Raw genomic sequence first — 72,089 nt, forward strand, 5'->3', positions numbered from 1 at the left:
CTAATCCTATTAGAATTAGAATTCTTACAGATAACGTCTATCTTGATATTTTCTAATTTTTTTAGGATTAGAATTTTTACAAATAATGTCTATCTTTTATAGATGATGTTTATCTTCCCGGAGAAATTTTTGGATATCGAAATTATTTAATTTGCGTGTTGCATAGGGGCCCCCATTTGTGTTGCATGGGACCCCCTGTTTTTGGAGAAATTTACACCTTAAAACCCAAAGAGTTATTTTGGGTTTTTGGTCTTTTAATGGGCTTTTTCCTGTAACACAACAATTGCTCCCCATTCTTTCATTCGAGTTTCTAAGAGGAAAGAGTAGATTGTGTTATGGTTTGCCCTTATTTCTGATACTAGATCATTCTCACACTTTGAGTTTTTGATTTTGGATCATTCTCACACTTTTTACGTTTCTGATTCCAAATCATTCTCATACTTTTTGAGTTTTGATTCTAGATCATTCTTACGTTTTTCGCATTTTTGATTTCATATCATTCTCACACTTTTGTGTTTCTGATTTTGGATCATTCTCACGCTTTTTGGATTTCTGATTCTAGATCATTTTCACACTTTCTGCATTTCTAATCTCAAATTATTTTCATGTTTTCTGCATTTTTTATGCTAGATTTTTGGACAATGAGCTTAGATCATTCTCTCATATTTCACACTTCGATACTAGGTTTTAAATAATAAGGCTTTTGTAATTTGCAATTTGAACATGCTTTCCTTGCACTTGCCAACCACATAAATTAGGGTTAGAATGGAATGATAGTGTTAAATAGTATCATATATTGGTTTTACATATGAACTATTATATAAAAGTCAATCATCTTGAATAAAACCTTAATGTCATTTTAGAATAATATCGTCGGCTCCCCAGTTTGAGCATAGGGGACAATCGGGCTCGAACCAAAAAGTGATGAGGATTTTGAAATCATGATGATCATACTGATTAAGACTAGATTTGTCAGGGCCCATTCCTAGATTTACCCGCTAGTATGGAAAGTCCGAGAAAATGTCCATTCAAAATGGATACAGATACACAAATTACTCAAAAAAATTTATTTTTGTATTTGCTCACTAACAATAGGAGCCAAAATAAATTATGCATCATTCTTTACACTATCATCTTGGGCTTACCACTCATACATTTTCGAAATAAAAGGCATTAAGATTTTAGATACATAATGAAGTACTTTACTTATGCCCTCAAAACTATACCTATGGATCTTGAGGCCGGAACATCTCTATACATATCTAATCAGGACTCGCCCTAAATAACTATCTTCTCCTTTCCTGGAATGACAAAAGAAATAAATGTGAGCCACAAGGCTCAGCAAGTATATAGCAAAGGAAAACATCAATAGCTCGATATATGAATGCATGAATAACCTAGAGCCAAGGAAAATCATTACTCAACATCTAGACATCAATTAAATTTATGCCTTCTACACTTGATAACATCTTCAAAGAAATACAATTTTTTACATTTTATCAAAACACATTTTTAATCCCATAAGGCAACCATGCACATGTGTAACAGATTGGCACACAAGGCCCCTTTAATCACATGAATCATATGTACATAAACGACACACAATCCATGTCATGCGATTATCTAACACGTTACCCAGCCATAACATAAATGCATAGAGGCACACATATGGTCCTTGGGGCTTATATAAAATGCATATGTTGGTGCCCAAGACCCTGAGTATAATCCTGTGAGCAGCCAAGGACATGCTACCAAATCAATAACATAAGCCCAAGGCTCTCATATCACACCCATTAGTATCATATCCACCTCCATTATCATCATATGCCGAAGTACTCGCAATCACATCAATATCACAAGCTATTGTAGGACTCAAACCCCCCGTCTTATGCATCACAAGATACAGTTGTTATGGGACTCAAACACCCCAGTCTTATGCATCACAAGATATAGCTGTTGTGGGACTCAAACCCTCCAGTCTTACATATCACAATCACAACCCAATTTCCACGACCACTATCACCATGTGGTATAATTACACGGACACAACATCATACAAGATATGCATAATTTCATCTTCATATCCTCATGTTCAATTACAATCAAACATTTCTTATGCAATTCATGTGTATGTCATTACACAATTTGTAATGCCCCGTTTTTCCAGAACGCACATTACCTCGAGATTTCGGGAATATATTTTTTTTTTCCAACATCATACACACAACATAAGCCTCTCAATATACATACCCTCATCATAATCATTTCTCGACAATCCTGATTATACCTTCTTAGCATATCAAAATTTAAAAATTAATAGACTATGACAGGTATTATCAATCACATCAGCGGAAGTAAGAGAAAAACCTCAATGATATATAACCGACAAATTTCATTTACAGTCAAATAACTGAATCGATGTTTCACATGAAAATATCAAAATATTACATAATCTCTGAACATCGTAATCATAGACAAAAACCTACGAAAACTAAACATAGCAGCTATATCTCGACGACATCTTTTCCCTTAGCGCCACTGCTTTTATTTGGAACGTTTGAATATTTCAGGGACATAGTCCAAATTAGATGCTGAATCATCTAAATGAGAGTTCAAAAACATTTTCATGAATGTATGCAAAATCATATATAAAACCGACAAATCCTAACATGGCCTATCCTAAGAGAATCCCACACAGTACTTAGCCCTAACCAGGAAAAATACAATCTCTCTAAATGCGACACGACCACATCAACCCATTGGCAAATACAATCTTGCTTAAGAGGGACAACCTCGACATATGAACCCGGGAATTACCCCATTGTCATTAGTAGGCATTACGCTCCTACTCAAAAGCACTCCAAAACCCAACGCAACCTTAGTCCCAAGAGTATCACATCAGTACTATCCCCGGAATCAACTACACCTCGGTATTAATGATATTGCTCAAAGGAACCTGGGGTGGTGTCCACTCTCAACCCCACCACTTGAGTACTGTAGGGTGAAGTCCGTCTCAACCACGTACCAAGTGGGTCACATAGCATTAATCCTCGACACACATCCCGAGTGTTGTCACTCAAAGGTCACATCATAGGTTAACAACCCACGTCCCACATGAACAACACATAACATGCCAATGCCGAAAATCATAACATGCATAACATAAAATCAACATTTCAATGTATGCAATTTATCGTACAAAATTCAATACATGTGTAAATAATCGTTTGGATGAACCATCGCATGAAACCAACCGCTCACAGTAAATCAAAAGTGATCAAAAGTAACAAGAATATACACAAGAATTTGATTGAACAACTCACAGTAAACCATTCACATGCCACAAACAAGTTTTTCCGGTAAAACCACTCACCTTGAACGTATTCGGATCGCCTCGATCCTCATGCACCGCCTCGATTCGCAAGCCAAATCACAACACTCGTACTTATACTCAACCTCGTGCCACAATACTCCCTAAACACCATATTTAGCATCAAAATCTATTTTCCTCAATTTTTCATAATTTCTTTTATTTTCTTCCTTGATCATTCAAAAATAATTATTTCCTCAAAACATTTCTCCAAATTTTTCAACACAATAATTCCTAAAATAAATATAGAAAAATACTGGAAGAAAAATTATCGAAATAACCTTTCTCACGCGCCTGGCGCGTGGTTGTGCATGGAGTGTGGCCCGTGCAACTCACATGCCACATTCTTCTTTGAATTCCAGCCGTCGATGATAGCTCCGATGGCCGATCTGAGGGTACCCCCTTGAAGCTCTCAATTAGTTGATCAAGATGGCACCAACCTCCGGCCGAAAACACACCGAAAAAGACCCCGATCAGGCAGTTGTAGGCGAGGCTTGGTGGATCGCCTCGCCTTTCCAGCCACCCTCGAACCACCTCGAAAACCCACGAAAATCTCCAGAAACTCTCATCTTACCCCAAGGATCAAAAGCCCCTTATTGGCTTCCTTCAATTTGCCCTCAAGCTCGAGCAATTTGTTGCTCTAAAATCGGCCAAAACCCCTCGCTATTTATAAGCCAAAACCAACCCCCACGTGGCCAATCACCAGCTATAGCTTCTCCCACATGCCTCTTAGACCATCCTTGGCCATGCCCTGACGAAATTTAGCTGTCATTTCTTCGGATTTTCCAGCCAAGCTTGCGGTCAGATTTGCCATGCTTGTGCAGGTTTTCAAAAAATGCATTTTGACCCCCTTGAAACTTTCTTTTGCATTTTGGCCCTTATCCTCACGCCCCTGAATTATCCAACTATTCCACTAAGCCCCATAAGTTCCAAAATCTTCATTTCACCCCTAAAAATCTAGAAAAACCACCGTTTCAACCTTTCTCAACCAAAATCAATAAATTACAGCCCGATTATACGTAAGATCATATGCTGACTGAAAATCCTTATGTTTCTTCTCGAAACCTCTTAAGGGTTGTTTCTTATATTTAATATAGCCTTACTCGAGGTCCCGTTGACTTCCCGAAAATCCCTTACCATCATTTAGTTCCTCAACTTAAATCCTAGCTGTATTGAAACCGTTTCAAATCTGATTTCTTTCTATGCCATAAATCTTATCTCGGAATACTTGATACTGATGTACCATTTTCTTTAGGCATCTAAGCCCCGGGGTACTCCCTACAACTGATTCAATGATTTATTTTGCTATTAAACCCATTTTTCGGTATCCTAAGCTCCTCGAAATTACGTGGGAACCTTATGCCAATACAAGGTATTACACAATTAAATACCTTAATACATGCAAGCTCTTAAAACATAGCTTCATACACATGACCATACTATGAATGCACAATAGTAATTACTGCAAAGCTTAGCATATTTCATATATGTCATAATCCCACCATCATAATCAATTTCAAATGCAACTTATATAATCACAATCATAAGGCATATTATGGTTAATATTCTTAGTGTTTTATGGGTGTATTTCCTTTACCGAAGGCCCTTATCTATCATACAATTATAGGGACATTTCAATGTATTAGAAATTTTTATACGCACTTCACAACTTAATTCACACAATCATATAACCACATTATCATTCCTGTATTACTTCCAAAGCCCTTAAGTCTACTTACATCATTTAGCATTTAAGTAGAGTTCATCACGATAATTTTTGCCCACTAAGATTCTTGGTTATTTCACACAATTCAACATTTAAATAGAAACTAATTTTAAGGAAGGAGAAAGCTACAAATCAAGCATACTTTTCAAAGGAATCCCACAGGCTCAATAGTTGCCCAAATGGTTCAAATCCTACACCAAATTGAATATTATCGAGTCTAGATTACAACGCAAAAAGCAAATCTTAATTCCAATATTTCTACAAAGAGTTATGCCCAAAAGAAAGCAAGGTGCGCATAACTCCTCGTGCTGAAAAAATATGGGTGCTAAAATGACTATCTTAAGTCGACCGAAGTTGGGTAAAATGCTGGGTTTTAATATTTAGTCGATCAAAATCTAACTTAGGTCTACTGAAGTTGCCTAGAATGAAGGTTTCTAAGCTTAGGTCAATCAAACTCTGATTTAAGTCGACCGAAGTTAGGCAAAATGCTTATTCATAATCTTAGGTCAACTGACCCTTCAACTGAATCTACACACAAGCTACTGGATGACTTAGGTCGATCGAAAAGGCAACTTCAGTCAATCAAAGTCGTGACAAGGGTTACGAACAAACACGAATGCGAAACAAAAGAACACATAAGGTACGGTCAAACCCATAGCTGATTTCCTAACCCACAAATTCCATTCCTTAAAGGAAAACACGAGGTGAACAAACCCCATAGAGACTATCAATGAGACTTAACAACATTTTAAGAGAAAACTCATAAATTTTGAAAGAAATGGAATAAAATTCATTAACTGCAAAAATGGTCCTCAAGACTACCACAAGGATAAAAGCCATGATCATTTATACAAAATAAACATTTCAGCCATCATTTAGAAGAAATAAATATTGAATGTTTTCTTGAAAGAAGAAGAAAAGTAGGAACTTGCCTTTGAAGCCTAAACTAAGGTGAAGAAGAAGCAACCTGCTAGAGTTGGAAATCCACCTTCTTGATGCTCTAATACAAAAAAAAATGGAAGAAAAAGAAGAATAAATTGAAGAAGAAAGGAAGATAATAAAAAGATGTTGGGAAAAGGGGGTAGAGATGAAGTGAAAAAGAAAAAAAAACAAGACAAGAAAAGGAAGGGGGCATAGCATTCACGTCTACCCCTCCCATCACCCTTTTTCCCCATTCTACATTTGTCCCTTAATTGCGCACACACACATATAAGCCCAAGCCCATTTTGGTCCTTTACCATTTCATTTCTTTTGTTTAAATCTCCATTTATATTGCACATGGCCCAAGCCCAAATCCATTAGAGATGGGTTTATTTTAAATCTTCCAACAATCCGTTGCATTTAGGCCTTTCAATCATTGGCCCAACCCATTTTTTAACATGATAAACTCAATTTATACTTCATTTTAATTTTTCACATACATTTCATTTTTCCTATGAATTAACATTTTCATTAATTTTTCTTTTTATAAACACATAAAATATTTTGACCCATTTCATTTGAACAATGCCTGAAATGCATCACACATAATAAAACCATATTTCTCATAAAATTTTAGACCCATTAACGGATTGTTACAGGATTATTCTCGTGGATCCTGAAATATTACAATATTACTATTAGGAGGGTTATCTACATTAGGACCTTTTTCGTCATTTATGTTACTCGTGGCTTGAGATAATGTTAGAACCATTTTAGTATCCTTAGGCTTTTTGAACGTTTCCCACAAACGGTATCAATTGTTATTGTTGAGACACAACAATAAATTTATTTGAATAAAAACGTTATCGTCTGGCCGCTTGAATCTATAAGGAAAGAAACAGTCAGAAGGCGCAGGAGGTTCCTTGTGCCTCTGATACTTAAGTCAAACACTGAAATTACTAAAAATTGTATAAGAAAATTTATACCAGTATCAAAGACGTACATTTTTTTAAAATAAGTGTCTACTTATTTATATAGGAGTGTAGAGTAATCTTAAGTAGTCCGGGATTAGAATTATCAAACATAACATCTATCTTGATATTTCCTAATTTAGTTAGAATTAGAATTCTTACAGATAATATTTATCTTGACATTTTCTAATCATATTAGGATTAGTATTCTTACGGATAATGTTTATCTCTTATAGATGATGTTTATCTTTCTAGAAAAAATTTTGGATGTCAGAATTATCTAGTTTATGTTTTACATAAGACCCCCGAGTTTTTGGAGAAATTTACACCTTAAATCCTAAAAGCCCAAAGTGTGAGATTGAGCTTTTGAGATTTTAATGGGTTTTCTCATATGACACAATATTCCGTTTAAAGGGAAACATTAGAAAGAAAAGAAAATATATTTGAAATCTTAAACAAAGTCTTTCAGCTAAAAAATAAGAGGCAGGTTGCCATAACACATTTTTATGTAAACCATTAATGATATGAAAAATCTATAGTTTTGTCATTTGTTAAAAGAGAAAAATGTTTTTTTCAAGAGAAAAGATAGAAAAAAAATCCTTAAAATGGATAAAATATTAATGGTTAAAAGAAAGAAAAAAAAATAATCAAAAAGATGGAAGAAGAAAAACTTTGGAGATGATAGCATTTGATCAACCAAATCACAATTTGTTGACTAAATATCTTCCTGGATAAGCTAGAAAACTATTTTGGACGAGTCTAGTCAACTAACATATGTTATTTGGTCGATCAAACAACCAGTGATAAGTCTTACTTAGGCTATTGTAAAACTTTGATTGACCAAACACTAACCTTTGGTCGACTAAAATTTCGTGTTAAAAAAGATTTATAACTTATTGTCTAATATTGATCGATTAATTTTTTACATTGGTCAATTAAATCGGTTCCTAAAACATTCTGGACTTATTTAATTGACCAAAGTTGATATTTTAGTCAACTACATGATAACCTTTGTGTGTCTTATGATTCTAGACAAAATTGGTCGACTAAGAAGAGCAAAGCAGTCGATAGAGAAGTTTATAGTAACATTATGTTGAGATTTGATTGACCAAACTAGAATAGTTGGTTGACTAGACTTCCTTAGACTATAGAATTTAAAACTCTTATTCAAACCCAAGCACTCTATCTAGCGTTCGTGTCATTTCGGTCAACCATCCTAATAGTCAACAATATTTAGATGGTTTTGTCTTGATAAATTTTAATAAATTTAGATAGAGATACATTTTGATATAAAAATATTTTATTACCATCAAAAGCGTATGAGTTTTATCGTTGAAGTTAACAACAATGTTTATAATCATATGGAGAATGAAACTTTAGATTTTTGTTTATGAATTAAATTAGAAGAGTTGATGGTAGAAAAATGTCCAACAATAAATCTTTATTGATGTGTAAATTGATGAATTTGAAATATAAAGATGTAATCTCATGACTAACCACTTTAGTGAGATGCAAACACTGATTAATTAACTTGGCAACGTGAACATTAATTTTGATGATGAGATATAGACATCGTTTCTTAAAAACTCCATTTCAAACAATTGGCAAACTTTGGTAGTTATAGTTAGTAATTTAGAATCCAATGATGTTACTTATGAGTTAGATGAAAAATAGCATATTAAATAAGAAAAAACAAGGAGAACATAAATTGTTCATTATCTCATCCAGAGACCCTAGTTTCTTAAAATTAGGAGAGAAACTAAACAAGAAGTTAGAATTACAGAAGGAATTTTAGAAACAAATCCAAATCAAGAAAGAATGTTGAGTATTATTGGTGTTATAAGAAGGTTTAGGTAAAGAAAAATTGTTATAAGTGAAAAAACTCTCAAATGAAGAAAGGCGACAAGAATATAGAAAATAATAACAAATAAATAGTTACATATACTTATAAAGAGATTATTGTTATTATTATTGATAACGAGAATATGATAAATTTCTCATGTTACCAGTCAGATCAAATTATTGAAAACGGTACATCTATTCATATTATTTCAAGAATGAAAGTCTTCTCATCTTATCAACTCATCTTATCAAATAAGTGATTTTGGCATTATTAGAATAAAATATGATAGTGTTTTGAAAATCATAGGCATGAGAGATGTTACTTGGAGATTATCACAAATTGCAAGTTAGCGCTTAAAGACGTTAGATATGTACCAAAAATTAGACTAAATTTAATTTCTATTGGACAGCTTGATGACTAAGGGTATAATGACATCTTAGTAAAGGGAAGTAGAAATTTCATCAAGATTCTCTTATTATGCCCAAGGTCAAAAGTACAATTCACTTTATTTGATGCAAACAAAGTTATACAGTGTAAAATTGAATAATTTAGACTGTGATTAGATGACAGATTTATGGCACAAAATTCATGGACATATAAGTTAAAAAAAAGGTCTAAGTTTGTTAGTTAGGACCCATCTATTGCCAAGTGTTAAAAGGAGTTGCATTAAACACTATGAACATTGCTTGGCAAGTAAGCAACGCAAACTTCATTTTAAAAATTATTTTACTGAAATTACATTCTTGAGACATAATATATTTGATGTTAGTGGTCCCATGACAACTAAAATAATTAATGGTGTATTGTACTCTGTCACATTTGTTGATGATTTCTCTAAAAAAAAATTTGGGCACATACATTTAAATCTAAAATGAAATACAATACGTATTTAAGGAATTTCATGCCAATGTTAAAAGACAGATGAGTAGAAAATTGAAGTGCATTTGAACAAATAATGGTGGTGAGTAAATGGAACCATTGATTAACTACAGCAAAAGTCAAGGTATATAGCATCGAATGATTATTTTAAAAATTTCTCAAAAAAATTATATAGTAGAAATGATGAATCGTACCATACTAGAAATAGTGAGATATATGCTTTCACATGTAAAATTGTCAAAGACTTTTGGGGTGAGGCAATGAATCTAATTAATCTTTCACCTTTATCTTATTTGAATACTAATGTTTCAAAAAGGATATGGTTAGAAAAGAAAATTTTCTACAATCACTAGAAGGTATTTGGGTGTGTTACTTGTATGTACATTTTGAAGGATACGAGGTCGAAGTTTGACTACAAGTCAAAGTAGTGTATTTTCCTTGCTATAGTCATGATAATTCTGGATACAGACCTTGGGATTCAATTGCCAAGGATATTGTTTTTATTGAGGGCTAGGCAATTGAAGATATGCAGAAATATAAAGATTCCATATTTAAAAAAGGTGATTCAGATAGTTGTTTCCAGCCTGAAATGAGATTTGATATCAGCAATGAACATGGATTTGGCTGTGGATATATTGAAACTAAAGGTTGAAAGCACAGCAATTGATCTAGAGTAACAATAACAACAGTCTAACACAAAAGCAGAAGATCAATTAAGGAGGTCCTACCTATATATAGAGCTAGACAACCTTCAGGGAGACAGTCTCGATCTGATAATGTGATGCTTACTGATAGGGGAGAACCAGAACCATAACTCATGAGAACAAAGAAAAGCGGCTAGAGGCTATGAAGCTAGAGACAGGGTCGGCTCAAGGGGTTGGAAGCCTAGGCCATTATCAATTTAGGGGACTCAACCCCTTAACAAAAAATTAAATTTTTTTTTTATTTTTTATAATTATTTCTCTCTTTTTTAATTATTAATTAAAAATAAAATAATTTTGGACAATAATAACTGACTTTTGAAATCTTTTTGGCCCCCTATTTTGGGGGCCTTAAACACTTGTCTCGATAGTCTTCTCGTTGAGCCGACCCTAGTTAGAGATGTAATCTTTAAATAAAAATAGGACTTAAGAGCTAGTAACATTATCTAAGAGAAAGAAAACTATGACATTCCACTTTTTTTTGATATTTCGAGAGTGTTATTAAATTCAAAATTATGAATTTTTTTTTATAAAAATTATAATAATGAATTCAACTTTCTTTGTTAAATTAATTTCCTTCCTCTCGACTCATTTAGTAAGCCCCTTAACACATTTTCTTTTGATTAAGTTAACTCAATGATTACTAGAGATGTCAGCCATTAATCCATTTAAAAATATAATAATTTATTCTAAAACCATGCTAATTAAAGGTGATTATCAAAGTTTCATTCTAGCTAACATGTTTAGATCGAACCTAAGTAATATTACTATTTTATACTTTTTTACTTCAACCATCTTTAGCAAACCCTTAGTCTTAACAAACTCCTAGAGTTTTTCCTTAATATGGTTGTCACTTAACATCCCCTCAAAGTTAAATATTTAAAATATCCAAATGATCATCAAAATTCATAAAAATTTCACAAAAACTATTACACCCACAAGATGACAATGTAAAATTATCAACTTCAAATAATATTGTTTAACCAAATCTCCACAATTTCATTTCTACTGTGACACTTTTATATTTTAGATACTTGACTAATCAAACCCTTACACTTTTTCCTATTTATAAACAAAAATCATTTTATTTTATAAACGTTTGAATTTCCCGAATTTGACTCTAAGTCAATTGGTCTAACCGAATGACTATATTGCGCAATCACTACTAAATCGAACATATTTTTTTTCAAAATAATTGAATGAATGTGAAACTAAGTTTATTAGAAATTATACTTCCTTAACTATCGTCTAAATTTCTTATAATTTAATAAAATTTCTACCATTTTCAGAAAGCGAAAAAATGGGCTGCTTTATATATTGTTTTGTTTTGAACTATTTAGACAGGTTTCACAGAAAAATTAATAACTAAATGTAAAAAAATCATTTTTTTTATGATTCTTTCATCAAAAGTTCAATCACACATTTTATTTTCTGGAAAAAAATATATTAAGAACAAAATCATAAAACAATAACTCCGTTTATGGCAAAATAATAAGTGTTACAAAATATAGGCATTTCATTCCAAACATTCGTGTCAAAGTTTACTTATATCTCATCCCTTCAATGGTTTACAGATTATTACATAGGGATTCATTTTCATATAAAATCTTAACAAACTGAAACCTATGTAGATTAACAGCTTACAAGAACATAGATTCATGATGTGAAACCAAACTAAACAAGATGTTTAACTATATATGTTTCATATTCAAAATCTATATATTTCTTCATTCAACAATCTCCTTCTTGCCATCGAACGATTCAACCCATCTACATATATATACATTTGTAGATAGAAAAATAGATTTTTAGGTTAGTTATGCATTTATCAAGTATTACATAAATATTTTGACATATATTGCATTTTCAACAAATTTTAATTAGATGCATCAAAACATTTACATATACCATTCAATTTTCAAAGAATACCTAGCAAGCAAATATAACCATTTTTAACATTTTTCATAAAGTATTCAAAATAGCATTTATGAAGTCAAGTCATCAATATGTCAAATAATACAAGAGAAATTTGCTCATATCCCATACTTTGATAGTGTACTTGAGGAAGATTTTCTTGCTTAGGCTTTTCGATGTAGCCAAGGCCTTTTTCTTCCCCTTAATTATCTAGTTTTCTCTTTTCTTCTTTCTCTAATCTTTTCTCTTTTCTCTTTTCTCTATTCTTCCCACATTATTAATTCCCTCTTTTATATAAATATTAATACTTGTTCTAATTTTATGTCATTGAGATGTCATTTAAATTAAAACATTTAACTTTTATTCGAGATCTTTATTTTTGATAAAATTAACCATCTTTTTATCCAAATTAAGATTATTTCTGGAGGTAAAAGTGATGTGAGGGGAAAAGCTTGGTTGTACCCAAAACCTTAAGGGTTCATTTGATTGCAAATGTGAAATTTGGGTGGAAAGAAAACAAATTACAGGGAATTGAATTATCTAGAATTAAATTTCAGGCAAAATATCAATTAAATGTGTTTGATTAGCTTAATCGAATTCTAAAAAATTGTTTAAAAATAAATCAAATATATTATATAAAATATTCAAAAAATCAAATATATATACACAAATATACATACAGCTTGAGGATGACATCGCCGTTGCTACCCCTATCGCCGCTGTCACTGGTCACTGTTGTCACCACTCTTGCTCGCCTTCTTTCTCGCTCAATCCGTCGCCGCCACTGCCATCACCATCGTCACTAGCCACCACTGTCAAGCTTTTCGTGTCACCATCGCCGTTTACCCCTCGACTGTTGCCTCTCGCTCGCCCTTTCTCTTACTTAGATAGCCGGCCAAGCTTCCTTTTATCTCGCAATCGCCGATCACATTTCTCTTCTTCCTTGCGACCGTCGGTCACTCTTCTTCTCCTCTACCAAATCGCTACATCTCTCATTGGGTTGATTTTCCATTTCCCTAGAAAATCTATTCTACCCCCCCATGGGAATATATTTTCTAGCAAAAATGACAAATGGGCATCACGTGACCCAAAGTGGAAAATCAATTTGTCTAGAAAAAATAGCTAATCAAACACTACAAAAGTTAGAATTTGGGTGGAAATTGACCATTTTCTATGAAAAAAGTATGCAATCAAACACACCCTAAATGTAACAATTGAAAAATAAAAAGACATTGTGTCATCTTAGCCGCAAATGACTAGGTGCATGGCTTGGCATGTAAGAATTATCTTATGGCTCACATGATAATAAATGTAAATATTTCATCAAACAAATGAGTAAGAATTATATGATATTTTACATAAAAATTTAAATAAATATTTTATCAAATATGATGGAGTTTATCTGGTGAGATAATCAAATTAAATATCAGATATAATGATATTAATATGATGAAAATCTTGAGATAATTAAAGGATTTAATAAGATAATAGATTACTTAAAGTTCAATTTGATTTAGAAGATATGTATAACTCTTGATCATGAGTCTTGATCAAAGACTATTTCTACTATTATAAATAGGGGTTTGGTCATCTCCCTACCTAACACAAAAAAATAAATTACAGTTATATTTTACATCAATCATTAAGGTTGGGGTAAAGAGGGAGAAATCAAATTTCGAGCATTTTTGTCATCAATTGACAATCCTCTTTGCGACTTTGTTAAGCTCAAGGGTAAGTAAATACGACTTTGATGATAACAAAAATATTTTTATGATATAAATGTATTTATTTCTCATACAAACAAATAAATTTATTTTGAATTAAAAGTGGGTACAAAGAGTAAATTTATTTTTAATTAAAGGTGGATTATCTTTAGACATATTCCTTGTTTTGATGATCATTTATGTCTCAAAAGTTTATGTTTGAATTTTCATTTCTTGATAAATGCATTTCTTACATATGCAAAAAGTATATTTATTTTGAATTAAAAGATAATTGCTTTTAAACATGTTTTCTCTTTCTCATACAAAAAATAAATTTATTTTGAATTAAAAAGAATTGGTTTTAGACATATTTTCTCCTACTCATGCAAAAAATAAATTTATTTTGAATTAAAGGAGAATTATTTTTAGACATATTTTCTTGTTTTAATCATTTATGTCTCAAAAGTTTATATTTAAATTTTCAAATCTTGAATTAAAAGGAGAATTATTTTTAAACATGTTTTCTCTCACTCATGCAAATAGTAAACCAAGCTTGTATGTAATAATAAAGGGAAAGAATAAGAGACCTACCATTTGAATTGCCAGAAGTTTAATAGTAGTTGTTGGTCGGAATGACGGACTAATGGTGGTGAAAATTGCAACCCTTTGTCTTTTCTGGCCATATCACGTGGGTTGTCCCCATCATCATTGGTCGTGACCCGAAGCTTCTGTTGTGTGCCCCATCGTCTTCTCCAGCCATGGCCTTATGTTTCACCATGGTCAAGGCTGCATCACCGGCAGCCATGGGGCGTTGTGGCCATGGCTATGTGTTTTTGCAGTGATTGGTCTCCTCATTCACACGCTATCGTCGATTAAGGTCACGTTACCTTCAATTGTAGGTCTCCCTTTCACTGCATCTTCTTCGATCGTGAACTTTTCGATTTCCTTCTCCATCTCTGATCGACCATGGCCTTATGTTTTACCATGGCCATTGGTCTTTATTGATCCCCGTGGCCATCGACCGTTGGCCTTCATCGTTGTCGTGGGCTTTGGGTGCACGCCATGGTCGTGGGTTTTTCCTTTTGTGCTTTCCATGGTCGATTTTAACGAATGTGTTATTGACCTTTGGCTGCGCCTGGCCGATGGTATGATGTTTGTTGGTGGAGGCTTTACGATTGAAAAAAGAAGAAGGATGGTGGCCAAAGCTACCAACGATGAAATTGCCAATGAAAATGGGAGGTAGAAGGTAGTCAAGGGTGATAAAGGACAGAGAAAAAGGAACAGTGATGGCAAGTGTGCACCTAGAAAACCTTAGGAGGCTAATAAAGGGGATGGGTTTTAACCCATTTAAATGGATGCGTCGAGTTGGATCCGGATCGGGTTGAACCCATCCATGAAGTGATCCATAAACGAATCTAGATTAGGTGAACCTAACCCATTAAAGAGCAAATCCTTGTGGATCTAGTTCGAGTTGATCCAATCCAATCTGCGATCCATATCGAATCCATTGAAAAAAAAAAGTGAATTATGAAAAATAAAAAATATATATTTATAATTTGAAATTTATATTAAGAATAATTTATTAGTCACCAAAGTGGCCAAATTTTTAAAGTAAATAAATTTCGAGTTATAAATTGTTTTCAATTATCCGTAAACCTTATGATGATGACATTAAGCCTATGAATGATATTTGTTTATGGATAAATTAAGGTTTGGATTATAAGACAAATTGGGATTACCCCAAAGGTTAATCATCTGTTCTTATAATTAGCAAATATGAATGTGATAATTAGTGTGTTCTATTAGTTTTACTTTGCATACACAAAAATAGCAAAATAGATCTAATTAGTGCATATATAATTACCAATTATTGTTTCATTTTATACATCTTAGTATCACTCAAATGAGAACTTTGATGTACTTTATGTTTAAATATCTGGATTTGAACTCATGTGAAATTTTATATTTCAAAGCATTGATGTATGAGTATTTTAATTTTATTTGCAGTATCTGTACCTATTTTAATGCATTTGCATGTTTTATCTATTCCATTATTTAACGACTTAAATTTCTTTGATTGAAGTGAATAAGTTTAGTTTCATTTAGGTGTTCTAAACCTTTACTTGGCACTCTGAATTGAGAAACCTATTAAACTCACTGATGAAAGTACCAATGATCAAAGGGATTTCTTAAAGTGTGGGAAAGATCAAACAAATTGTGCTTGATATTTATGTGAATGACTATTGCAAACAACTTAAAGATGACTCTTCCCAAAACTGATAATACTAAGGAACTTATAAAATTTGTAAAGTGCGTTCTTAGACTGCTGATAAATCTCTTGCTGGTACATTAATGAGTACTTGGACCACCATAAAATATAATGGTTCTCGTATCATGCATGAACATGTTTTGAAAATGACGACCTTAGCTACAAAATTAAAGACTCTGGGGATGATGGTGGATAAGTATTTTTTTGGTATAGTTCATACTCAATTTCTTGCTTCCTAAGCAATATGGGAAATTTTTTATGAATTACAACATTACAAAAGATAAGTGAAATATAAATGAATTGATCAGTATCCTCATACAAGAGGAGACAAGATTAAAGAATCAAAGAGATCATTATATTCATTTCTTGAGTCATCAAGAAGCTGGAAAGAATTCCAAAGGGAAAAGTGGAAAAAGTAAGAAGAAAATGTTTACACAACCTAAATGAATCTTTGAAAGGCTCTCACAAAAAAGAAGATGGAATTGTTAAGTGTCACTTTTATAATAAAAGTGGACACCTCAAGAAAGACCGCTTAAAACGTAAAGTTTAGTTAGAAAAGAAAGGTAAGCCTTGTGCTTTAGTATGTTTTGGCTCAAACTTTACTGAAGTTCCACATAATATTTGGTAGATTAATTTTAGTTTCACTTCTCATATTTCCAATACGATACAGGGATTCCTTACAATCCGAACCATAAAGCCAAATGAAAGTTTCATATTCATAGGGAATAAAAATAAATCTCTTATTAAAGGCATTGGCACTTATTATTCAATTTTAGATACCGGACATTATTTAGATTTATTAGAAACTCTTTATGTGCCTACATTTTCTCACAATTTAGTTTCTTTACAGAAACTTGATGTAGAAAGGTTTTCTTTTAAATTCGATTTCGGATCTTTTAGCTTATTTAAAAGTAATAGTTTTATTGGTTCTAGAATATTATGTGATGGTCTTTATAAGTTTAAACTTGATAATGTATTTGTTGATACTTTGATAGCCTTGCATCGTAATGTTGGTACTAAACACAGTTTAGTTGATGAAATTTTTTTTTACTTGTGGCATAAACAATTGGGTCACATATCTAAAGAAAGGACGAAAAGATTAGTAACGAGTGAAATCCTTCCATATTTAGATTTTACTAGCCTTAAAGTCCATATTAATTGTTTTAAAGGCAAACAAACAAAACACACTGAGAAATGAGCCACAAGAAGCACACAACTCTTTGAAATTATACACACTAATAGTTGTGGATCTTTTGATACTCCATCTTTTAGTGGAGAAAAATAATTTATCACTTTTATTAATGATTTTTCACATTATGATTACATTTATCTATTGCATGATAAATCTCAATCAATTGATACACTTGAAGTGTATATTAAAGATGTTGAAAGGCAATTAGATAAAAATGTAAAAATTATAAAGTCAGATAGAGGTGGTGATTATTATAGAAAGTTCGATGAATCAAGACAATGTCCAGGTCCATTTGCCAAATTCATTTGAAAGACATAGTATTTGTGCTCAATACACAATGTCAGGTACACCACAACAAAATGGTGTTCCTGAAAGGCGTAATCGTACCCTAATGGAATTGGTTAGAAGTATGATGAGTCACTTGTCTTTACCCTTATCTTTATGGATTCATGCATTAAAAACTGTCATGTATTTGCTAAACATGATTCCTAGTAAGACAATTCCAAATACTCATTTTGAACTGTGGACAAGTAATAAACCTAATTTAAGGTACTTGCATGTTTGGGATTGCCCAACAAAAGTAAAGACTTACAATCCACATGAAAAGAAGTTGGACTTTAGAACAACCAATGGTTATTTCATTGAATATTCGAATAAGTCCAAGGGGTATAGATTTTATTGTTCTAGTCACAATACTGGAATTGTTGAAACTGGAAATGTCAAGTTCATTAAAAATTGTGAGATTAGTGAAAGTAAAAGAATGCATGATGTTAGCATTCAAGAAGTCAGGTTGGAAGATCCTATGCCCAATATTGTTACGGTTGTTGTTTCTCAAGTTGTGATCCAACGTAATAATAGTCAAGAACAATAAACACTCCATGATGACAGTGTCAATAATGAACCGATAGTAGTTGAACCACAAGCAATAGTATTAAAGAAATCTCAAAGAGATAGGAGATCTATTATTTTTAATGATTATGTGGTTTACCTACAAGAGTTAGAATTTGACTTAGGAATTGATAATAATCTAGTTTCATTTAAGCAAGTCATGGAATGTGATGATTCTACTAAATGGTTAAATGTTATGGAAGAAAAGTTAAAATCTATGGATCAAAATCAAGTCTGGCATCTTGTTGAATTGCATGAAGAATATAAAAGAGCTGGATGTAAATAGGTCTTTAAGACCAAACATGACTCTAAAGACAATAATGAACGATTTAAAGGCAAACTTGTTGCCAAGGGTTTTTGTAACGCCCCGTAAATGCCAATTTAATTTAAGTTTGGGGTAATTTAAATTAAAGGAAATATTAAAATAATTTGTTGTGATTTAATAAAATTTACTTATGTGATTTTAAGGAAATAAGAAATTAAAATAATTAATTAATTTGTTTTAGGAATTTCTGGAATTATAGGAAAATTAAAAGAAATTCAATAATGGGATTTTCAGAAATTTCGGGAGTTAATGTAATTAATTAAGTGGGCGTTAGTGCAATTAATGGAAGTTTAGGGGTGCTGGCGTGAATCGCGGAAGAGGCCAAAAGTCACATTAAATATAACTTAAAACATATATAGGTTAGATGCGAGCGTGGGCGCGGGCGGTTCGCGCGCGAGGCGGCCAGGCAGCGGATGAGGGATCGAATCGCGGGGGCTGCGCGCGAGGAGGGGAAATTTTGGCTGATTTAATTCAGCCATAGGCGTCAAAACGACGTCGTTTCGTCAATGGCGGTGGCTCCCAGTGGCTGGCCCGCGCGCTGCCACGTGGCCGCGCCTCAGCCGCTCGTTTTTGGCCGATTTAAGCCCGATTTCGGGCGTTCTTTTTGCATGCGAACAGTAAGGAATTACAGAAAAGAGCAGCAGCGTGCGCGAGAGAAATTTCTGAGATTTTGGGGCTTCAAAAATTGGATTAAACTCCGTTTAATCCATGATTTAATTATCCAGGTATGTAGAGCAGTTAGTAATTAATATTCTGTACGGTCAGAATTTCGTTTTGCGTCCAATTTTATTAATTTTGGCAAATAATTGGGATATTGCAGTTTGTATAATTTTTACTACTTTTGGACCCAACGAGCCTAAGGATATCTCTGATAAGGCAAGTTCTTCTTACCTATCTCGTCGTTTCTTTCGTTGGCGATTTATTGGGCCTCCCTTCGTTTGTTTCGGCCATTAATTAATTATGAAGTTTTTAAACGGTTAGTTTAAGATTTAATTTATTAAATGGATCTCGTGGGTTTTATTCGTTGGTTGCCTGCGGGGGTTTGTGCCACCCCCCCTGCCTGTTGGGAATGATGCCGTACTCACCCGGGGCTAGGTTCTTAGCGGTTCGGGTATTAATTGGATTTTTGGTCATTTTCTGGCTGGAGCGGTTGTGCAGTGGGGGCTAGGATCGATGGTTCGGTGACGGAGTGACTGTCGTACGGACTACCTTAGGCCGCCGGCGAGTCTCTCCTACCCACTGACCGTTGACCGGTGCCAGGCACTGCTAACTTGCTTAGCCGTTATGTGATTATAGCATGCCTGCTTATATTTTATTCTCGTTGCATGGCTTGATGTGCACATGGGTACGGGCTGCATGTTGGGATTAACATGATTTGGTTATGCTTGGTCACGGGCATTTTAGCTTGATTATGATGCATCCAGCACGGGCATATGCATCGTGTGTGGCTTACTATATGGGCGGAGCATGGCCTGATGCTTGGATGTATGGGCGCCTGGTATCACGTTGATGCTCACTACGCCATTGCATTTTATGTGCATTGCATGGCTACTGATAGTATTTAGTTCTCGGACGGGAGTACCGTTCCGAGGGAGCCTATGGCTCGGTTGTCGGGAGTACCGACGTGGATACGGGTGACGGGAGTACCGCCCCGGGACAGTGCGCGCAGGTTTGTTGAGGATATTGTTGCCTTCCAGGGCAGCGGCAGGTTGGTATGGGACTTGGGTGCCAGGTGTCTTGTGTGGGCCCCAAGGACCGGTATGTGCTTTCACTATACTGCACTGTTGTGTTGTAGCGTCTCATGACTTGTGTGTACTTGTGGGGCTGTGTTTGGGATGGTCTCTTCTTTTATTTATAGCCTTTCATTTCTTATAAACTTGCTGAGTCTTGCGACTCACCTTGCTTTCCATCATTCCAGGTAAGGGTAAAGCAAAGGCCGAGGGCGAGGATCGTTCCATTTAGCAGCCGGCCGTGTTGGTAAGGTGTATAGTTAGCTGCCCCCGTCATCTCTGATGTTTTGCTAGAGTCGCTGTCTTTTATTTTTGACTGTGCCAGGTTGTCATTTGTACCTCCTATTGTTGGCACAGGGTCTGTATGTATTTTTATATACTTCATGACCGCTGTATCAGCGGGGTGCTTGTGGGCATGCATGTTTACCGTTTTGCTTCCGCTGTTAAATTTCTTATTTATGCATGCCAGGGCATTTCTGTCTTTTGTCTATTCCTCTTCCCTTCTGTGAGCGCACTCGTTCGGATAGACCGGGTGGTTAGGATATCCGGGCGGGGGTGCTTACAATGTTGGTATCAGAGCGTCATTAAGTCTATTTGGGGGACAAGTAACTGTACACCAAGGCTGTTAGGTAGAGTTAGAGTGTTAGGACGTGTCTGTTATTTCGAAATGCGTTCTAATTAAATTGGGTTGTCTAGGTATCATGGACGCACGACGTGGGCGAGGTCGTGGTAGACCGTCGGCACGAGGTAGAGGACACCTTGTCCCTACTCCGGAGGTTCAGGCTACAGGTGCGGGAGAGCAGAGACAGCCAGGGCCACCAGATATGCAGGAGACATTAGCGGGTATTTTACGAGCTGTAGATGTACTGGCAGCATCTCAGTTGCGACAGGAGCGCAGACATGATGATAGGACCGCTACGGCCCAGGCGTCGCATTCAGGTACGTCGGGAGCAGGGGACGGTTCAGGTGCTACAGTGCTTAGAGATTTTATGGCCCTGCGACCACCAGAGTTTAGTGGAGGCGCTGATGCGACGGTGGCTGAGGATTGGTTACTAGCGGTGGAGAAGCATTTGAGATCCATAGACTGTGCAGAGGCCCACAGAGTTCGACTGGGGACTTTCTTGTTACGAGGTGACGCCGAGCGGTGGTGGGAGACCACCAGACAGAGATATGGCGATGGAGGTCCGACATGGGCACAGTTCGTCGAGGCGTTCAATGAGACCTATGTACCAGCTTGGATCAGAGAGCAGAAGGTGTTTGAGTTCATTGAGTTACAACAGGGCAGTAAGACAGTTACGCAGTATGAGACTGAGTTCGTGGCATTATCTCGTTATGCTCCTGAGTTAGTGACCCCTGAGTCGCGTCGAGTTAGCAAGTTTCAGAGGGGGTTACGACCAGAGATCCGTCATGCCATGGCTGGTATTGAGGCCCCTGACTTCCCTACGGCTGTTCAGCGAGCCCACGCGGTGGAGAGGGATCGACTGGAGGCCCGAGCAGAGCAGTTAGTCTTGAAGGGTGCAGGGAGCAGCGGTAAGAAGAGGAAGTGGGATGCAGGCAGCCAGAGTTCGGGATTTCCACAGTGCCGGCAGTGCGGGCAGAGACACCAGGGGCAGTGTCGGGAGGTACGTCGAGATGTATGTTATCGCTGTGGTCAGCCGGGGCATTTGAAGAGAGACTGTCCACAGGCGCCTAGACCGACTACACCAGCCCCACCAGCTACACCGGCCACAGGGCAGGAGATTATTTGTTATCGCTGTGGACAGAGGGGCCACCGAGCGAACAGGTGCACCCAGCCAGCACAGAGTGGAGGGCCACGGACTGGAGGTGTGGGGCCTAGACCAGTTCAGAGACAGTCTGCACCTAGGACGCAGGGTGCAGGAGCACCATTACCTCTTCCAGCAGCACAGCGCCCAGGATCTACAGAGAGAGTTCAGATGCAGGGACAGGCATTTGCAGTGTCAGCGACCGAGGCAGCTGAGAGCAGTGATATAGTGCAAGGTATACTTACTCTCTATGGCCATGACGTACGTGCCCTATTTGATACAGGTTCCACCCACTCTTTCATAGCACCCCATTTGTTGCATAAGATCCCAGTCCCGTGTAACCCCTTACCATATGATTTATCTATTTCGACACCGGGAGGGACGGTGTTGTTGGGGAGTGAGATGGTCAGGGATTGCGAGATAGGGATTTACGACCAGGTATTTGTGGGGGATCTTGTTGTTTTGGCGATCCAGGATTTTGACTTACTGTTGGGTATGGATTGGCTCTCTCGGCACTATGCTCGGGTTGATTGTCGTCGGAAGGTAATTTCATTTGAGCATCCGGGGAGACCAGTTGTTACATACCGGGGTGTGAAACCAGTGGTGACTACGCCGATGATATCGGTTATGCACGCCGAGAGACTTATTCGACGTGGGTGTGAAGCCTACTTTGCGTTCGTGACCGTGATAGCGGGGGAGAAGAAGGAGTTGGCTGCCTATCCTGTGGTGCGAGACTTTCCAGATGTGTTCCCAGATGAGTTGCCGGGACTACCACCGCACCGAGAGATTGATTTTGCGGTCGATCTGATGCCAGGTACGCAGCCTATTTCCAAGACTCCTTACCGTATGGCTGCCAATGAACTGAAAGAACTCAAGGTGCAATTGCAAGATCTTTTGGAGAAAGGTTTTATTCGGCCGAGCACATCGCCATGGGGGGCCCCAGTATTATTTGGGATGAGTCTTGCGAGAGATCATTCCAGGAGTTGAAGCGGCGTTTGACTTCGGCGCCAGTACTGACGATACCCAGGTGTGGTGAGTTATTTACTGTTTACAGTGATGCCTCGTATGCAGGATTGGGATGTGTTTTGATGCAGGACGGCCGAGTGAATGCTTATGCATCCAGACAGTTGAAGAGGCATGAAGAGAATTATCCCACACATGATCTGGAGTTGGCGGCTGTCGTGTTTGCCTTGAAAATTTGGAGGCATTATCTTTATGGTGAGAGAGTCCAGATATATACAGATCACAAGAGTCTCAAGTATTTATTTTCTCAAAAGGAACTTAATATGAGACAACGACGTTGGTTGGAGCTGCTTAAGGACTATGATTGCGAGATCCTCTATCACCCAGGTAAAGCCAATGTGGTAGCAGATGCACTGAGTCGCCGTGGAGCATCAGTTGCAGCTATGATGGTGCAGGAGTGGTTCTTACTGGAGCAGATGAGCGATCTTACTATCTCTGTGGCACCAGACAATCCTACACTTTATTGCGCTGCCATGAGTATCCATTCGGATCTAGAGGGTCAGATTCGCGATCGACAGCGACAGGATGTGGAGCTTGGCGAGATTATGGCTGATATGGAGAGATTTGGGTCATTGGGGTACAGTCAGAGGGACGATGGTTTGCTATTGTTTCGTGGACGGATATGTGTGCCGAGGGACAGTGATATCAGGCAGAGGATCCTAGAGGAAGCTCATCGTTCTCCCTATACTATCCATCCTGGAGCGACGAAGATGTACCAAGGCTTACGACGTCAGTATTGGTGGAGCGGCATGAAGAGGAGCGTAGCAGAATTTGTATCGCGATGTTTAGTGTGCCAGCAGGTTAAGGCTGAGCACCAGAGGCCTGCAGGATTGTTACGACCTTTATCTGTGCCGGAGTGGAAGTGGGAACGCATAGCTATGGATTTTGTCTCAGGATTGCCACGATCCAGCCGGGGGTATGATTCGATATGGGTGATTATCGATCGGTTGACTAAATCAGCGCACTTCTTACCTGTCAAGAAGACCTATCCTATTCATCGACTGGCCAAGCTATACATTGATGAGGTGGTGAGACTGCATGGAGTCCCAGCTAGTATTGTGTCAGACAGGGATCCTCGGTTTACCTCACGATTTTGGGAGGCGTTGCAGAGTGCTATGGGGACCCAGCTGACTTTCAGTACAGCCTTCCATCCTCAGACTGACGGGCAGTCGGAGCGGACCATTCGGACTTTGGAGGATATGCTTCGCGCCTGTGTACTAGATTTTCATGGGAGCTGGGATGACCATTTGTCGTTGGTGGAGTTTGCTTACAATAATAGCTTCCAGGCCAGCATTGGGATGGCACCATTTGAGGCATTATATGGGCGGCCGTGTAGGTCACCGCTTTGCTGGACCGAGACTGGGGAGCGAGCGTTACTTGGACCGGAGTTGGTGGAGCAGACGACAGAAAAGATCCAGTTGATTCGGGCTAGGATGAAGGCAGCTCAGGATCGTCAGAAGAGTTATGCTGATAGACGACGCCGAGATTTGGAGTTTGATGTGGGTGATCATGTTTTCCTTCGAGTTATGCCGATGAGGGGTGTTCGACGCTTCGGAGTATCTGGCAAGTTGAGTCCTCGCTATGTGGGACCGTTCTAGATATTGGAGCGAGTCGGATCGTTGGCATACCGGTTAGCTTTACCCCCTCAGTTAGCCCATGTACATGATGTCTTTCATGTTTCTATGCTCCGCAAGTACGTGGCAGATCCCGGGCATGTCATTGATTATTATCCGCTCGTGGTGCAAGAGGACGCGTCGTACATCGAGTTGCCTACCAGTATCGTGGATCGAAAAGAAAAAGTGCTCCGTAGTCGCACGATTCCCTATGTGAAGGTCCAGTGGCAGCGGCATACCCCAGAGGAGGCTACGTGGGAGCTAGAGGAGGATATGATACGACTTCATCCTCAGTTGTTTGCCTAGCCAGGTACGAATTTCGGGGACGAAATTCTTTTAAGGGGGAGAGGATTTGTAACGCCCCGTAAATGCCAATTTAATTTAATTTTGGGGTAATTTAAATTAAAGGAAATATTAAAATAATTTGTTGTGATTTAATAAAATTTACTTATGTGATTTTAAGGAAATAAGAAATTAAAATAATTAATTAATTTGTTTTAGGAATTTCTGGAATTATAGGAAAATTAAAAGAAATTCAATAATGGGATTTTCAGAAATTTCGGGAGTTAATGTAATTAATTAAGTGGGCGTTAGTGCAATTAATGGAAGTTTAGGGGTGCTGGCGTGAATCGCGGAAGAGGCCAAAAGTCACATTAAATATAACTTAAAACATATATAGGTTAGATGCGAGCGTGGGCGCGGGCGGTTCGCGCGCGAGGCGGCCAGGCAGCGGATGAGGGATCGAATCGCGGGGGCTGCGCGCGAGGAGGGGAAATTTTGGCTGATTTAATTCAGCCATAGGCGTCAAAACGACGTCGTTTCGTCAATGGCGGTGGCTCCCAGTGGCTGGCCCGCGCGCTGCCACGTGGCCGCGCCTCAGCCGCTCGTTTTTGGCCGATTTAAGCCCGATTTCGGGCGTTCTTTTTGCATGCGAACAGTAAGGAATTACAGAAAAGAGCAGCAGCGTGCGCGAGAGAAATTTCTGAGATTTTGGGGCTTCAAAAATTGGATTAAACTCCGTTTAATCCATGATTTAATTATCCAGGTATGTAGAGCAGTTAGTAATTAATATTCTGTACGGTCAGAATTTCGTTTTGCGTCCAATTTTATTAATTTTGGCAAATAATTGGGATATTGCAGTTTGTATAATTTTTACTACTTTTGGACCCAACGAGCCTAAGGATATCTCTGATAAGGCAAGTTCTTCTTACCTATCTCGTCGTTTCTTTCGTTGGCGATTTATTGGGCCTCCCTTCGTTTGTTTCGGCCATTAATTAATTATGAAGTTTTTAAACGGTTAGTTTAAGATTTAATTTATTAAATGGATCTCGTGGGTTTTATTCGTTGGTTGCCTGCGGGGGTTTGTGCCACCCCCCCTGCCTGTTGGGAATGATGCCGTACTCACCCGGGGCTAGGTTCTTAGCGGTTCGGGTATTAATTGGATTTTTGGTCATTTTCTGGCTGGAGCGGTTGTGCAGTGGGGGCTAGGATCGATGGTTCGGTGACGGAGTGACTGTCGTACGGACTACCTTAGGCCGCCGGCGAGTCTCTCCTACCCACTGACCGTTGACCGGTGCCAGGCACTGCTAACTTGCTTAGCCGTTATGTGATTATAGCATGCCTGCTTATATTTTATTCTCGTTGCATGGCTTGATGTGCACATGGGTACGGGCTGCATGTTGGGATTAACATGATTTGGTTATGCTTGGTCACGGGCATTTTAGCTTGATTATGATGCATCCAGCACGGGCATATGCATCGTGTGTGGCTTACTATATGGGCGGAGCATGGCCTGATGCTTGGATGTATGGGCGCCTGGTATCACGTTGATGCTCACTACGCCATTGCATTTTATGTGCATTGCATGGCTACTGATAGTATTTAGTTCTCGGACGGGAGTACCGTTCCGAGGGAGCCTATGGCTCGGTTGTCGGGAGTACCGACGTGGATACGGGTGACGGGAGTACCGCCCCGGGACAGTGCGCGCAGGTTTGTTGAGGATATTGTTGCCTTCCAGGGCAGCGGCAGGTTGGTATGGGACTTGGGTGCCAGGTGTCTTGTGTGGGCCCCAAGGACCGGTATGTGCTTTCACTATACTGCACTGTTGTGTTGTAGCGTCTCATGACTTGTGTGTACTTGTGGGGCTGTGTTTGGGATGGTCTCTTCTTTTATTTATAGCCTTTCATTTCTTATAAACTTGCTGAGTCTTGCGACTCACCTTGCTTTCCATCATTCCAGGTAAGGGTAAAGCAAAGGCCGAGGGCGAGGATCGTTCCATTTAGCAGCCGGCCGTGTTGGTAAGGTGTATAGTTAGCTGCCCCCGTCATCTCTGATGTTTTGCTAGAGTCGCTGTCTTTTATTTTTGACTGTGCCAGGTTGTCATTTGTACCTCCTATTGTTGGCACAGGGTCTGTATGTATTTTTATATACTTCATGACCGCTGTATCAGCGGGGTGCTTGTGGGCATGCATGTTTACCGTTTTGCTTCCGCTGTTAAATTTCTTATTTATGCATGCCAGGGCATTTCTGTCTTTTGTCTATTCCTCTTCCCTTCTGTGAGCGCACTCGTTCGGATAGACCGGGTGGTTAGGATATCCGGGCGGGGGTGCTTACAGTTTTACTCAGTAAGATAGCATTGATTGTAAATAGACTTTTTTGCCAGTCTGAGAAATATTCTCTTAGAATCATTATGGCTTTGGTGGCTCATTATAACTTGGAATTACATTAGATGGATGTTAAAACTACCTTTTTTATGAGGATTTGGAGGAAGAAGTTTATAAGGATCAACCTGAGGGCTTTTTAGTTAAAGGAAATGAACACATAGTGTGTAAGTTAAAGAAGTCAATATACAGATTTAAGCTAGCCTCCCGTTAATGGTATTTGAAGTTTAATAATACCATTATTCTTTTGATTTTTTGGAAAATACTGTTAATCGGTATATATATATATATATGAATGTAAATGGGAGCAAGTTTATTTTTTTGATTCTATATATTGATGATATTCTGCTTGCTGCTAATGATATTGGTTTGTTACATGAAACCAAGAAATATCTCTCTGAGAATTTTGAAATGAAAGATATGGGAGAGACAACCTATGTGATAGGAATAGAAATATTCTAGAGAGATTCAAGATGGATAAGTGCTCAGGATTAGTTCTAATTTAGAAGGGGGACAAATTTAATCTCATGCAATGCTCAAAAAATGAATTAGAACAAGAGCAAATGAGAAATATTCCCTATGCATATGCAGTTGGGAGCTTAATATATGCTGAAACTTGTACCAAATCAGACATTAATTTTGCTATCAAAGTAATGCAGGTGTTGATAATTGGAAAATTGTAAAGAAAGTTCTCAGATCCTTGCAAGAAATAAAAGAACGCATGCTCACTTACAAAAGATCCGATCAACTTGAGGTGATTGGATATTCAGGTTCAAATTTTGCCAAATGTGTTGATACCCAAAAATCTATATTCGAATACCTATTCCTATTAAATGGAGGAGTGGTTTCATGAAAAAGTACAAAGCAATCTATCATCGCTACATCTACTATAGAAGCTGAATTTGTGGCATGCTTTTAGGCCACTATTCATGATTTATGGTTGCGAAATTTTATTTTAGGACTTCGAATTGTTGACAATATTGCCAAGCCACTAAAAATTTATTGCGATAGCTCCGCAATAATATTCTTCTCTAAAAATGAAAGTTATTCCAAGGGTGTTAAACATATGAAAATTAAATACTTGGCCGTTAAAGAATAAGTTCAGAAACAAAAATGTCAACCGAGTATATTGGCACCAATCTTATGGTCGTAGATCCTATGACAAAGGGATTGTCGCCCAAAATATTTAATGAACATGTTCAAATGATGGGTATTTTTGGGTGTCATTAGATGTAATTTGACTCTATTAAAGTTTACACATTTGACACTTTAAGCTCATTTACGTGTTTATGATATTTTATGTTTTCTATTTGTATACATAATTGTCTTAGAGTAATGTTGATAGAAATAGTTTTATAAGAAGACATTAAAGTTGAATTGTTATGATTATTTTCATTAAAGGTCATGTTAAGTTGAAAGTTAGAGTAATGTTCATGGAAGGGATTGTGTTGAAAAATTCGACACACAATTGTCATGACTCGCATTAATATTTTAATTTAATAATGACATAATGTTATAGCCAAAGTAAAGAGAATTTTAAGTATGATTTTTGTGCACATTACCTTCTTCTTATTAAATTATAAAGGTAATATCATATAGGCCAAGTAAGAGAACGTAAGAATTATCTTGTGACTCACATGATAACCAATGTAAATATTTCATCAAATAAATGATTAAGAATTATCTAGTATCTTACATGATAATTAAAATAAATATTTTATTAAATATAATAGAGTTTATCTGATTAGATAATCAAATCAAATATCAGATATGATGATATTAATCTGATGAGATAATTAAAGAATTTAATAAGATAATAGATTACTTAAAGTTTATGTGTATAACTTTTAATAGAAGACTACTTCTACTATTATAAATAGGGGTTTGGTTCTCTTCTTATCTAATATAGAATAATAAATTATAGTTATATTTTACATTCATCATTAAAGTTAGGATAAAAGGGGAGAAATCAGATTCCGAACCTTTTCGTCCTCAATTTACAATTCTCTTCACAACTTAAAGTCTTGATAGATTTAAATACGTGTTTATTTAATTACAGTGCATAAATTACACGAGATTTCTATGATATGATATAACGTGTAATTATTTGTTGTTATTTATACAAACAATATTATAATTTACATGACAATTGACCAGAGCCAAGCACTCGCCAATTGTTAGGCCATGCATAATAGTGTATATATATATATGTTTTACATATTTAACCACTAATTTGATAAACTATTTTATCAAATCAAATATCAATTTAATTTCACACATATACACTAAATTAAATAAATCAAAGTCCGCAATTTAATAATAAGCAATTGTCTCGACCACGATTTCTACACCCTTTAGATAATAAAAATTATTTTTCATAAAAATTATTTTTTCCAAACCACCTAAATATCATAATATGAATAATTACACTGATACTTTAAAACGTTGAATAATTGTCTATTAAACTCTTTCTTACCATTTTTTTTTTCAAAATTTAACTTCTCAAACGTTCTAGAAAATCTTGACAGTTATACAACACTCCAAATTTTCAAGAATTGATTCTCTAAAACCTCAAAAAGTTTTGAGTAACCCCACTAGCATCAGAATTTTTAATTTATTCATCAATTATCATTATGTTTATTTTAAAGAGTGAATGAGCGTATAGGTTAAAAACTAAGGCCACCTTTGATAGTCACTTTTTTCTTGGAAAAATATATTTTTTCCACCCTAATTTTTTATTTGTTTAGTGTTTGATAGCAAAATTTTTCCAAAGAACTCATTTTCCCATTTCTTGTCACGTGATAGCCTTTTTCTTCAAATCATGGAAAACAAATTCCATGAGGGGAGGAGTTTTGATTTTCCAGACAATTGGAGCAGCAACTCACTGTGCTCCCATCTTCATCCTCTCCAACTTCCCTAGAAGCTGCAGCGAGAGAGGAAGGGCGAGTGAGCGAGAGAGAGGGCAATCAATCCAGTGGGTCAACCGCGGTGAGCGGCGACGGATGGGTGAACGGGGAGGCAATGAGAGAGATGGCGTATATATATATATATATGTATGTATGTATGTGTGTGTATATATATATGTGTGTGTATTTATATGCGAACGAGAGGAAGGGCAAGCGAGCGAGTGAACGGGTTAGTGGCGGCGAGTGACGATGGGTGGGTGAGCGGGAGGTAGCGGCGGGTCTGTGTGTATATATATATGTGTGTATATATAAAATTTTATATATATAAGTTTGGAAAACAAAAAAAAATTAATTTTGTGGTTTGATTTATCTGATAATATCAGATAAATCATTTTATGTATAATAACCTATTTTAGTTAACCTAAAATAGGTTATTATTTTAATTTTTTAATATTTTTCAATACAATTTCACCATTGAATTCTATGAAAAATGTGTCATTTTTCATAGAAAATAATTCTTATCAAACACGAAATGTCGAAAATAATCAAATTCTATGAAAAATATTACCAATCAAACACCAAAAGATAAAAATTAATATCATTTTCCAAGTAGAATATTATATGAATCAAACAGTTTAAACTTTCAATTTCTAGAAATTCATTTTCTCAAGAATTCAATTTCCTGAAATTCATTTTTTTTTCATCCAAATTCCACCCTTACAATCAATGCACCCTAAAGAATGTTTCACAACTTAGGTAGAAAACCATATTTGTGGAGAAAGACTTCAGTTAAAAAGGAGTAGATTTTAAAGTCCAGTCACGATGATATTATCTCTTAGAGCTATTTTTTATGTCAAAAATATATTCTTTTATAGCGATTCAGTGGAAGATATTTATATAAAACAATTAGAAGACCTCACGTAAAAGATAAGGAAACATATTTGCTAATTAAAGAAAAGTTTTTATAATTTAAAACAATTGCCTCAACAATAGTAAAAGTTTGAGTTTTTTTACGAGAGAGTTGGGTATCAAAAGATTAATTTAGATCATTGTGTTTTTACGAAACATTTCTTAAGTGCTGATATTCTCATTTTTCTCGTAGATGTTTATTATTAGAAAAGATAAATAAAAAAAATTGATAGTTTAAAGAAAGGGATGGCAAAAATCTTTTCCTATGAAGAATTTTGGGTCAAACAAAAATATGAGAATCACTCGTGATAAAAAAGTAAAAAAAAAAAATTGTGATTGAGCTCCAAACAATATCAGGAGCCTCAAAGGAAGATATGAAGAAAGTTTCTTACTCCCCAACAGTTATGTTTTGCTATGTTTTGCACCAGATTTGACATACCTCGTGTAATTGATTGATTGGTTACAAGATTTTCAGAGATCTCAAAGAACATTGGAATATAGTGAATTAAATCTTCAGAGATCTCAAAGGTACAACTACAGTTTGTCTTTGCTTTTGTATTGATAAGGATGAATTGGAAGGTTTTGCATATACAAATATCGAGGGCCGACTTTGAGGGTAAGCAACCAAGGCGATTATCTAAGGCCCCCCCACCTAGGGCTAGTCCTAGGTCTAAGCAGCTTGGGTCCATTTTATATCTAGTTAATTTTAAGTTAAAAATTTAAAATAAGAAAAAGAAATGAGATGTCTTGTAATTAATGGATAGCTGAATGAATTTGATCTAACAAGACAACTCCTGTCATTTATATATTTAATATTATATAATAAAATATTTAATAAGTAAAAAAAGCACTTGAAAAGGTCCTCATATAAAATTTTAGAAGCTCCATTTATATATATATATATAATATTATATAATTAAATATATAATATATTCAAATTTTAAAGATTCTATATAAAAATTCACTTAGTAGTCCTAAAATCTCAATAGTACTTACAAATATCCTCAAAAAAGTTGACCCTTAAAAGTTCCCATCAAGATATTTAATAACCTTTGCATGAGAAGCAGTGTCTTGACAATTAAATTGCAATTTAAGTTGAAGCATTGGAAGGTCAGCATGGATGGAGTAGTCAGATAAGTAATATAAGTAATATGTTAATATTAATTTGATGAATTGTAATTAAATATTTAATTTTTAATTTATCTCTTCTAATATAATCAAGAATACGAAAATCAAAAACTATACATGACGATAATCTCAAGTTAAAACATTAGAAGTTTCAATTCTTTTGCTTTGATTTTGTGTTTTGCTTGTTTAGAAGTTAATTTTAGTAATTTTGTGGTTACAATCAAATGATTAATTAATTTTAATAAAATTATTATGTTATCTACTATGAATAAAATCAGAGAAAAAAAATATGGATTTCACCATCCATTCGAGGGGTACAGAAGAACAGTTATCTTAATTTTAGTCCATTGAATTGAGATTTTGAAAAGCTATTCCAATTATTCCAAATGGGCCCTGTACTGTAAAAATTCATATAGCTTCGGATTTAAATTTTTTGTGATATTATCTGTATTTTAGTCATGAGATTATTTTAATTTATCTTGGATTTTTTTTATGTTTAAGGTGAAATTATAAAAAGTTGTTATTTAATAATATATCATGTGCAGTGAGCATCGTGATTTGTGAACTGTGACTGTATCTTGATGCAGTCAGCTTGACCTTAACAATATCTCTAGAGAGAGAGGAAGCTATAAATAGACAGGTAGCTAGCTACTTGATCTTGATTGATGTGTACCATTATGTTGTTATTGAGATTTGCAAAGTAAGAAACAGATTAAAAAAAGAAAGTGGGCAAAAAGCATAAAAAAAAACTCATCAATTTCGGCAGGTTTCTATTCGGCCCCTCAATTTCAAATCAACCCCCCGGCCCCCCCAAGTTTCAATAGTAATTATACTCTTTATTTTTTTTTATAATAATCACACCTCTTAATTTAATCTATAATAATTACGTTTTTAATTTTTTTTATAATAATCACGCACCTCTTAATTCAATCTATATAATTTATAAAATTACACATGATTGAACATAATTTATATAATCACGCACGATTGAAAAATATGTAATGAATAAAAATTTCATCAACATCGATTCATTATAGTTTTTTTTTTCTTTCCTCACACTAATAACCTCATGCTTTTTTTGTCGTCGTTGATGACCTCTCACATTCCTTGCCATCATCATATGATCTCTGGCCTTTCTACCACCGACCAATCTCTAGCTTTTCTGTCGCCGACCTAACTCTCGTCTTCCTTCACAACTGACTAACCTTTTGTATTCTTCATCGTCCATTGACCTTTCACTTTCTTTTTATTGACCAACATTGGTATCTCTTTCTTTGTTGCTAATCGACCCTAGTCTTGTATTTCTCGTTGCTAACAAACCCTGTTTAAGGTTGAATCGATTCATGTTGTACAGAAATGGCGACACCAAACACAAAAACGTCGATTTGTGTTTGTGAATCAATGACAGCTTAGTGGCTTAGTCTAGTTTGTGTTTGTGAATCGACGGTGACATTAAGCAAATAAAGTTTTGAATTGATGGCACCAAGTATCGCTAGGGTTTTCGCCCTCCTCCTTATCTTCATCTTTCTTCTTTGTAAGGTTAAGGTCGTCGATTCCAACCTCTGCCACGTTCTTTACGACAGGCCCGACCTTTTTTCTTACAGAATTAAAACCTGACTCCGTCATGCAATAATCTTTCTGTCATGTCACACGCAACGCTTTCGTATTGGCCTGATTAATGAGTAAGTCCACCTCAAACCGTGTATAACTCACATGTAACATATTGCTAAATTAAATGTGTGATTATTTTAAAATTTAAAATTTAAGAGTATAATGGGTCGATTTTAAAGTTGGAAGAAGTAAATGACTAAAAGAATAGGGTTTGGGGGATACTTTTATGTCTTTTGGCAATGAAAGTGTGTGAACTTAGGAGCAGGGGGTATATTGGCCGCCGGCATGTGATCTTGATCCCGGGGCTGTATACTTTTCAAACAAATGCTACTGTCACTCACTGCTACCACTGCCCGATACTAACTATTTTTTTCTGTTAGCAGTAATTCAGAATTATATTAGTTTAGTTTGATTAGATTTATGTATGGGTTTGATTATGTTTAGTCAAGTTTATCTCTTAGGATATTCTTAGTGGGTTTTATTTTCCAATTTTATAAAATCCCGAAATATTGTCATATATACATTCTTCAATTTATTGAGTCAGTCCGAAAAATGCTATTAGTATTTTTTGAGTATATCTTGAACTACAGAAAAATGCTATTAGGTAAAATAACCAAATTAACTTCACTCAATTTATAAAATTACAAACGCTCTTTTGTTTTTCCTCTATCTCCTTTCACCCAGCAACCATGGCTGTCACCTCTCTCTCCCCCCTCATCCACCGATCATGGCCGGCCTCTTCTCTTTGTCCTTTTCATGACTGCCTCCAACAATCACGTCGTTGTCTCACTGCCTAGTGCGAGAGGCGAGGCGATAGGATGTTAGATCGCGACCTTGGTATATATGCCATTAATTCAACTTTGAACTGTGAAGGGCTCCCTCGTCCCTGTTCCCTAGTGTTTAGTAAAGACGGCTCTTTAATTTGTTTTTAATATTCTGAAAACGTAGATAGAGATGGAACCAAATCTAAGCAAATCCCGAGCTTCTTTCTTTTTGACCATAAGAATTCATCATTTCTTTAAACTTAAATTATTTTATATATTAATATATGAAATAGAAACATATGCGTGCAGCTTAATTCAGTTCAATGATTGCCTTACCACTTCAATCTTCAACGTACCGTGTTCAATTGAATGCTTGCTAGCTGGCCATATGCTTGCTACTACTCACCCAAAGAATTAATGACTGAATCCTAATTAATTAGGGAAATCCTTTTGGCAGCCTAATAAATTACTCCTTACAGTCTATTATTTTATCAAATTTTACATTATTTTTAAAATATCTATTTTACTCCTAGGCTCACAGTCCACTCTCCCTTTCTCTCCAGCACACACTTTTTCTCTCTCTATGAGATGACCGCGAGGTGGGTCGACAATGACAATTGACTCACACTTTTTTTCTCTTTCGAATATACATACACACAAACACACACAGATATATATATACACACAAACACACCTATATATATATTTACACACACAACACATGGATGCAGCTATAGACGTTCTATATATATATATATATACACTCACACACAAATATATATATATATTTACACACACATGCACTGTATGGCCACGGCCATGAAAACCTCCGCACCTCGCTGTGTGGGGGGTTTCAGCAATCTTTGCACCACGAGGTAAGGGGATTTCCCAAACCTCCGCACCGCGAGATGCGAAGGATTCTCAAACCCCTGCACTTTCTCTCGTTTATGCTTCATAAAAACAACTAGCAAGTTGATGAATCATTACTCATCACAGTGCAGGAATTTCTCAAACCTCCGCACCGCGATTCTCAAACCTCCGCAAGTTTCAGAAACCCGAATCAGTATTTATTAATGTATTTATTTTTTATTTTTTTTATTTTGGGCCTTTTAAATTTTTTTTACTCTTTTTTAAAAATATCATTGATTTCATATTATTCTCGCATATATATTTAAAATGTGAAGTGTTAAAATATAATTAATATGAAAAATAATAAATATAATTAAATTTATGAGTCTTCTCATTTGTCTTATATATTTTAGACATAGTTGGTACATAGAAAAATTTAACTATCTTTTTTCTCCATCAATTTATACTGAGTAATTAAAAATCCAAAAATAAGTAACAGTCAATAATAAAAAAAATCAAAATTAACACTAAAGCAGTAAAGTATAATTTAATGAACAGAAATTTTTTTTTTTAAAAAAAAGAAACATTACCTTTGAATTGCAAAAAAAAATGAATTCACGGTGCGAAAGTTTGAAAATCCTCTGCATCTCATGGTGCGAAGGTTTTCATGACCGCGGCCATGTAGTGCGTGTGTGTATATATACACACACGCACTACATGGCCGCGGTCATGTTTTGTGTGTGTGTAAATATATATGTGTATAGGTGTGCTTGTGTGTGTATATATAACGCTTATGGCCGCGGCCATGTTTTGTGTGTGTGTAAATATATATGTGTGTATAGGTGTGCTTGTGTGTATATATATATATATATATTTGTGTGTGTTCATGTATATGTGTGTCTATGTATTTGGGGGAGAAAGAAAGTGTGGGTCGGCTCCCATTGCCAACCCATTTTGCAGCCATCTCATAGAGAGAGAAAGAGTGTATGAGAGAGAAAAAAAGAGAGTGGACTGTGAGCTGAGGGGTAAAATAGATATTTTAAAAGTAGTGTAAGATTCGATGGGACAGTGGACTGTGACAAGTAATTTACTAGATTTTCGATAGAATTTTCCAATTAATTAATTAACTACCTACAAATAATTAATCCAGCTTGAAATCATCTGTTGTAACGCATTTGCATGCATGTCACTAGTTTGTAGGGCTCTTTTCCTTCGAAGAAGGGCACCCTATTTTCAAAATTGTTCACTAAGGTATGAAACAACGTTGTCATTAATTTGATATATCTAATTGATGTGACTTATGGATACTTACTAGCTTCTCTGTGCAGACCAGTAACCATCCATTATAAGCATACCCCTCCATGGATTTGTCATTTCCGAATACATATTCAAAGTACGTACATTAGATTACTAAAGGTTGGGCACACTCATCAATTTATTCTCAACACAAATTAAATAAGAAATATTTTTAAGAAAATGATGCAAGAAACAAATAGTGTTTATTTGATAAATTAAATAGAGAATTGAGGTAATGACCATATTTAAGCAATTTATATGATGAATTCTTCCACCACACTTGTAAGCACTCCTAGCCGGATATCCCAACCATCTAGACTACTTAAACGAGAGCGCTTACGAAAAAAGAAAAAATGAAACACAAAACAGGAACTATCCTAACATGCATACACAAAAATTAAAACAATGGAAGTTAAGTTATACACATATATGTACTACGGGTACTTCGTTAGTATAACGGTCACATGATAAATAAATACATACAGACACCTATGCCAACATACATGAGACACGATGAATGACCTGGCACAGTAAAAAATAAGAGAGTCAATCTCTCCATATGTAAGGGATGAAAGTTATATGTAAGAATCTTAATTCTGGACTATTTAAGATTACTCTATACTCCTATATAAATAAGCAAATAATCATTTTTAAAAAAAATACGTTTCTAATATTGATGTGAATTCTATTTTACAGTTTTTAGCATCTTTAGTGTTTGACTTAAGTATCGAAGTGTTTGCATGGGGACCATCTTTTATCCTTTAACTGTTTTCTTCTTTGCAGACTCAGATGGCCAAACGACAACATTCACAGTCAAATAAATTTATTATTATATTTTGGTAACAACAATTAGAATTATCTATGGGAAACTTACAAAAAGCCAACAAATTAGTCTATAAAGGCCCGAACGAGAAGCACCACTAATCAACAGAGTCAGGAAGGAGCGAAGGCCCAATCCCTAACGCTTCCACTAAAGAAATGAAACAGTCCCTCACACCCCACATATAGGATAGCCCACCTTATACTACTAAAGATTTTCAGCCTTAAGCCCAACTTAAGCCTCACCTTCAAAAACATATAGGAATCCACTTCTAAGGCTAGTTGGGAGCTCACTTTCAAGACCAACTAGGGATCCATCCCCAAGGCTAAGTGAAAGTTCACTATGAAGATTAGTTGGGAATTCACCCCCACGATTAGGTCTGCAATTTCCATGGGACTAGTTGAGCATGAGATGGGGAAAAGTGTGGGTTCCTTCTTTGTATATAGTGAGGGACAACACCTAGGAAGCTTAGAGTTCCACCAGAGATTTTAAGGTAAATGCCTCTAAGGGAATCCACAATTGGAGGAAAATGCATGAAATAATTAGTGGAGAAGAATGATTTTTTTTCCTAGGGATTCTAGAAGAAAGAGTGGGGAGTAATTAATATGTCATGGAAAAATGCACATCGAAGAAATTAATTAATAAATAATAATAAATAGGTTCAACCAGGTTAACTGGGTCAAGCCAGTGACAGAGGGCTATGAAGGCAAGTCTTCTGCAGCAGAAGGCCACCACGGGCCGACAAAGAATGTTGTAGGGGTTTCCATGGAAGGCACCTCGATGAGCCAAACTTGAAGACAGTAGAGGGCCTTCGCAAATAGCACCTTTGCAGGCTATCATGGCAGCAGCGAGAAGGCCTCCGTGAGAGATAACCCTGTTGTAACGACCCGTTAGTGGGTCTAGAGTTTTATTGAAATTATGATTTTCTATGTGTAATAAATTAACCTCTAGAATTAGATGTTATAAAAATTGTGAGGTGCCTAATTTAAGGGATTGGGCTTTTAAAGAAAACTTGGGTTGGAACCATTTGTTTTGGGTTGTGTTTTATTTAAGAATGAGGTTGTGAAGCCCTTGGGCCTAAGAATATATATATTGGGGCCTTTGTGTTAGGCTAATGAAATGGGCATTGGGCCCATGAGCATAAAGATTTGTGTATTTTAATTAATCAAAATGAATGAATTATGAAAAGTCTAATAAGGGCTTAATGTTTTGTTGAGGCCCTTTTGGTGGGCTAATGGAAATGGGCCATTATAATTAATTGAGCCAATGAGTTGGGCTTGGGCCCATATAAGTGTATGAGTGGATTTTTGAATTGGCTTAGGCCCATGTGTAAAATATGAGAGATAGAATTTAATAAATGAAATTATATATATTTGTATTTTGTGGATTAAAAGAAAAAAAAGAAAAGAGTTGTAAAATGCAAAGTAACCAAATGGTCCTTACTTTATTGAAAAAGGTGAGGGCAATTGGGGAATTTCATAATGAGGTTGAATAAAGAAAATGAAAAAGAGGCTAAAGACCAAAATGGGTTTAATGAGTTGTGGAGTGTGTGTAAAATAGATGGGCAAAGTTGTAATTTGGTCAAGGGGAGTGGTTGGAAAACTGATGGGCGGCCATCCCTCCCCCATGCTCCTTTCTTTTCTTTGTTTCTTTTTCTCTTTCCCTTCCCTTTCTTTCGATCAGTCTTCTTCTCCTTCTTTTTCTTTTTCTTCTTCTTATTCTTCTCCATTTTGATGTCCATGGAAGCTTGAAGTGAAGTTGCAACTGGGTGCATTCTTCTCCTTGGATTTTTCTTCTTCAAAGGCAAGTTCTTCTTGCATTTCTTTTTGGTTATGCAAGTTCTCTTACCTCTTTGTTTCGTTTTGGAGGCAAGCTCTCATTTTAAATGCAAGTTATCATTCCTCCTATGTTGTTTCATTGCAAGTTCACGTTGATTCTCTTTGATAATGCAAACTTTGGTTCTTTTTCTCTTGGGTCAAGTTGGTTTCCTTCTTGGTTCCCTTGTCTTCGAATCTTCTATTTTATTAGAAGATCAAATCATGAGTTTATATTTATCAGTGGATTATTTTCTCATTTCTTTAACTCTTGTGTTTTATCATTGATAGGTCTTTTTGAGAGTTTTCGTTAGGGTCTAGTTCACCCTAAATTCTTAAATGAATGACACTTGATTGATTAGGAATGTTAGAGAAGCAAGGTTTGGTGTATCTTACTTGGGATGTTGAGTTTTGTAGGTTATCGTTGTTATTTTTAAGTTTCAAGCCTCTGTTGGTCGACCAAGTATTTCTATCGATTGACCAAGTATGTGTTTTGTTCTTCAGTTGGTCGACCAAGTATTTCTATCGGTCGACCAAGTAAGTGTTTTGTTCTCTGATTGGTCGACCAAATGTTTTAGTCGGTCGACCAAGTATATGTTTTGTTTTCTGTTAGTCGACCAAGTGATTTCAGTCGGTCGATCAAGTGATAATATAAGCCTCTGTTAGTTAACCAAGTGTTTCAGTCGGTCGACCAAGTGATTTCAGTCGGTCGACCAAGTGATAATTTAAGCTTTTGTTAGTCAACCAAGTGTTTTTACTCGGTCGACCAAGTCCCTATTTAGTCGACTAAGCCTTTTTCATCGGTTGATTAAGTCCTCATTCGGTTGACTAACTCTTTTATTCGGTCAACCAACAGAATGCAATGATTCTTTCTTTTTGGTCCGATTCTTTTCTAATGCTTGAAATTCTTCCCCAAATCTCTTGTGATGTTTTAGTTGGCTTCGAAATCATATCGTGGATATGTAAGTGTCCCAAAAATGGGGAAGTTAATTAATAGTGGGAATTAAAGATGAAAATCATGAGTTTTTAAATGGTGAATTCATGTAACCAACTTGTTTGACCTTGAGAAATAGTATGAAAATGAATCCCAATGAATAATGCCAAATCATATGATGAAAATATCATTGGCTCATGTGAGGATATAATCTTGAAATGGCTAAGTGTGCATGATGATCATGATGGGAACATTGCTAATAATGAAGCATGTTTAATATGTTTACTTGAAATCTACATGAGCATTGCATGGTATTATTATTTGCGCACTTATTATTTTGCGCGGTGGTTATGTACCGTGGGGTGAGAAAAGGATATCCTAAAGAGCGCCTGACGTGGGTAAGGTAGCCATAAACCCGGTAGGCGATGCTCTAGCCAAGTGAATGGCTAAATGATTTTTCTATGTATATGTATACATCCATGTGAATGAGAGGCCTTGAGGGCCGATATGCTGCATGGAAAACTATATATTCATGAGAAATGAAATGATGCATGAAATGCATAGTGACCATGGCATGGAAATGATCATAATGATTGAGAAATGAAATGATGCATGAAATGCATAATAGCAATGGCATGGAAATGATCATAATGATTGATAAATGAAATGATGCATGAAATGCACAATGACCATGGCATGGAAATGATCATAATGATTGAGAAATGAAATGATGCATGAAATGCATAATGGCAATGGCATGAGAATGATAATAATGATGGGATCTAATGGGAAATGTTACTCGTACTTAGGAAGTCGGGTTTATTCCGTTTTGGTTTATCCATGTCTTGACTCTATTGTCCTTATTGTTGTAATATATATATACTTGCTGAGTCTTGTGGCTCACCTTGCTTATTCCTGTCATTCCAGGTAAGGGATAAGCTATTGCTGAGGGCAAGTCCTATGAGGCTAGAGCCCGGGTTTAGTTGTGTACAAGGATGTCCCAGTCTCAAGATCTATGGGTGTAATGTTAAGGGCATGAAATAGAGGGTTCAAATTGTTGTTAGAACCTTAGTGCCCTTTTATTTGAAAAATGTATGGGCGGTAAGCCCAAAATAATAATGTTAAGGGTGTGTAATATTTATTTTGAGCTTCTATTGGTAGTGAGCATTATGGAGATGTTTATTTTGGCTCCTGATGATCAGTGAGCAAGTAAAAAAAAAAAATGGGTGATAAATTCAGGTTATTATTTCTGTATCCATTTTGTGACAACCTCTTTTCGGATTTCCTTTGCTAGCGGGATTATCAGGGAGAGGGCCACTACACCTGTGAGCCTGTTAAGACAGATGCGAGAGGCCTCCACAAAAGGTAGCTCTTGTAGGCCTGTCGAAGAGAGGGGCAATCCCTTATACCTCACGAGGTTCGCCACAAGCCGACCACAACCTAGGGCTGTTGTGGACTAGCCGTAACCCAAGAACTAGTCCCAAAGAGGGGCAATCTTGCTTCCTTCTCCCAGCAGCTTCATCGCCAAAACATTTCTCCAAATATAGAGAGATTCCACACATTGCATAAACTAGGATAACTTCGATATTTGAAAATATCTCCGATAAGATAAATGACATTTGTAAGAGATGAACATCATTTGTAAGAATCATAATTTTTGATTATTTAAGATTACTCTATGTCTTTTTATAAATAAGCATATATTCATTCTAAAAAAGATATATCTATGATATTGATATAAATTATTCTCTACAGTTTTTAACATTCTTGGTGTCTGACAGATTCTGATGGTCATATAATAACGTTTTCAATCAAATAAAATCAAATAAATTTATTATTATATGTTGATAATAATATTTAAATTCAATCTAAAGAAATGAGTGGATAGCGGTTATAGACTACTAAAAAAAAAATAATAATATTTCAAGTCTTATGTAACTCAACAAAACTCCATCCACTCTGCTTTAACGCAAAAACTTGTAAACTTCAAATGCAATGTCTAATCTAACTTGACAAACAAAACTCTGCTTGGTTGTAAATAATATTATAAAAATAGAAAAACAAATAAACATCTGCTGCGCTTGCAGATTGAATTGCTCAAAAAAGGGGGAAATGAAAGGAAGAACAAAATAATATAAACCAATTTGTTTTCATTGGGCTATCAGATCTAAAGGTTTAACTGGAGCATATATCTACAATTTTTTTTATAATTTTTTAGCATGATTGGCCAAACAAAAAAATATAATTAAATCCAACTACAATTCATTCATTTTCTCTAATTCCAAATCGATCCAAATGGTGAGTCCTCAGCACCCCCAATAAGCTTATAAAAAATATATATTAAAGCTTGCAATAGTAAGAGTAAATCATAAATAACAATACACATTAAAAGCAAACAAAATTAATTGTAAACTACTTTGAGAAACTAAATTATTAGAATTTAAATTGCTATTATTATTCACAATTGAAGTAACCAAAACCTAATAGTAAATTTTGATGGTGAAATCATTGAATGTTAAATTTTAATTGGGTTAATCAAATTTACAATCTTCTTTATATATTCTTGTAAATCTAAGCAAGTTGGTTACTTGACACTGACATTAATGACAAGAACGTAGTATTAAAAATCATATATAACAGAAAAATCATGACTACAAAGCAAAACTTACAGAAAGAAAGTAATCCGACATGTTCTTGATTTTTTTTTTCCTGTTCTGAAACTTAATCTCACTTTTCACAAAGAATCAGAGTAAAAAACCAAGATCAGATATGAACAATTCTGAAAGCACACCATCATCCACTCCTGAAAATAGAAAATTTTCAAAAATATTTCATTCAAATGAGCATCCTATTTTACTAAAGTAGTGTTTGTTAATCAAGATATGAGATGAAAAATGTTAGATATGGGAAGTATTCTAGATGTTTATCCTTTCCAACGTATTTGTTAAACTTATCTAGTGATTATTGAAAAAAAATGTCACGTGACTTCTTATATTGATTTTTCAAGATATGTTTATCTTTCATCTTTCAAGATAAATATATCTTAGTCTTTACAGATAAGAAAAAAACGACGCTTGTGTCCTCTAATACATTTTTAAAAATTTAACAAATAGTTTTATAAAAATTTTAGAATGCTTTCCAACCTTATCTTAATCATTATATATCTTGGTCTAGAAAGTATTTCGGCCTATCTTGAAACTCTTTTATCTTACTTATTTTAACAAACACTACCTAATTGAAAATAAAAACTCTAACAGAATCTAATCTGCATACAAAATGGGACAACTAATTGGCCAATTGATTCACTAAAAAACTCTATCAAAACCCATAACATACAAAATTAGTAACACTTTTCTGTACACAGATTCAAGTGTTACAGCATTTTTTTTTTTCAAAATTAATACCACTTTCATGCATGTAATGCTATATATATAGTATCATATACACAGTACACACTTATAAATAAATATAGATTAATTGAAGAGAAATTCATTCCAAATATCTACTTTTCATGACATTTACATTGAAAAATCTACATGTAATTAATATCCAACTACATTATAGTAATTTTTGTATGAAATGAGGAGGCATGTAAACCAAGAGGTGGTCAAGGAGACCTATGAATCCCGTTGTTTTTGTTTCTTCTTGCTCATTGTTCATTTCCTCTCATTTTATTAGAGATCGAACAGAACACACAACAGAAATCTCCAATATTACTCCAAAACAACCTAAAATGAGAAATCTCTAGTTAAAATTATGCATGTGCATACATACAGAAGGTGGGATGAGAGGGTCATCAGATACCACTTGGGTAAGGTTGTTCATTTCTCATACTATATTTTTTTTACCTTTATATTTTAACCCCTTAGTTAAAGATTGCATAAAAATAGCCTGGGTATTTTACTTTCTATAATAGAATATAGATGAAAAGATATTTGTGTATTTATATATGAAGGTCTATATATGTTCCTCTATAAGATTGTGCTATTTTTGGACATAGTTCATATATAGGAGGCTAAAAGTGCATTCTATATATTATGAATGCCCTCTTAACTGTAACTTCCCCAATGCCAGATTAAAATTAAATCTGCTAAAGTTGCAAATAACAAGCAAGCAAGTTGCGTTTTGTTGTTTTGCTTGACTAAACGTTCTCATTTACTGGTTTCAAGGGTCACTACTGGTTTGTTCTAATGCATTTTGTTAGCAACATGTTTACCCTCTTATTAGATCATTTATAGATCAAACTCACCACATTCAATATATAGGTTAGATTTCAGGTACTTCTTGAGTATTAAATGCGGTATTCGTACTCTTTTCTTTTGAAATACAGTGTATTGCTTCATATTATATTACAATCTTTTTATTTATATATCAATTTTTTATTTTTATATCGCACTCATGAGTATTGGTATCTGATTAAATAGATCCAATGACAATTACTATATTTGAATTAGAAAGCCTCCGTCCTGAAGGGTCTTTCTTCTTAGGAAAATAAGTGGTGGGGATGAGGGTAGAGGTCCCATTATGTTGATAAATGCAATTGAATTGGCATTGCATTTTCATCTCCCATAATAGCTGAAGAAAGCGAGAGAAAAGTACTGATCATCGGCGGCAAAAGGCCATAGGGTCAAGTCTTGTCGTACGTGTACATGTATCAAAATTGCACGTATATAGAGGGCCGACTTCATTGCCAAGCTCCTTTCACTCCCATCACCATTAATTAAGGGGCTATCTTCATTACGACATGGACCCAGAGTCACCTTATCTCCTCAAAGGAAAGGGCACCAAACAAAATGCAAGCGTCGGAATCTCATCCTATACATTTTGTTTGGAGGGCGTTTGAGTTGGGTTCTCAAAGGACTATGATATTGGTTCTTTGGCGTATATCATTTTTAGCTCTTTCTTATTTTCTGAGGACAACTGCAGGTCGAGGAGGAAGAAATACACATTTCACCCCTCCTTAGATAGTATGGGTTCAGAAGAACATTATATTTTGTCACAATCAAAATAGGGAATTCCACTCTCTAGAGCCACTAAATCGAGCCAGTTTGGGCCGTCGAAGAGGACAAAAAATTGTCGTCAGATAGAGTGAGGCGCACGCAATGGCACAGCCCCCTCCCCCCTCTCATTGGGGGCGTCAAAAGTGGACAGGGCGACAGCTTCAGAGTGTTGTCGTTTTCGTTGTTAACCACCACACGTGTGCGTGTTCTTTTTTCACTGCCTCTCAGCTGCCCCCAGGCCCCCCCCTCTATCCTCCTCCAGTTGTAGTGTCAATTTAAGTTGATGCATCTGTGCGTGCGGGCTTAGACATGGACACACACAGAGTCACATACATATATGCCTATGCAAGAAGATGAGAGTTAGAGAGAGTTGGCTTCCCCAACTCCCGAACTTTGGGCACTAAGATTGCCCAACCAACAGACACCGTTCCCCTCCTCCTCATTTGGACCATGCAAGGCAAGGATACAAGAAGCCAAAATTAAGAAGATAGATACGTAGAATAACGACTGTATAGCTACTAATTATGGGGGGACGTACAATCGATATAAAGTGTTGTTTACACATCAAATGTATGTCAAAGACGAACGGTGGTATTTATTTTAAGACTTGAGAGCTGGTGGCTGGGTCTGGGTGGAGGTGGTTAAGTAAAGCCACGTGTTTCACATAAATGCTGGAGTCTGGAGACAAAGGGCAAGGGTCCTACGCCTGCTTACGGCATAAACAGTTCAGTTTGTCTGCTTGGCTTGCTCCGGCCCCTTAATTTGTCTGCTTTTTATTTTTGTCCAGCTATCTCTCTGCTTAGCTTTTTCTCTGCAGGCGTGGCCTCGCCATGACCTCACCCTTCTCTATCACTGCTTTTTAATTTAATCAGCCTCTATGCAGAAGAACAATTCTTATTCATTTGTTTTTTTTATTCGTCTTCTCCATTGAAAAGGGTGCTAGCTAGTTACGTATATTTATTGTGTATTATATTATCAGAGTAAATGATTTTATGATTTCTATATATCAACCAACCACAATGTAAGGCCGGCACTCTCAACTTTCTCTATTTCTTATTCATATGTATTGCTGTTATGGTTATTTTGTTTTGTGATTAAATGTTAGAATTTAGAAACTATAGTGAACCAGACCGGCATGGGTTCGTGTCAAGCGAGGGTTTATTGACCTTTGGAAAATTAGGACTGATCACTTAGGATGTGTTTAAATTAGATGATTAGGTTTATCCAACTCAAGTTCGTTTATCTCAATCCTGTTAGTAGATTGAAGGTATATCTTTAATTTTAGTTTAGTTTATCTCATTGTAACTAATCTTATAATTAAGTAGATAACAGGTATCATAATATAGAAACTATAATATTGTGCAATATTTATTCATAAACCAGCAGGTACCCTTGTTTTGCAGAAGACCGGATAGCTTGGGAGTATCAGTATCCCACTCATTTGAATGTGATAGAGAAATGACACTTTGGTCTTTTCCTTGCCACGTAAATTCTAGTGAAATGAGATGAGATGAGACATCCATCATTGCCTCCGTCTCTTCCTCAGTGCACATGTGCAAGTGCAGCCTTGCCCTCCAACGTTGGCGTCTCTCTCTCTGTCTCCTGTACTTAATTACAGGTAGCTTCATGATAATAATAAATTAAGAGAAAAAATATTTTTAAATTTAGATACATATGGAATTATTATAATTTCCCTGCCACTCAATTTTATTTATTACTATTAAATGTTATATAAAAAATAAATATTAATAGTTAAAAAAATTGAAAAACCTTTTGCATGAAGCCAAAGCCTCAACCTGAAGTTGCAGCTATGAAATTAATAATATATAAAAAATATTATTTATACAAATAATTAGATTAATAAGAAAATAATTGAAGACATCAAAATTTAAAAATACCTTGATATAATTTGTCACTTATAGATGAAGTTTGATGGGATGAAATCCGACCGAACTTCATCTCATAATGAAGCTCGGTCAGACTTTATTTTATGGTGAAATCAGTCAAGATAAAATTCAATCGAGTTTTATAATTGATAAAATTTGATGATTTATAATGAAATTTATGAAATTTGATCAAATTTTTTGTTCGAAAAAATTTGATTCAATTATCAAACTTTACATTTCATTGGTAAGAAGGTCCATAATATATTATCAGTCAATCTCATACAATTAAACGTAGGCACTGACAGGGAGAGTAACCCATCAGAGTACAAGAGAAGTCTACAAATCAAATGCCCCGATTAATTAATGAGGAAAAATGACGCCCTCCAGCTGGAAACTCAGGATCCGGCGTGAGAATCGCTGCCTTCTTGATAGGAAACAAGGCCCCTAAATCATGGATTCTTCCGGCCACGACGGAACCTCTCTACTGAAGAATCTTCCCATCACCCTCGACTCCAAAATCCCAATGGCTTCCTCCGATTTAATGCACCTCGGCGTCTTGTATTGATTCACCGAAGACCCCTTCGAAACACAGAAATCCATCAGCACATCGAACGTTCCACGTTTCACCACCCGTATCTCCAGAGGCCCTATCGATCTATCCCTCCTCCGGCATCTTCTGTACACTGAATCCAGCTTTTCTTCCACTTTGAAGCAGCATTTTTCCATTACAGCTTCGTCAACTTGCATTGGATGGTAAAGATGATGAAGATCAATAATATTGTTGAGCTCCCAAAACAGCACGTAATGGCCAGGCACCGACGACGTGTCGGCGTAGCTGGTGTACTCCGTGAGGAGGAAGCCGAGAGGCTCGATGATCTGCTTCGCTTCGGCGACGGCGTTCAAGAGGTCGTCTTCCTTCGTCTTGTCCGTGTCGATGCTTAAAACCACATTTCGCCGGTGCACGAACCGGAACTGGGGCGCGGCGTTGCGGAAGCCGGTCACCATGAGAATGTCTCCGACTCTGTATCTGTATAGGCCTGAATATTAACAAGGTACAGTTTAGGCTTAATTAACAGTACGGTGAAGAATAATTAATCCCAGAGAAGTAAAGAAGAATAGTCTTTCTGAGTGAATAATTTTATTTGTTTTGTAGTGTCTATAAAATTGTTCTTCATCATATGATGAATCCGAAATTTACTGAGAGATCCGTTTTTCATGCAAGAGCTGCAAGGGAGTGACTCTCTTTCCTTGGTTCTCATCACATGATTCAATTATCCTAATGTATGTAGTTATCCAGAGAGAGTTTTTTTATATGTATTTGTGCTAGTGTGTAGAGAGAGAGAGAGGAAGTGTATTTTATCAATTTGTATGTAGAATCTTGGATACAATTCTTGTGGTTTCTTATTATTTCTTTTTCTTGGAATGTATAATTATGAAGATTAATCTCTTACTCAATAGGAAAGAAGGTTTGACTCAATAATGATCATGCTTCTATTTGCAAGATCCTTTTTTTTTTTTTTTTCTTACGAAGAATGAAAACCATGTAAGAATTTTACTGATCTTTCCAAATCTCATGTTAAAAACAAAACACTAATTGCTAGTTGAGTGAAGAAGATCAGATCCTGGATTCGAATTAAAGTTGCATACCTGTAAAAGTGGTAACAATCAGTTCATAGTAGTGACCGATCTTCACATCCCCAAGACCGACCGCCGCAGTTTCCGGCCTCCGATCGGCGTCCGATGCTTCGCAATTCAAATCGGAGACCGCGCCATTGCATTGGAGATGGCTTTTCTCCACCGGCACCGGCAGGAACTCGAAGAAGGCCATGTTTGGGAGAAGCGTATAAGACACATCGCAAGGCTTGCACAATGGCTCAAGATTGATCCCTAAATAGCATTCCGACGACCCATACATCGTCGACACCAAAGGCAGCCCGCCGCTGTAGAATTCCAGCGTCGGGATGTACTGTGCCATGGACCCTGTAACAATCACTTCAATATACTTCGTTTTCGGCCAAAGCTTCTTAATTATCCCTTCCCAGGGCTCCCCATTGCAGCACCCTTCAACCAAATCGGCCAAATCGGGTTTCGGTTCGCTGACGATTAAGGACACGGCGTTTCTGCAACTTTGGTCGGTGATCCAGTCGCTGAGACGGCCGGTTCTGATGTTGGAACAAAGCTCCGGCCAGTAGTCCTTCAAGAATTTGATTGCTCGGAGGAAGGCCGAGGCGAAAACGGCACCGACGCGGAGAACCTCGTGGCGCTGCACGAGGCCGCAAAGCAACTGGCAGTACATGCTCTGCTTGCTGTCTAGGCATAATATGGCGTCGTCTGGGCTTGTGTAGACGTTGAAGCGGTTGAATGGCCGGTTTCTGAAGTTGCTGCTTTTGTAGTAGCTGGTTAACACTGGTCTTGCCTTGAGCCCAGCTGGAGTTGTGATTTCTGGCTTGATGAAGAGAAGGTACATTCCTTTTCCTTGGTCCAATCCATCCACATACCTGTTTAATTATAATCAATCAGGATATAATTAATATATACGTACATACATATGCTTATATAAGCAAACACAAGGCTGATGCACTGAGACTAGTTCAAGAGACGTCAAGTATCAGGAAACAAACACAACCTAACCAAATTAAGACTTAACATCTACAAGGAGGATGAAAAGGCAGCATATATGAACCAATGAAACGTGAAAGGAGATTTATAAAGATGAAGCTCAATTGGCATGAATTAATATTGAAGTTCCTCTCACTTGTTCATCACAGGCACAAGAAGGTTGTAAAAGAATGTCTTCCTGTCCAGCTCTTCGGCGGTAGAAGGCATCATTTTTGGCTTCCCTCCTGAAGTTCCCGAGCTGCATGAAAACTTGATTGGCTTAATTAGGAATTAAAAAGAGAACGCAAAAATGAAATCAGCATTAGTTTGCGACGCATTTTACCTGGTGAGGAGTTCGGTGATGGGCTGCGCCGATATGATGTGGGATGGCTCCCCGTTTGCTATTCTCTCAATATATGGTTTGATATCTTCGTAATTGACAATGGGAACTTGGCTTTTGAAGAGTTGCTTGTCAGGTTGACCCTTGAGAAAGCTCGCCAAGTACTCGGTTCGTGCATTTCGGGTGAGGATTTCATCCAATACTTGCTGCTGTATTTGATTGGCATTTGTGGTGAGGTCCTCCAAGAGCTTCAGCCCAGCTTCATTGTCAGTCGGATCGCAGGCTAGCAACATCCTTGCTGACTATAATTAAGAGCAGCCTCCGGTCTCCGATCTAACACTTCTCATCTATATAAGGATATATAGCGTTAACACGTTCGGACACCAACGCTTTAGAAAATAAGAATCGGAAATCAATGCAGGCAGAGCTGTGGCTCGTCTTGGAACAGGAAAACGTGTCAAAAGAGAAGTTACTACTACTGCTATTAATAGTAGGCACAGTGCAATTGATGAGGAAGAAAGGCTCTACTATTTAAAGGGCCTGGTTTTGTCATCTCCATGTAGAAGCGTTTGTGTTCGCACACAGCTAGCTGCTGCGAATAACAAGGGAAGGAATTAATTAATATATATATATCTATATATATAAGCAACCATTTATAAATAATTACTTGAGAACTTGGAGGAACATAATTAATAATAAATGTATATAGATATGTTATCAAGGTAAGCTGCAGGGTGGCTATGGTGGTCCTACACACATGGCCTTGTCTGGCAAACCCCTGATTAGATGGATGGATAGATTTATTCACATACAGCTAAATATCGTTGGTCAAGACTGCCTGCACCAAGCTCCTGATGTTAGATAAAACTATCATCAATTTATATGTGTCACGCAAATTTGTGATAGTTGTTGGTCAAGCTCATTTGTTAGGTATAGCATTCTTTATGTTTATTAAATAAGAAATGTTATACCAATAATAAATAATATTTATAAACTATGGTAACACGTATAAATTTATAATAATTTTATATTTTTTATTTAAGAAATGCTATAGTCATGAATAATTTTGATAAATAATATTCCCCTGAGCTTAGGTTAATTAGTTGGCAAAGATGAGTGTTATATCAGTGTTAATTTAGTAGGGCGTGAGTTCGAATCTTCTTCTATGTAATGGGATAAAATCTCATTTTTGTAATTTATCTCTTCTCATATAATCGAGGGCACAAAGGGTCCCGCAAGAACGATCATCCCAAATTTAACAAATAACACACAAAAGTGACTTGACACATGTAAATTTATAGTAATTTTATCCTAATTTATAATTTATAATAATTATATCTAAAATAAATCTATCCAATACTATAAACTATTATATATTTTAGTAAAGTTATTATAAATTTGTACGTATCTCATTAGTTTATAAGTTTGTGGAACATGTTTGTGAGTATAACATCTCTCTTACTGATGAGAAGAGCAATGGCTAAGTATTGATAAAAATATTTTATTTTTTAATAAATTATATTTATTATATTTTTTATAGTTTTTAAATAATTTTATTAGTTAATTAAATAACTCAATACATTTATTATCAGTTAATAAAATTGTATAGATATTGAAAAAAAAGTTATATAAATGGGCATTGTTTGGTAACAAGATATACCCTTCTAATCATACCCGTTACGTCAAACAAAAAAGAGTGTTTGAGTAGGTTAATAGAATGATATATATATACACACACCATTCGAGAGCATCTTTAATATTTATGATTTACTTATTAGATTTTTAGTTTCGCTTGATTGGATAGATCACAAGCAAGTTAAGCAACAACACATGTGATTTCAAGTTTAAGCACTGATAGTGTCCTAACTAATCAATGTTAAGGGTAGCTAACCAGGTGTTTCATTTTGCATGAGTTTGCTGATAATTTATCTCTGAGCGAACTTTCTAAACTTTGTTTGTAATAAAAAAAAAAAAATCAAATTAAGTGCAGTTCATATATACAAGGGGAGAGGACAAACCTACATTATATAAAGTTGGTAATCAAAGAGACAGTTTGCTTTCAGAGCCGGCCTTTAAGGGTAGGTAACCAAGTCACTTGCCTAGGACCCTATCAAGGCTGGGAACCAAGTCACTTGCCTAGGACCCTATCAAGGCTGGTCTTGATCTAGGCGGTCTCGCTGGTATGGGCCATCTCATATTTAATTAATTGATCTGGACTTATTTTATATTTAATTAATTTTAAATTAAAAAAGTTAAAATAATAATAAAAAAAGAGAATGAGTTTTCTAGAAAAGAAGTGACAATTAATGAGGATTTGATGTAAGGCAGCGGGCTGCAGGCGTATGGTTGCGCCTGCATGAAGAAATTGAAAATTGAAATGTGTTGAATTCCCTCTCCCCACCCGATGCAATTTTGTGTACCCTATTTAATTGGAATAACTTTACCCACCGTGAGTTCAATTAACTTAAAGTTGTGCCCATTCATTTTTTTTAATTTATTTTTATTTTTTTTACTCTCATGCGACCCAATAGCACTTACCTTTCTATTTTTTGATTCATGTACTCACTCACGCAACTCTCTCTCTCTCTCTCTTTTCAAAGACAATAGTTTTCTCTCGAGAAAGAGGACGCGGGCTTCCATCTCTGGCAATATCTCTTTCACTCATCTCTCTCTCTCTCTCTCTATCTCTGGAGGCGGGCTTCCATCTCCGACGTGGTCCAGCAGCGACTCTCACTCTCTTTATCCTCTCCAGTAGCGGTCGCGACATCCCTTCCACATTCGACATCTCTTCTAGCAACGACCGTGGCGTTCCCTCCACCTCCGACGCCCCAATAGCGACCTTCCACTTTCGGCGTCGGTCCTCACATTCTCTCAAGTTTGTGTTTAATTTATTTCACCTTATTTTGCTTCATTCATATTTCATTGCTTTAACTTATAAAACCCTAAACGTTGGATTCTGTGAAGTAGGAACTGCATAAACGGGTAGCAGTCACAGCGTCCCTCCCCTCTGCCTTCGTATTTCATTCGTGTTTCTAACATTGGGTTTTTGGGTATTGCTAAATTTTTACTCTTTTATATTTGTTGTATTTATATTCTGGATGTTTGATATATTGTTGACTATTTTGGGGTTGATAATATTATGAATTTTTTTTTTTTTTGTAAATAGTTGTTCAAACAAATTTTGGCCTAATATATTATTAATTTCTTAGCTTTCTTTTTTCAGTTTATAAATTTTGAAATTTCTTGTCTTAGTACTTAGCTTTGATTAGTTGTTACTTATCATTAATTAATGTAACATGTAGGAGGAGTATAAAATTAAGACTAAATTTTGATCTAACTACAAAAATATAGAATTAAACTTAAATTAAAAATTGTGTAGCTTCAAAGACAATTTACCCACTTCCATAGCATAATACAATAACTATAACACAGCATCAACACCATACATTTGTGAAATGTTGTATATTCGTAATGAATATGTTACTATGCAAATAAATGTCTCGTTCACAATCATATCACAGTCGAATGTCTCAATCAATGGGCATCACTTCAAATAATGGAAGTACATCACCAGAGATGAAAGTATGTTATTGCGGCTAGATTACAGCAACAACCTCTAGAAATGCAGGAAGAAGATATTTTGAGTGCGGTAATTATGGCCCTAAAAGGCGTGGCTGTGAATATTTTGAGTGGTTTGATAATGTCATCAATTATCGGTCTACTGAAGAACTACATGGTTTAATGAGAAATAAAAATCATCTATTAAGGGAGTTTGTGAATGAGAAGAGAATCAAGAGACGGTTAATAGCTCTGTTATTGATTAGTTGGATAGTTTTTGAATTGATCTTGTACAATTTGATTTGAATGTATGTTTAAACTTTGAATGTATATAACTCCAAATGCTCGTTGGTAGCTACTTTTAATGGTAATTTTAAACATTTTTCCTTTGTAAAATTTGAAACAATCAATTAAAATTGTGTTCCCAAAATATGATGTCAAATTTCGGGTCAAACACAGTTTGAGAAATAGTGTCCTTAACCACTAAGATAAACCACTTGAAATTAACAGACTTGCCAATTAAATTATGATACCTATTTTTAATTCTCAATGACAAATAAAAAGGAGTGGGTGCCATTGACAAAAGCTACTACAAAAATATTTACGTATTACATGGTATCACAATCTTGTCTCAACGGTTGCTTGCTCTCGAAAGTAAATACCACAATGAGATTGAAGCTCTTCATAGAAATATTCATTAATTTACCTATTACTCTCTTATTTATAGTAGATAATGGGTTTAATTCTAATTAAATCACTTAGATATATATATATATATATTAGTACATTATTGATTAGATTTAATTTTTAATTTTTAATAATTTAATCAAAATTTAGAACATCACTTAAATTTCAAAATTCGAAGAATTCTTCAATCCCTATATATGGTATACATAGCACATTGTCAAAGGTGGTGACCACTTTTATCCACACACCCAGACTAGCTATAGAACAATTAAAGGACCATGATTTTCTAGGTGGACAGATGTGAATCTAATGGAAGCCTTGTCTTAATGGGGTTCCCAACTTCATTTGTTTAAGCATTTGGGACACAAGCAAGCAGATAAAAAGTAAGCATAATTATGTTTAAGAAACAAAAAAGAAGAAGACTGTCTTTGCCACACATCCATAAGTAATAAGATTTGCATGGTCTTTTGCCACACGTCCATAAACATAATTATAAGCAACAGTTTCAACAATTTCACTAATAGCAACAGCTTCAACAATTTCAAGTGCAAATCGACATCTGCTCTCCAAAGATCCTCCATAATAATAATTTCCATCATTAACTTGGTCTTTTAGAAATTGCACTAATAGAAAACCATGAGCTCCATGGATCTCAACTCTATCAAAACCTGCATATCAAACAATGAATTATGATACATGAGAAAGGAAAGATAAGTAATTTTTTGGAACATATGAAAGTTTCCTATGTAACATATGAAAATATGAAAATTTGTATGCACCTAGAACTATTGTAACATATGAAAATTTCCCTATGTAACATATGAAATTTTCTAAAATTATTGTTGATTTCCTGTGTAACATATGAAAATTTCTAGATCATCTTCACCTAGAACTGTTTTTGATTTCCTTTTCTATCCCTTGTTCAAGTTATTTTTTATTAGCTTAAACACTAAAATCAGCCCAAATAAAAAATGCATCATGTTAAATGACCAACTTTTCTCATTATGCAAATAATGGATAAAAGAATAAAATAAAATAAATAATTAATTAAATAGTAACTTACACTTAGTGAACCATTGCTTTCTACAATGTCGATTAATTCATGAAGTTTGATGTTGACGAACTTTGAAATTGTTGACTTCCAAGTATTTTTGGAGGTGTAAACATTTGGAATGAAGAAGCCTGATGAGAGTGAACAAAATAAATGGAAAAATCATAAGTCGGGATGGTAAAGGCAAAATAAAGACCAAATTTGTAGAAATCATATTTTGTATGCATTTATCTTGTGACATTAATTAAAACTTATAGAATTTATATACCTCTTGTGACATTGAGAAATCATTTGAGGGGAGTGCCCTTTGTTGAGATGCGATATTCCATGGTTGAAACATGCCTTGAGGTTGTAAGCTTGCACGTGGATACGTGCCTTCATGATGCATCAATTGCCAACTATTATTGTTATAATATGCTTGTTGGGCCATTCCAAATACCCTCTACATAAATATAAAAGAAAAATATTAATTATTCACATAAATATAATAAATTTTAGAAGAGAATTAACAACAAACGTTTGCTTTATAAAAAAAGAATCGTTATTTACCACATCTACAACACGATTAGAGTTCAAGCCTCCAAGATTCATGATGTGGGTTGCATTCCTATTATTTGTTTTGCCATCCAAAAAATATACCGTGTTATTTTTCTTTGTCACATACATGCATGAATGAAAAATAATACAAGTAAGTTTGGTTAACAACTAACCCGTTACTTTTGGCAATTTCTTTTTTCGTGATTTGGATTCCATTGGATCTTTCATTCTTTTGCTACATTGGCCTTTCAAGCGTCTTTTTGTTGGGTCTTTCAATTGTAGCTCCTAGTACATGTTTGATCTTGAATTATGATATGTGTCGATCAGAATGCTCTTGTTCACATCTTGATCGGAGGCTATAGCCAAGGCCTCAATCTTTTCTTCCACTTTTAGCAATAGTGACTTGCTTAATGAAAAAAAATCAAGACACCTTGAACCCCTGATAATAATTCTTTGCAAAATTTGTGATAATTCACTATAATGAGCTAATAGCATTGGATCATTGTCATTTAGTATTATCTCTCCCACGAGGTCACAAATAATTTCATGTGTTGCTGCCCATGTCCATCTTTTCTATTAGGTTTATGTATCTCAAATAAGTTGCTTTATTTTATCCATGTGACATTTAAATGTGTATATAATATGTTCTAAAGTTGTTGTTAAGTGGGCTGAATTATTATGTGGGCCACATGTTTCATTCTTGATTGGGCCATGTGTTTCTTGATGTGGGCTGAAAGCCCATGTCTCTTGGCTCATGTGTTTATCTCTTGCTAGCCCGATTTTGCCTGCTGCTATATAAGGGCTTGTGTTGCCCTAATGTCATGAGATTGCCTTCTTCCCATTTCGCACATTTGAGACCCTAATAGATGCCTTTTTGAAGGGAGACACTTCTCTAGTTAATCCATTGTTCGATTGATCGGCTTCTTGGTAAGATCTATTGGTAAGTGTTAGTATTGCTTAATCTTTATTGAAAATTGCCTGAGGAGTGAAGGATTGAAACTGATAAGAACGCAGATACTTGCCTTGATCGCGAGATCGGGTTGAACAGATTCTCTCTTGTTCTTGAAAGTATATTTATTTTCAGTTTGTATTCAATACCGTTGTACTTGTATATTGATATTGATTTCTTTATTGTAAGCCGATGTAATCTCTTGTAATCGAAACCATTCATAGTGGATTGACTAGAGGCGGAGCCTTTGCTGTGAGTAGGATTCGTTTGGATCTAAACACGTAAATATTTGTGTTCTTGTGTTTCTATTTTACTGCGCTTGCTCTTGGTTGGTTTGGCTGATTAAACAAGGTTGCAATATATTAACATTTTCAAATAGTATTGATGAGGTAAACTTTTGAACTCTAAGTGGCGGAACAACTTCAATGTATGTGAACAAATGATTCCATTGAACTCAAAGCTTCTACATGTGCATGACACTGTTTGTTCCAAGTGATTGTATGTAAGTGTGCGAATCCTTTGTCGACCTTCAATCTCTTTAGCTTTATAGGTACGAATAGTTCCATCATCATTATCCAATTCCAATGACAAATCAATAGTTTGCTTAATACCTTCTTGAAACCAATAAAATATTTTTTTAGTGTATTTTTTTGCAACTTCACGTTCTACAGACTAGTTACAACCCAAATTAGGTGTTGTTTGTTGTGTTAAGTGTTCAACCTCCCTTTCTTTTTCACGACGATTATCCATGCCTTTAGAGTACAGACTTACAAATTCCCGAAGAACAATTCTACCATGATTAAAATAATCATTTAAAAACTTATTAATGCTCTTACTTCTTTGTGAAGTGGTCATGCTAGCACAAAAATGAGCATGACTGTACACTTGAGCCCATTTCTTTCTCAACTCATATGTTCTTTGCAACTAGTCATTACCTTTTAGCCCATTATCTTCAAGCAATTTGTCCCAACTTCGTTCAAATTCTTCAACTGTTTCAGGATTGTAAATGCAAGCTTTGAATTGTGGTGCAAATTGTAACACCCCGTTCTCCAGGAGGGCGTTACGTAACGTAAGATTCCAGGGATATATTTTTTTTTTTCCAACAAACAACAGAAACCCAACACAAACACCTTTCCCCGAAGATCCCGTTACACCTTCTCAGTATATCAATTATGAACTATCAATAAACTAAGATAGGTTCACCAATTCAAATGCGAAAGCCAGATCGAAACCTTAACAGGTCATAACCGAAACCACTTTATTTATAATATAAAGTTACACCAACGTTTACATGACGTTTTCAAAATAAACAACATAACTAAAAGGACATAATATAAAACATCCTCTATTGCCGTCATCTCTTGGCAATTCCTTTTCCTTTCGCACCGCTGTCTTCACCTGGAACGTTTGAATATTCCAAGGACATAGTCCAAATTAGATGCTAAATCATCTAAGTGAGAGTTCAAAATCACATTTTCATGAATGAATGCAAGACATGAAATAAACCAATACACCCGGTAAGCCCTAGCCCAAGAGAATCCCACACGCTTAACCCTACCACGGGAAAAGAGCAATCTCTCTAAAAGCTATGCGACCATACTGACTCGACGACACGACGCGATTCTAGCTTAAATGGGGCTGCCAACGCATCTCACCAGAATAAGTTCTCACCTTAAGCATCCAGGAACCACGATACAATCCCAACTCCAAAATTTCACATGGACCACCTAATCATCCTAGTGCAACTTCCCTGACCAAACGACTTGGCACGAAAACCAAGTCGGCTATCCTGACATGCTCTTCAGCATCAGATACCCCTATTATTCCGTCACGCCCTTGGAGAATTATGGCTATACTATCCAGACAACATCCTAGGCTGACATCCCACATGAACAACACAGTATGGACCACCTAGTCGTCCTAGTGCAACTTCCCTGACCAAATGGTCTGGCACAAAAACCAAGGCGGCTATCCTGACATGCACACCAGTATCAGATACCCCTATTATTCCGTCACGCCCTTGGAGAATTATGGCTACACTATCCAGACAACATCTTAGGCGGACATTCCATACGTACGCACAAAAAGCAAGACAATGCCACATTTCACAATTGAATGCATCATATAAACAACATTTTATAAAATGCAATGCACAAGTTCAAAACGTTTGGGGACGAACCTCCCTCATAAAAACTAACCGTTACCGGTTACCATTTCAATGCACAAAACCATTTTATATGACATCACACACATGTTCAGATAGAACAAGCATAATAAAGCAAGTTTTGGGGGAGAACACTCACCTTGAACGAAACTCTGAACACCTTGAATCTTGTGCCCAACCTCGACTTTTGTGTAACTTCTCAAGTATTTTGATCAAACCAGCTTCTTACATGCCCTTACGCGCTGCCCAAGTGCTCTGCGCGTGTGATGCTTAAAAAAAAAACCTCTATCCACTAAACCCAAAGCTCTCTTATTTGGCACGAACTTCTCACAATTTCGAATGAGAAAGCTTTGGTTATGAATCCCTATTTATAAGTTTTGAAAACTTAGCCACCAAGAAATATATATTCTGCAATCATTTCAAATCTTCCAAAATCTTTTACAATCATTCCAAATCTTCTAAAGATCTTCTGCAATCATTGTAAATCTTCCAAGATATTCTGCAATCATTCTAAATCTCCCAATATATTATATAATCATTACCAAATCTTCTAAAATATTCTGCAATCATTACCAAATCTTCCAAGATATTATATAATCATTACCAAATCTTCTAAAATATTATGCAATCATTGTTATCTGAATCAAATATTATTCAAATCAAATCATATCCAATCAAATCTTATCCAATCAAATCTTGTCTAAATCTTATCCTTAAAGTCATCACGAGCCTTCATTTATCTCTAATGTCATCATGAGGCTTCATTTTATCTCTAATGTCATCATGACACTTCATCCTTATCTCTAAAGTCATTTATGAGGCTTTTCCTAAATCTCTCAAATGCCCCTAATAAAAATATTTCAATAATTACACTTTGGCCCAAACTTTTGGATAATTACACTTAGACCCTTTTTAACATGGTCCTCGAACTAATTTTTAATTGCATTTTAGTCCCTGAAGAATGGGTTAATTATGCTAATACTCCTGATTTTTAGGTAAATTACACTTTTACCCGAACCTCAAAAATTACGATTTTACCCCTAGCTTAGAAATTGAACTCTTATCTCCAAACATCCACAATCCCTTAAAATATCATATTTCCTCAAGTATTTGAATCTAAAAACCTTGAGTATTACATCCCTTACGATCATTCGGTTTTCTTAACCTGATAGATAGTTGTACCAAAAACTGTTCCCGATCCAATTTCTTTTATCACTAAAAATCATAATTCGAAATCACTCTTCATTATCATACTATTTCCCTTAAAAATCTAGGGTCCAGGGTACTCCCTCCGGTCGATTCGGCAATTACTTAACTAAATTCTCAAATTGATTTTCAGTTCCTTGAACTTACTTAACACTTTGCAACATGGGGTATTACACAAATGATTTAAATACATTATTACTCAAGTTCTTTGCAGCATTTTGACATAAATGCCACAAACACAATCCATGGTGGGCTTCAGGCAATATCGTATCAATAACACTTGATATAGTTGTAGACTGGTCTATAAATATGCTTCTTGGTTTTTTCCCTCACATAGCCTCAAAGAAAGTAGTAAACAACCACATTATTGCATCAATTGTCTCACCATCAAGTAGACCACTTCCAAAAAGTGATGTTTGCCCATAATGGTTGATGCCAACAATTGGTGCACATAACATGTCATAATTGTTTGTCCGAAATGTTGTATCAAAACATATTGCATCACCAAATAATCCATAATCACACCTCGATTTTGCATCACAAAAAAATACATCATGTATCTCTGTTGGTTCCTAATGATGGCAAATATATCCCAAGAGGGGGGTGAATTGAGATTTGTATAGATTTTCGATAATTTAAAACTTTGATTGTTGGTAGAATACTAGGTTTAGAAATATAGGCTATATGTTTTGAAATAAACCTTTCTGTTAAGTAGGTTTCGAAACCTACTGTATATGTTTCGAAATATAACTCACTATTTTACAAGTTTCGAAATATGAAGTGTATGTTTCGAAATCTACTTCACTGTTTTGCTTGATTCGAAATCCTTTACCTTGTATTTCAAAATAATGATCTTTGGAAAAGATGATTTATATATGTAAGAGTATACCAAAGATGTTTGTATATCAAAGATAGGTTTTCTATGTATATGAATAAGTTTATGCTCAAGAAAACTATTTTAGCCTTTGATAACAAATCTTATGATAACATGTGCAATAGGCAATAATGATAAGCAAAAGCTAAAGAACAATTGCACACAAGATATATAGTGGTTCGGCACCCGTTTACTCCACTACCTTCAATCTTACCCACTTGAAGGATTTGCAATTCCAATCACTTTTACTAGTGATCACCACAACAAGGGTTTTACCACGGTTCATCCCAAAATCTTACAATGTGAGTTTTTACAGGCTCAACTCAAACCTAACACCAAGTGAGTTTTAAGCTCAACTCAAACCTTACACCAAGTGAATTTTAAGGCTAAACTCTAACCTTTGACACAATGAGTTTTAGGCTCAACTCAAACTTTTACACTAAATGAGTTTTAGGCTAAATTCAAACCTTACAATTTTAAACAAGATAAATAACATTTTATCTTTACAACCCAAAGAGAAATAAATGCTTTACCACATGGTTGTACAAACCTCTTAACTTGAGGTGAGGAGAGATGGAGGATGATACTCGTTGTTTGCACTTGCTTCTCATTTTTCACATCATAATGCACATCTATGAATGAATGAATCTTCATTAAATGCTTGTCAAACGGATTTAGATCATTTGTGCTTGTGTGTGTGTCTCTAGTGTGTGTTCACTTGTTCTTGCTTGTTGTCTCTTTATCAATCTCTTATTGTCTTCAAATACCTGTTATTTATACCAAGAGATAGAAATCTGGTCGTTTATAGCCGTTAGAGACAAGACATAAAAGTAGGTTTCGAAACATGCAAAGTGTGTTTCGAAACATCACAAATTTACACATAGATTTCGAAACATAGACAACAGGTTTCGAAACATACAGCCTTTCCAATTGTACTTGCACTTAAAGACAACATATAGTGGGAGACAAAGTCTATTCCCCACTAACACATAATAATGATCTCCACTTCAAATTTGAATTTGAATTTGCAAGCCATGGAGAATGCATTAAAAAATGTTTTGAGAAGCTTTTAGATAAATATTAAAAATGCAAAGCAAAAAGCATCTCGATTTTCTGCTGACAAAGACATAGGTTTCGAAACATACTATCATAGGTTTCAAAACATTCCTCTTTGGAAATGAGGTTTCGAAACATACCATCATAGGTCTCGAAACACGCCTCTCTGGAAATGAGGTTTTGAAACATGATATATAGGTTTCGAAACATAGTTCAAAACTTGAAACAAATGCTAATACATAGATGTTTTGAAATAGCATATGCACTTTAGAAAACATGAAAGCTTTTCAAAGGGGTTTCAAAACATGCATAGAAACATGACAGATATCAGAATGATTTACTTGACAACACAATCCACAGCATGTATACATCACAGCTTATTTACATTTCTTTATTTATATCAGAATGTCCACATTTTCTTTTATTTATATTTTACCTTAATTTACTTTAATACATAAATGTAAATAACGAAGTACCCCCTATTTGGATTCAATAAAAATACCTAGAAAATCAAAATCCAAAACAATAAGAAAGTAGATTTTGGGTTTTAGTACAAACTTACGATTTTGTGATTTAACCACCTCCAAAATATATACTTTCTATTTAATGAAAAATTCATTAAAAATCATTTTAGCACTAATGAATGTTAGATATCGAATTACCGGGAGATAGTTTTTTAAAAAGAAAACATTTTCGTATATGTCTCCTTATAAGGTGCTAACCTTCCAGACTTAGTCAAAAACAGGGTTTTCATTTTCACAAAGTAATACTTGATATTGAAATTGATATATGTTGAAAACCACACGCTTGACACATAACTTAGGGATTAAACCAATAGATGTTTTTCATCATTAAAACTAATATACAAAAAGTACAACAATAATCTCACCATCTTCCCGAGTTCGAAAAGAGTAAAAAAAATATTTGTTTTCCCCTTTCTTTTGTTTAAAGTATTTAAGGAGACAATCGACATCACCTTTCTTGAAAAATTTTGCTCGTATTGTAATAAATTGTTGTAGTCAGATCCTGTGAAATTAAGGTTTTGGACTCCACCAGCTTCTTCACACATGTAAGAGAAAATTTGTCCTTATCTTATTCTATATGAACTCATTTTGTTCATAAATTCAGCTTGTGAAAAATCGATTTTCCTATGGGATCTCAAATAATGAGAATGCTCAGGTGGGACAAGATCATGAGTATGCTCCGACTTGAACTCAATTAGTCTATACTTATAATACCCTAACTTTTATGAATAAATTTAATTCAATTAAGTTATGTAATTAATTCATGTGTATGCCAAAAATTAATTATGTGTATAGATAATTAATTTATATAAGTATGCAAGTATATGAGTATATATGAAAAATAAATATGTATATAGCCGCTGTATATAATTTGGTATGTATGTTGTATGTGTATAGCTATGTAGGTATATATATATGATATGTATATATAAAAATATATCCATATATATGTAATAAAAAAATCCAAAAAATCTGGATTTTGCAGAGCAGCGCGCGGCCAGAGCATGACCGCGCCTGCAAGCAGCGGTCAGGGAGAGGGGGGGTCTTTAATGGTCGAGGTGATGCCGGAGTGGCCTCTAGGACGCGTGGCTGACCATGATAGGTCGAGTTGCGGCGGATTTGGGCTATAAATAACCGCTCCTGGACTGCCCATTTCATCCGAAAGTTGTCTCTTTTAAGCAGTCAATTTGGGGTCATGTTGAGAGGTTTTGGGAGTGGGGTTTTGATCTTCAAGTCGTGGGTAGCATTTCTGTCAAGTTTGGCGACCAACGGAGCAGAGGAAGAGGCGAATCGAAGCTTCGCCGGAATTCGCGCGACTCGCCGGAGTCGAGCCTTCAATCGACGAATCGAGGTATTTTTAATGCTTTTTTCTAGTTTTTAAGGCTGTTTTCAGAATCAGGGGGTCGAATATGGGGGGAGAGGAAGCTTCGGGCTCGGCAGCATCGTCGGTGGCGAGAAGACCGCCGGAGAAGGCGGACCAGATCGGGCGCGTGGCTACACGCGCCCGCGAGTAGGAAGAAGGCGCGTGCTGCCTACGCGCCCGCAAGAAAATAAAAGAAAAGAAATAAAAGAAAATAAAAATAAAAGTGATAAAATTTTGCAAAAAATTTTATTAAATCTGGAATGTTGTTTAAGATTTATTTTGTGAAGATATTTCTGGAAATGCTAAATTCATTAATTATTTAAGTAGATTTTTCTATTATGAAAATATAGAAAAATAAGATTTTAATTCATAAAAATTCCAAGAAAATTTCAGAATGTTAGAAGTATTATTTAAGAAATACTAGTGAAGAGAAATTGAATAAAATGAAAGATTAGATAATTATTATGTAATAATTATATATTTAGCTATTAAGAAATAAGGAAAAAATAGAAATTTAAGTTAGAAAATTCCATGAAAATTCTGAAATAATAGAAATATTATGTAAGGGATATTGGTGAAGATAAATTAGATTTTTTGAAATGCTAGATAATTTTATGCAATTCTTGAAGAAATAAGATTTAGAAATAAAGAGAAATTATGAAAATTATGAAAAATAGTAAATTGATATTCTAAAAATAATTTTAATGTCTAGGAGTCTTTGAGGGCGAGAAGTAGCTGCTCGACACGAATTTCGAGATTGACGCATTTTTCAAGGCGAATTAACAGTAAGTACACCACTTGAACTTAGTACAATTATAAATGTTAATTTCGAGAATACTTTTATTATATTGGCATGCTATGATGTGAAATCAACACGTAGACTGCATCAATGACATGATCATGAAGTGCATAAATACACATTGATATTGTTGATCACACGCATATGAGGCCGTAGGGAATACGAACTGGCACTGCTGCCTTATCAAGGGTGCACCCATACACCCCGGCTTCAAAAGAGGTGGCCGCTAAAATGATAGGCAGCATGAGGAGTGTAGTTGACACCTACGATGAAATACATTGCATACACTCATGACATTGCATTTGGTCCCCTTACTTAGATGGTTCATCATCTAACATGGGTTCGCCCCTGGAACATTCAACGTTCCAGTCGGGACTTGCAGAGATGATTCCGAGATTGGTGATGAGTAGGGACATGAGACGTCGAGATGCGAGTATATGTACCTTGATGTGTTGTAATATGGATAGTTTAAGAATTGTCTACATTGTATTTATCATCAGACGCTTATGTATTAACTTGTAATAAACGCCATGTCCAGTTATTATTATATGCATTGCCATGAGCAGGTTCGATTCAGCTTCCGCTTTATATTTATTTTCTAGTATAGATATCTCATCTAGCACTAGATATGGTCTTAGGGAATCTTGGGATAAAAATATATATATATATAAACCAAATTTCCTAAGGCATAACACGCCCGAGAAGGTGGGTTGTTACAGTTGGTATCAGAGCCTAAACCAAGTAGAATACCTAGGAAGGAAAACTTAGTACCAATATGAGGATAGTTAGGGGTACTAACGGGAGTTGTGGTGACAGATGGCTGGAAATTTTTCAGAGCAAATCTTAGTCGACCATTGGGCACACCGTCTGGAAAATCGGGTCCCGCTACCGAACGAGGGTATCATGGAGCACTTAGTTCAGATGGAAGAAATCCTTGATGATATACCACTAAGTTATCGATTTTGGCCCGACCATTGGGCACACCGTTTGTCGTTGGATTTTATTTTTGTTCTTGTTTGTTCTTAATATTCTCACACTAAAGCCAACCTGTCTTGCATATCTATTATAGAAGTCATATGCTTCTTTTGTTGTGTCAAAAGTCATTCCAATTTTTTGTTCTACCTCGCAATCTATATCTATTTTAAACTAATCATCTGAACCCCAACACCCTTCATCAACTACAGGAGATTTCTCATCATCATTAAAATCCAAGTCTTGATTACTCATTTCTTCATCAAAACTACTAATAGTTGCATTCATATTTAGAGTTTTATTATTATCCATGTTAACCTGCAGAAAAGTATAAATAACAAAATATTCATCCATAGAAAAATATTTCAATATTTTTAATTCTATTATAAGGAGTGGTTTTTTGTCTTACCTAGTTCTTTGATCATTCGAGGAAGACACGTCAGAGGTAGAAGCTGACAACACACCAACGACAGAGAAATGGCATTGCTGGAAGGGACATCCGAAGACCACAATCGCTGTTGGAGGGGACGCCGGAGGCGGAGGAAACGCCGCGTCCGCTACCCGTTTATGCAGTTCCTACTTCACAGAACCCAATGTTTAGGGTTTTATAATTTAAAGCAATGAAATACGAATGAAGCAAAATAAGGTGAAACAAATTGAACACAAACTTGAAAGAATGTGAGAACCGACGCCAAACGTGGAGGGTCACTGCTGGGGCGCCGGAGGTGGAGGGGAGGTCGCGGTCGTTGCTGAAAGAGACGCCAGATGTGGAAAAGAAGTCGCGACCGCTGCTGAAGGGGATGAAAAGAGTGAGGGTCGCTGCTGGACCACGACAGAGATGAAAGCCAGCCTCCTGAGAGAGAGAGAGAGATGCGCGAAAGAGATATTGCTGAAGATAGAAGCTCGCGTCCTCCTTCTCGAGAGAAAGCTGTTGTCTCTGGAAAGAAAGTGAGAGTGAGTGAGAGAGAGAGTTGCGTAAGTGAGTACATGAATCAGAAAAAGGAGGGACAGGTGCTATTGGGTTGCGTAAGAGTGAAAAAATTAAAACAAATGGATGGGCACAGCTTTAAGTTGATGAAACTCGCGATAGGTAAAGTTACCCCAGTTAAATGGGGTGCACAAAATCTCACTCCCCCCTTCCTCGATCTTCTACTTATATATATATAATATTATATATAATAAATGAAATTTTCAACCGAGGAAGCCCTCATTTTCATTTTGTTGATTTGCTTTAGTGTGTCCGTCTCTCTCGTCTTCTTCTTTCTTGTTGTTATCTGATAATTGTTGTCAAGCACAGTAGCACACAACTACTAAGCCACATAGCAATACACAACATTAATAGTTTAGCACTGGCGACGGCCTGATTATATATATAATATATGTATATATTCACAACAATCTCTATCTCTACTCTAGTCTCTACATATAATATATCTTTTATTCTCATCTCTTGTGTTCTTCTAGTATTTTGTTTTGCAGATTTTAATTCAAAATTTCAAATATCAAATCTATTCAGGTTCTATTATTCCTCAATTATATTTGAATTTGATATTGTATTAATTTTTGTATTTAAATTGATTTATTATGTCTACTAAAAAATATTTATCTAGAAATGAAAAGAGAAAAAAACCAAAAAAAAAAAAATCAAAAGAGTTTATTCTATTTTAAGTAGGAGCTTTAGACAAGTTTGTCACTAGAAACATTAGTAATACAATAGAAAATAAAAAGTGCGATAATTTGGCAGTGAATAAAGAGAAACAACATGAATTAGAGGATGCTAAAAATAGAAATGAGCAAGAACATAACAATATTGATACAGAATGCTTATGTTGCTCTTTGGACGTAACTGATCTAAATAATTGAAAAAATATTGATCAAAACTATTTAGACTTGTTGGTAGAAAAAGGTCCTATAAGAGGTAATGTAGTTGATTTTCCTAAAGATTCAAAAAATAAAATTGCGTTCTCTTTGCTTTTCAATTTTCAAATTTGAGTTTTAAATTCATTTTCAGTTTTCTGTTTTGATAGTCTGTTTTTAGAAAATTGAAAATGTATTCTCTTTGTCATTTTGAAAAACTATTTCTCAAAACAAAAAATTAGAAAATGCGTTCTCTTTGAAATTTTGAAAATAAATTTTTAATGATATTTTATTCAATAAATTTGATTATTCAATAAATTAGAAATATTTAATGTTAATATATTATTAAAAATATATATTTTTTAAAATTAATGAATTTTGTAATATTTTTTCTCATTACAATAATAAAATATAAATAAATAATTGTGTTTTGAATTTAGAGTTTGTTTTCTATGAAAACACTTAAAACAACTTTTTGTTGTTTTGAGGTTTCTTTATAATTTTTTTTTTTGTTTTCAAAAATGCATTTTTAAAAACAGTAAAGAGAATGCATTTTCATTATTTTAGAAAATCAAAAACTAAAAATGACTTGAAAACAGCAAATTAAGATAACGCAACCTAAGCATTTCTCTTCTACATATTACACTAGTCATTTATCAAATGGTGAGAAGAGTGATAGAAAATGGTTAATCTACTCCGTTTCATTTGATAAAGTATTTTGCTTTTGTTATAAATTATTTAAACAAGAACGAAACAATATTCAATTAGCTAATGAGGGGACAAGTGATTGGAAAAATCTTGATTCTAAACTGAAAAGCCATGAAACAAATAATGGACACATGGATAATATGAGAAAATGGATTGAATTGGAAAGACGATTACAAAATAATTTAACAATTGATAAAGTTATGCAAGATCAAATCAACAAAGATATAAAACATTGGAGAGAAGTTTTTGGGAAAATAGTTTCAATTGTTAGCTTCCTTAGTAAGAATAATTTGGCATTTCATGGAAGTAGTGAAAATTATATGAAGAAAATAATGGAAATTTTCGAGGTTTGACTGAAATGATCGCTAAGTTTGATCCAATTATAAAAGAACACGTTCGATGTATTCAAGAAAAGGAAATTCACTATCATTATTTGAGTCATAAAATTCAAAATGAATTCATACTCATGTTAGCAGGTGAGATCAAAAGTGCAATCATTAAAACAGTTAGAAAATCAAAATATTTTTCAATGATACTTGACTATACACTAGATATAAGTCATGAAAAACAGATGTCTCTAATCATACGATGTGTAAATGTCTTAACAAGTCCAGTTAAGGTAGAAGAGTTTTTTTTAGGATTCCTTAAGGTAGATGATGCTTCGGGGCAAGAATTGTTTGATGAATTGATAAATGCTCTACAAACATTTGAACTTGAAATTGGTGACTTAAGAGGTCAAGGTTATGATAATGGTTCTAATATGAAAGGAAAACATAAAGGTGTGTTGAAAAGAGTATTAGAAGTAAATCCAAGGGCTTTTTACACTCTATGTGGTTGTCATAATCTTAATCTTGCGCTATATATGTGATATGGCAAATTCCTGCATAAAAGTTAAATCTTTTTTTTTTTTGAATTGTGCAATGCTTATATATATTGTTTTCATCATCTACAAAGCGATGGAAAGTTTTGAAAGATAATATGGAAGGCCTGACACTTAAGCCACTATCACAAACACGTTGGGAAAGTCGAGTTGAAAGCATTAAAGCAATTAGATTTCAAACTCCACAAATAAAAGTTGCTTTAACTCACTTGATGGAAATATGTGATGACCCTAAGGCATTTGGAGATGCTAAAAGTCTATTACATGACATTATAGATTTTGAGTTCTAATTTGGTATGGTTATTTAGTATAATATATTGTTTGTTATTAATAGAGTAAGCAAAATGTTGCAAAGTAACGATATAGTCATTGATGTTGCTATAATTCACTTGAAAACACTAATTTCTTTTTTTGAAACTTATAGAGAAACTGGATTTGAATCTGACATGATTATTGCTAAAGAAATTGCTCTGCTCAAATGGAAATTGAACCTACTTTTCAAGAAAAGCGTATTATTCATAGAAAGAAGCAATTTGATGAAAATTTTAATGATGAGATAACACATTATGCTGAAAAATCTTTTAGAGTTGATTATTTTTTATATGTAGTTGATCAAGCTATTTGTTCACTTAAGTGTAGGTTTGAATAACTTCAAGAATATGAAAATGTTTTTGGATTTCTATTTGATTTGAAAAAATTATATGCTATAGATGATGATTGTTTGAAAAGATCGTGTGATAAGTTAGAAGAATTTTTGAGGTATAAGTCGAATTCAAATATTGATGGACAAGACTTATTTTCTGAGCTAAAAGTTATGAGATGTTTGGCAGAAGAGATCAATAAGTCAATTGAAGTGTTAGAGTACATTAAGACGATGGATTGTTGTTTTCCGAATGTGTGAATCGCGTATAGAATACTTTTGACTATACCAATTACACTTGTCTCTGCAGAACAAAGTTTCTCAAAGTTAAAGTTGATAAAATCTTACATTCGGTCAACAATGTCACAAGAAAGGTTGAATGGATTAACGATGGTGTCTATTGAAAGACATATGTTGGAACAAATTAATTGTAATAGTTTAATTATTGATTTTTCATCTAAAAATATTAGAAGAGTAAATTTAAAGTGAAATATTATAAATTTTAAACTATTATTGTGGAAATTTTGAATATTTTTATATAATAAAATAAATTTATTCTTATTCGTTATATGTAATTTTATTTTTAAATATAGGGATCCTATATAAAATTTCGCTCAGGGTCTCTAACATCTTAGGGCCGGCCCTGTTTGCTTTGTAGCTTATAGACTACACCAAGAGTTTAACTGGACATAACAATAAATGTGCCTCACCTCCCCTTTAATTAATTAGCAGCCATGCATGTGTTTTTATTAATTGGGTTTAGTAAGGACTAATAATGCTATTGTCTCTTACATTTTTGGCTAAATTTGCAATTCAAAATAAAGGATTTTGTTTGAAATAGTTTCAACTATCTGTCTCCAATATTCAAGTAATCTATGAAAGCAACAATGTTAATGTACTATTTTTGATCTTGGTTTTCTCTAATCTAATTATTATTATTATTATTAGGAAGAGTTCAATACGTAACTCAACCAAAAGAATGAAACTTAGACTCTAAATTTTGAATAAATCACACCAAATGTCACCAAACTTTAATGCCTTTTGTAATGTGATCACTAAACTTTAATTTCTTGTAAAATAATCATAAAAATTTAAAATATTTTATAATTTGATCACATTTAAGATTTTTTGGTCTAAACTCTTGCTTGATGATGACGTGGTGCTAGCATGGCAATTGTAACGCCCTGTTTCCCGAGCGCGTTATAACTCGGGATAATTCTGGGATTTTTTTTTTATACTACTAAAACTAATCATTACTCTTATACATCCCAAAATTTTCATTCATTTATCTCCAAGGAGAATTATCATAAACATTAAATGCGAAAGTTAGAATCGAACCTAATATCATAACATTAATAAAAAAATCAGCTTTTACATCACGAGAATATAAATTTCTCAACATGACTTAATCATAAATTCTCAACTAACATTAACCCTAAATAGGGTTTTACATCATCATTTTTCAAACATTTAGAATTCGAAGTAGCAGAACTTAAATACATGAGCAACATAACATACGTTCAACTGATCATACAACTCATTATGTACTTTGCTAAGTGCCATTACATGCCTTATTCATCCTCGTTTTTGCTACTATCTTCATCTGGAACGTTTAAATATTTCAGGGGCAAAACCCAAGTTAGATGATGAATCATCTAAGTAAGGATACAAAACATTTAACGCTCATGTATGTATGCAATGCACATAACATCATAACTCTCATGTTTGGGTCGACTGCACCTTAAGATTACTCGCCATTTTTCCAGTCTTCCTGCCAGACCGAGGTGTATGGGTGCACCCTTGGTAAAGTAACGGAACCAGTACCTAATCTCAAACCCATGCAACGTAAGACCGTGAATCTCATCATGCTCATATGCATATTTCATAAATCAAACATGTAAATGCAATCTACATGACA

General features: G+C 35.3%; 2 protein-coding genes across 2 annotated transcripts; one reads left to right on the forward strand and one right to left on the reverse strand.

Annotated features, from left to right (window-relative positions):
• The first annotated feature begins 20,377 nt into the window (after positions 1 to 20,377).
• On the forward strand, positions 20,378 to 23,881 carry LOC127809254 (uncharacterized). Its single transcript, XM_052348016.1, has 3 exons — positions 20,378 to 20,679; positions 21,129 to 22,430; positions 23,802 to 23,881. The coding sequence occupies exons 2-3, from the start codon at positions 21,134 to 21,136 to the stop codon at positions 23,879 to 23,881; spliced, it is 1,377 nt and encodes a 458-aa protein (XP_052203976.1). The 5' UTR covers positions 20,378 to 20,679; positions 21,129 to 21,133.
• Positions 23,882 to 47,630: 23,749 nt separating this feature from the next.
• LOC127809204 (indole-3-acetic acid-amido synthetase GH3.17) lies at positions 47,631 to 50,936 on the reverse strand. Its single transcript, XM_052347963.1, has 4 exons — positions 50,350 to 50,936; positions 50,164 to 50,265; positions 49,056 to 49,906; positions 47,631 to 48,445 (listed from the first exon to the last, which is right to left on the reverse strand). Exons 1-4 carry the CDS (start codon positions 50,637 to 50,639, stop codon positions 47,853 to 47,855), a joined length of 1,836 nt encoding a protein of 611 aa, XP_052203923.1. The 5' UTR covers positions 50,640 to 50,936; the 3' UTR covers positions 47,631 to 47,852.
• Positions 50,937 to 72,089: the final 21,153 nt, after the last annotated feature.

This window comes from Diospyros lotus, chromosome 9 (genome assembly GCF_014633365.1).
Source record: "Diospyros lotus cultivar Yz01 chromosome 9, ASM1463336v1, whole genome shotgun sequence".
Classification (NCBI taxonomy): domain Eukaryota; kingdom Viridiplantae; phylum Streptophyta; class Magnoliopsida; order Ericales; family Ebenaceae; genus Diospyros; species Diospyros lotus.

What these genes read in the sequence shown, in the direction of transcription:
- LOC127809254 (XM_052348016.1), top strand. Translation starts at nt 21,134, where the DNA reads ATGGACGCACGACGTGGGCGAGGTCGTGGTAGACCGTCGGCACGAGGT. An exon ending in GAGCAGTGATATAGTGCAAG is followed by an intron (nt 22,431 to 23,801) that starts GTATACTTACTC and finishes ATTGGGGTACAG; the next exon opens with TCAGAGGGACGATGGTTTGC.
- LOC127809204 (XM_052347963.1), bottom strand. Translation starts at nt 50,639, where the DNA reads ATGTTGCTAGCCTGCGATCCGACTGACAATGAAGCTGGGCTGAAGCTC. An exon ending in ATCACCGAACTCCTCACCAG is followed by an intron (nt 50,266 to 50,349) that starts GTAAAATGCGTC and finishes GTTTTCATGCAG; the next exon opens with CTCGGGAACTTCAGGAGGGA. An exon ending in CTTGTGCCTGTGATGAACAA is followed by an intron (nt 49,907 to 50,163) that starts GTGAGAGGAACT and finishes ATAATTAAACAG; the next exon opens with GTATGTGGATGGATTGGACC.